Genomic DNA, 72,089 nt, shown 5'->3' with positions numbered 1-72,089 from the left:
AATTTTTTCCTCTGTAGTATCCAGCCACTAATAAGTACTGGAAGGATTAAGAATTTTTAATAAAAGTAATTTACAAATCTGTTTAACTTTCTGGCACTAGTAAAAAAAAAATGTTAAGTTTTCCACCGGAGTACACCTTTAACTTTTTTTTTTTTGTCCCCATAGGGGGGCTACAACATGCAATCTTCTGATTGCATACACTGATCAATGCAATGCCATAGCATAGCCTTTATAAGTGTTCTCGGCGCTCTGCTGCTATAGCGATTTTGTCGCGATAGTGCAGTCCAGGTCAGCTCCGCTGAGCAGTCGGGATTCTTTCACTTTCGTTTCAGACGCAGCGATCAACTTTAATTGTGGCGTCTAAAGGGTTAATGCAGGGCATTGGCCCGATCAGCGTTGCCCGGCATTAGTCGTGTGCCCTGGCTGCCCGTAGCAACCGGGACCCACCGGGTTTAACCCGTTCTCCACTGTTGAGAACGGTTTAAACCCGATAAATGGGACCAGGGCGTACATGTATGGAGTACGGAGTATCGTGATGTCACGGCCCCGCCCCCCTTAACCTTTTAATGACCCAGGGCGTACCTTTACATCCTAAGTCCGCTCCCTTTCTAGAACGCGGGGCCAAGGCGTGGATAATAGTGCGCGGCACTGATCGTGGTGAAGCGCGCTATTAACCCTTTAGACGCGGCGTTCAAAGTTGAACGCCATGTCTAACGTGAAAGTAAACTATCCCTAAACTATATTGGTGAAATCGCGGCATCCAGAACAGTTGTAGGACAGCAGGAGGGTCCCTTATCTTGCCTCCTGGTGTCCGATCACCGAATGACTGCTCAGTGCCTGAGATCCAGGCATGAGCAGTCAAGCAGCAGAATCATCGATCAATGGTTTCCTATGAGAAAAAATTGATCAATGTAAAAGATCAGTGTGTGCAGTGTTATAGCCCCCTATAGATATAGTTAAAGATCATCTTTAGAACCCCTTCCCTTATAAAAGTTTGAATCACCCCCTTTTCCCATTAAAAAAAAAAAAAAAACTGCTTAAATAAAAATAAACATATGTGGTATCGCAATATGTGTATGCGCATATGTGTATGCGCAAAAAAATCCCAAATAGCGTATTTTTGGTCACTTTTTATATCATGAAAAAATGAATCAATAAGTCCAATCAATACAAAAATGGTACCGCTAAAAATTTCAGATCATGCGCAAAAAATAAGCCCTCATTCTGCCCCATACGCGGAAAAATAAAAAAGTTATAGGGGTCAGAAGATGACAATTTTAAATGTATACATTTTCCTGCATGTAGTTATGATTTTTTCCAGAAGTACGACAAAATCAAACCTATATAAGTAGGGTATCATTTTAATCGTATGGACCTACAGAATAAAGAGAAGGTGTCATTTTTACTAATAATGTACTGCGTAGAAATTTAAGTCCCCAAAAGTTACAAAATGGTGTGTTTTTTTTCAATTTTGTCTCACAATATTTTTTTTCCCATTTCGCTGTAGATTTTTGGGTAAAATGACTGATATCATTACAAAGTAGAATTGGTGGTACAAAAAATAAGCCATCATATAGATTTTTAGGTGCAAAATTGAAAAACCCTGAGTCCTTAAGGGGTTAATGAAAATCTATGGGAGGGGGAGTGGTAGCCGCCACGCCCCCTTCCATAGAATTGCATTGAGGGGGCGGGGTGTGATGTCATGAGGGGGTAGAGCTGTGACATCACGATACTCCGTCCCCTGCACTGTTTGTCATCAGCCACACAGCGATCCTCGCTCTGTGCAGCTTAAAAACACACGGGTTCCCCGCGATCTAACATCTTATCCCCTATCCTTTTGATAGGGGATAAGATGTTTAGCGCCGGAGTACCCCTTTAAGGACTCGGGATGCAGAGTGTACCTGTACGCCCTGCATCCCCAAGAGGTTAAGTAGTACAATAATAGAAAAGCTATGTAAACATGGGAAGGGATCCAGCGGTTTATTTATGGCATATCCTGTGGATGTTCATTAAATGTCCCAGATGGATATACCCCTTTTACTGTTGTTAAGTATAATCTAAGGAAAAGCCATTGGTGAGTGACAAACCAAAGGGATAATTTGAATAGTACTATGTAAAAAAAAAATCTTTCATATATTTTAAAATCACCAAGTACATTGAATTGAAAGTTGTACAATAAAAATATCCCTTTACATTGTAACAGAGGATGAATTCTGAAAATAAGTATAAATGCCAGGATGAGGTCACCAATAGCTCCTGTGTCTGTAAATGAATAGCCTGCCTGTGGAGTAGCAGAATTTACAGAAAAAAATGTCTGCTTGATAATGAAACAATCTCTCTGTGTGAAAAAATCCAATTTTCAGCTACACTTGTGATTTCTTTAGAAAGTGGAATTTAAATTCTTTTAAAAAAGGACATTTTCTTTCCAGTTACAAAGTTTTAACCCCTTATAGGGAACCTGTTATATTAAATTACCATCTATCTGCAGGAGGCGAGCAGATTAATAATAAAAAAAAAAATTGGTAGGAGAAGTTTAAAGGACAAGTCTCATGATCAAAAACTTATCCCCTATCCAAAGGATAGGGGATAATTTTTAGATCGCAGGGGGTCAAAGCACTGCCCCCCCCCCCCCCCCCTGCAATCTCCTGTTTGGAGCCCCGGTAATGTCAGACATCAGCGATCGCGCTGATGTCTTCCATTAACCCCTCAGATGCTGTGATAAATACAGATCACAGTATCTGCAGCAGTGCGGCACTTAAAATGGCTGATCTGATCGCCCGCGGCACTGCCGCGGGGATCAGATCAGCCAAGATGGAGGACGGAGGTCCCCTCACCTGCCTCCATCCGTCTCCCGGGGTCTTCTGCACTGATCTGCCTTCCAGCAGACCAGAGCAGAAGATTGCCGATAATACTGATCAGTACTATGCCCTATGCATAGTACTGAATAGTATTAGCAATCTAATGATTGCTATAAATAGTTCCCTATGGGGACTAAAAAAGCGTTTAATAAGTGTAAAAAAAAGTGGGGGAAAAAATTCAAAAAGCCCCTCCCCAATAAAGTTTTAAATCACCCCTTTTCCCTATATTAATACACAAAAGCATAAAAAAAGATAAATAATAAACATATTTGGTATCGTCGCGTGCATAAATGTCCGAACTATAAAAAATGTTAACGGCAAACGGCGTAAACGTGGCACAAAAAATGAGCCCTTACACATCCCTGAATATGGAAAAATAAGAATAGAATAAGAATTTTTCTATGGAAAAATAGTTAGAGGTGGTCAAAATAGGGCAATTTTAAACGTACTGATTTTGTAAAAAAAAAAAAATTTGAGATTTTTTAAAAGCAGTACAATAATAGAAATGTATGTAACCAAGGGTATCATTTTAATCGTATTGACCCAGAGAATAAAGAAAAGATGTAATTTTTACCGTAACATGTACAGCGTGAAAACAAACACCCCCCCCAAATTAGCAAAATTATCATTTTAGTTTAAATTTCCTTACACAAAAAATCTTTTTTGGGGTTTACCATATATTTTAGGGTAAAATGAGTGACACAAAACTAAAATTGGCTATGGCCTTAAAGGGGTATTCCAGGAATTTTTTTTATTTGACTATGCTACAGGGGCTGTAAAGTTAGTGTAGTTCATAATATAGTGTCTGTACCTGTGTGTGACGGTTTTCTCACAATTCTTATATGATTTTCATCCCAATATTTATTTTTATCAGCATACAATATGACTGCTGTCTCGGATTTTTCCCAGCTTGCAATGCGGTCGAGACCTGACTCACTAGTCAGCTGATGACAGGGAGCCTGTCTGCTTCAATGGGTGGAGAGAGCAATCTGCAAGTAATGCAACAGCTGGAGGCACCCTGATTGAAAACCACAGGTCTGCAGCTCATTTATGTTTGAATGGGTGGGGTAGCTGTTGTGTGGGAAAGAGGAAAATGGTATCATGGGATTTATAGGCGAACAAGAAAACTGAAAACAGGAAATACAAGTTCACAGAAAGCTAGCCACAGTGTTATGGTAGTCTCACAGCATAGCCATTTAGCCCCAAGACAAGCGCAGATCCTTCCTAAGCATGTCCACTACTGTCTGCCAGGTACGTACTAAAATCACCTTATGGTGGATAACCCCTTTAAGGTCAAAATAGGCTCTGTCCTTAAGGGGTTAATTAGAACCCTTTTTCTTTCCCATAACAAAAAGTTAATTAGACTATCAATTTTTTTAATTTTTTTATTTCTTTGATGGGAATTGGTGATGCATTAATAAAACTTAGAATAGTGGGGAGACAAATAATTTTTCTCAGTGCAATTCTGTCAGCCATGGACAAAGGTAAACTCAGCCATACCTCAAATTATTATTTTTTTTTTTCAATTTATTAATGGCCGGTTTTAAATTTAGCTGAAAAAAGTCATTGACTAGAGGAGAGACCTTCCCACCCAAGTACTCTATGCTATCTGTTTTTTTTAACCCCTTAAGGACCAGGCGTTTTTCGTTTTTTGCACTTTCGTTTTTTCCTCTTTACCTTTAAAAAATCATAACTCTTTCAATTTTGCACCTAAAAATCTGTATTATGGTGTATTTTTTGCGCCACCAATTCAACTTTGTAATCAGTCATTGTACCCAAAAATCTACGGCGAAACGGAAAAAAATGCAATTTTGTAACTTTTGGGGGGCTTCCGTTTCTACGTAGTACATTTTTCGTTACAAATGACACCTTTTCTTTATTCTCTAAGTCCATTTGGTTAAAATGATACCCTACTTATATAGGTTTGATTTTGTATTACTACTGAAAAAACATCATAACTACACGCAGGAAAATGTATACGTTTAAAATTGTCATTTTCTGAGCCCTATAACTTTTTTATTTTTCCATGTTCAGGGGGCTATGATGGCTCATTTTTTGCACCGTGATCTGAAGTTTTTGTCGGTACCATTTTTGCATTGATCAGACTTTTTGATCGCTTTTTATTCATCTTTTCATGATATAAAAAGTGACCAAAAATACGCTATTTTGAACTTTTGAATTTTTTTGCGTGTTTGCCATTGAACGCGCGATTTAAAAAGTGGTATATTTTTATAATTCGGACATTTCCGGACGTGGCAATACCACATATGTTTATTTTTATTTACACAGTTTTTTTTTTATTCTTGGAAATGCCAGGTGATTCAAACTTTTATTAGAGGAAGGGATCATTGAAACGGTTAATGATTTTTTTTACACTTTTCTTATGCAATATTATAGCTCCTATAGGGAGCTATAACATTGCATTAACTGATCTTTTACACTGATTGATCCATCTCCATAGGAATGGATCAATCAGTGTTTTCGGCGATTGATTGCTCAAGCCTGGATCTCAGGCTTGAAGCATTCATTCGGTGATCGGACAGCGCAGGAGAAGGTAAGAAGACCTCCTCCTGTGCTACAACTGTTCGGGATGCCGCGATTATACCGCGGCGATCCCGAACAGCTCCCTGAGCTAGCCGGGCACTTTTACTTTCGTTTTTAGCCGCGCAGCTAAAGGGTTAATAGCGTGCGGCACCGCCATCAGTGCCGCACGCTATTAGAAGAGGGTCCTGGCTTCACTATGACGCCAGGCCCGCCGCGATATGATGCGGGGTTACTGTGTAACCCCGCGTTATATCACGGGAGCGGGACTAGGGGCGTAAGTTTACGCCCTTGGTCCTTAACAGGTTAAGTATCTTGAGGACCAAAATTATCCTTTATCTCATTCTTGAGAGGAAGTAGATTTGATTTATTCCAATTAATTACCATCCCCAAGACCCTACCAAAAACTTAAACTGCTGCAACAATTGCCTTAATGTCCAGCTGGGGATTTTTGATACATAGCTAAATATTGGCCCTAATTTACTAAAAGTGGAATGTAGGTTTCCTTGTGGGTTTTAATACCCTACAATTTATTTTCCACAGTATTTACTAAGGTTTCCCTACATTTTCCACTTTCCCTACATTTTGCTTTTTTTACACATGCTCTGATCTGGCTGGTGAAATCCACCACATTTCTGTGGAAACCTTTGTAAATATGTTGGGTTTTTGTGAAAATGTCGGGAACACGCCCCTTTTGGTGACCACGCCCCTTTTCCTGATGGCCATGCCCCTTTTTTGGGTTTTCTTAGCAAAATGGAGAGTTAGTCGGGGTTTTTTCAGAATCTGGCGCACAACCCGACAAAACATGTCGGGTTTGCAATAGTAAATGAGGGCCATTGTCTGCATATGTGTTACGATTCGGCAGGCTGGATGTGGATCCTCTGTGTCAGCGAGGGATTGGCGTGGACCGTGTCGGTGGACCGGTTCTAGGGTTGCTACTGGTTTTCACCAGAGCCCGCCGCAAAGTGGGATGGTCTTGCTGCGGCAGTAGCAACGAGGTCGTATCCACCGGCAACGGCTCAACCTCGCTGACTGCTGAGAAGGCGTGGGACAGAAGGACTAGGCAGAGGCAAGGTCAGACGTAGCAGAAGGTCGGGGCAGGCGGCAAGGTTCGTAGTCAATGAGGATAGCAGGAGATCTGGAACACAGGCTTTGGACAACACTAAACGCTTTCACTGGCACAAGGCAACAAGATCCGGCAAGGGAGTGCAGGGGAAGTGAGGTAATATGGACAGGGAGCAGGTGGAAGCTAATTAGGCTGATTGGGCCGGGCACCAATCACTGGTGCACTGGCCCTTTAAATCTTAGAGAGCTGGCCCGCGCGCGCCCTAAGGAGCGGAGCCACACGCGCCAGGACGTGACAGCCGGGGACCGGGACAGGTGAGTGACTTGGGTTGCGATTCACGAGCGGGCGCGTCCCGCTATGCGAATCGCATCCCCGCCGGCAATGTCAGTGCAGCACTCCTAGTCAGCGGGTCTGACCGGGGCGCTGCAGAGAGAGGAATACCGCGAGCGCTCCGGGGAGGAGCAGGGACCTGGAGGGCTCAGCGTAACAATATGCAAGAACTTTGACGGGTACCCTTTAGACCAAACCCCTCTTAGGGGACTATATCCTTCAACAAAATCACCAGAGGTTCCACAAATAATAAAGAAAAGCAAAGGGGAGAGTGGGCAACCTGGCCTAGTTCCTTTGTGTAATAGAAAGCTTTCTGTTAGATCCCCATTAGTACGAACCTTTGCAAACAAATGAAAATATAAGGTTGTAATCATACTGACAATCTAGGGCCCATACCTAATTTGTCAAGCGTTAAAGGGTTTAGCCGCATCCAACGACAGGATGGAGCACCAAGGTCCATCCACCCTTTGAACACCTGCAAATTCCTGATGGATATTGTCAAATACAGATCCATTTGTTCTCCACTTACCAGATATGAAATATGTGGTTTAAGTCTGAGGGCCATAAGATCTTAGCATCGATGTTCAGAAGAGAGATGGGTCTGTACGACTCAACCCCGCCAGGGTCCTTATTTTTTTTTTTTTTACAAATAAGAGCAAAATGTGCCTACCACATATTAGGTGGCAGCCCTCCCTCCCCACAGGATTAATTTAATACCTACAGCAATTTTGATAATAATACAGGTCCCGATTTCCTGTAGATTTCAAAATGAAATCCATCCGATCCAGGGGATGAATTTCCAGAGAAAAATCTTACCGCGTTTTCCAATTCTTCCATACTAATCTCTTTTTTCCAACTCATCCCGAAAATCTCCAGACAAACCAGGAAGTGGAAGCTGCATCACGAATTGCTCAATATCAATATCCGCTATTTTCAACCCACATTGAATAAAGTTGTAAAAAACTCAGTTTTAAAGGGGGTTATCCAGGAATTGACATTCCTCTACCTACTTTTTCAAGAATCACTGGGGAATGATCGGAGATGGTTTTAGCCTCATACTTTAGAGACCCACTATTTGCCAACGCCCTAGAGTTTCCGAAAACTAAAGCAATTCTGGAAGTAGTGTTGTAAGACAAACTAAAGCATGAATATATTCTTTTATTTCCATACAGTTTCTTCCAAATATCATAACATCCAATTTTATTCATAAAAATACCTAGGCGGGATACCTGGCCTGAGTTCAAAGTGTTAGAAGATATCCGAAGATATGCCAAGTTAACAAATAAGAGTACAAAGCAATGTACACTGCTCAAAAAAATTAAGGGAACACTTAGCACAATGTAACTCCAAGTCAATCCCACTTCTGTGAAATCACACTGTCCACTCAGGAAGCAACACTGATTCACAATCAATTTCACATACTGTTGTGCAAATGGAACAGAGAACAGGTGGAAATTATAGGCAATTAGCAAGACACCCCCAATAAAGGAGTGGTTCTGCAAGTGGTGACCACAGACCACTTATCAGTTCCTATGCTTCCTGGCTGATGTTTTGGTCACTTTTGAATACTGGCTGTGCTTTCACTCTAGTGGTAGTGAAAAAACGCCAAGAAAACTTTGGTTTTAACTTTGGCGTTTTTTTCCGGCGGTTTTTATTCTTTTTTTTGGACTTAAGCGATCCAAAAGATGGAGATACCTTTTTTTTAATAATATTTCGTAGGGTACCATTAAAAAAATAATAATAATAAAGATACAGTAGTGATGGAAAAATTTTTATTTAACAAAATTTTTCTTTTTTATAACAAAATTGTTATTAATTTTATGTGTGCGGGCAGGGCACTAAAAATGTAGCCGACAATAGTAAAAATGTGGTGCGTGTGTGTGTGGGTTTTTCTTTTAATTTTTTTTTATTTTTTTAGGTAGTACTGCACACTGTTCCATGATGGGAGTAGTAGTACATGTACTAATTGACACATTGCCCTGGGTCCGTTGCAATCCTTCTGTATAATTTATAGATGTGGCCGGCCGCTCTTCTATGGTCCCCTGCACTGCCATGTATATATATATATATATATATATATATATATATACCTATTCATATTTCCCGCAGAGAGCTGTGATTGGCCAGATGGTGCAGCATCTATACATCATACAGGAGGATCACAGCGGGTGTCAGAAGTGACACTTGCTGCGATCTGTCTATTAATGCAGGTACTACAGCTCCCAGCATGGAGCAGAGTGTGCTCCATGTTGGGAGTAGTAGTACCTGCAGTTAAGGACAGATCACAGCGGGTGTCACTCCTGACACCTGATGCGATCGCCCTATCTATTGCAGAGTGGCTCTATATAGCGCTCGCATCTCTGCACTATACTCCAGCCAGTGATATGAATATAACATTATTCATATTTCCCTCTGAGAGCGGGGATTGGCTGCAACCATCAGGCCAATCCCCACTTTGGGTGGAAAGTATTAATGAGTGATGTGAATTTCTATTCACATCACTGGCCAGCCAGAGCATCTCTGCAATAGATAGGATGATTGCATTGGGTGTCAGGAGTGACACCAGGGGCGATCTTTCTATTAGTACAGGAACTACTACTCCCATCATGGATCAACTCAGTAGGCACACATTAGGGATATAGGTTGAACTAGATGGACTCTGGTGTTTTTTCAACCTTATGAACTATGTTACTAGTATTAGTACTACCTCAAAATAAAAAAAAAATAAAAAACAAGAGAAAAAAGTGGAACACACACTTTATTAAAAATGTATTCAAATTTTGTTATAAAAAAATAAAAATTTTGTTAAATAAATGTTTTCACTTCTTCCACTCACAACAGCACCACATGAGATTGCCCCTTATCTGCATAGGAACAGGAAGCACAAGAGAGTTTAAAAGGCCCCTCCCTCTCTACTCCCTCAGTGTTTCCTGTTCCTATGGAGCAGTGGTGCAGAGAGGTCTGTACCTTTTTTCCTGTGTGCTGAGCTTGGTGGAGTCCAGGCGGGGGGAGTCGGTCACCTTGGGCCTCCCTCTCCTCTTCCCTGCACCGGGTCGTGGCCTGCTGTGAAGGCACCTCTCCGTTCCTGCTTTTGGTCCCCTGCGGCGCTCCGGGAGTTTATGCAGGGGACCTGGTTCTTTTGGCTGGCCTTGGGTGCTCCGGCTCCCCTGGCTGCTTCCAGGTTCTGGCGGGGTCGCACGCATTCAGTGACGTCGCGCGTACGTATGACGCTGTATGCGCGTACGTATGGCGCGACGTGCACGTGCGTGCTCCAGGATTGGCCGGAGCCCAGAAGTCCCGCCTCCAAAATGGCAGTGCCCACCGGAAGATGCAGGGAGGTGAATGGGGAGGCAGGCGCCAATTTTCAAAACCCTAGGCATATAAGGAAGCCCCAGGTCTATCCACATCCTCTGGACACCATGGATAGTTCGGTTGCTGCCCGCTCTGTATCTCTGGAGCGCACAGCACCCAGCAACCCAGTGAGTAGCTGACCCATTGCGGGTACACTTACTTCTTTTTGGGGTGGGAAGTATTGTTTATAATTCCCTGTTCTTATGGGTTTCCATCTCTCCTTTTAGGGAGACAAGGAGGCCCCGAAGAAAACTAAGAATAAAGATTCCAAAGTTAAACCTAAAAAATGTGGGGTTTGTGCTACTATATTTCATGAAGGATATATTAAGGCCCTATGTAAAGCCTGTATGGATAAGTTAGTTCAGCAGGAATCCCCGTCTTTTTTGGAGGAACTTCGTTCTATTATTAAATCTGAAGTTCAAACTTCTGTTGCTGCGCCTCTGCCAAAAACTCAGTTAGTTGATCCATCTCCACCGGTTGATCCTTTCCATATGTCGGATCTTCCTTCTTTTTCGGATCCTCCTCCGTTAAAAAGACGAAAAACCACTGTCTTAGTAAACTTTGATTCTGATTCTGAGGTTGACATCGTTTCCTTGAGTTCTAATTCTCAAGGTGAAGGTGAAGTCATTGAAACTTGTACACAGAGGAGTGATAAGAGGTATTATTTCTCCTCTGAGGACACTGAAATTTTAGTTAATGCTGTCAGAAATGCGATGAACATTCCTGAAACTGCTGAACCTACCTCTATCCAAGACCGCATGTTTGCGGGTTTCAAACCTAAAAAACAACAGGTGTTCACTGTTCATGACAACATTAAGGATTTGATTCTTGAAGAATGGAAAGAACCTGAGAAAAGTAACTTTCCAAGGAATTTCGTTCTAGATTTCCATTTAATGAAGAAGATACGAAGTTATGGAACAAATTCCAAAAATTGCTGTACAAGTATCTAAAGTGGTAATGAAGACATCCTTTCCTTTTTGAGGATAGCTCTCAACTCAAAGACCCTTTAGACCGTAAGATGGACGGTTTGTTAAAAAAAATTATAAGACTCTTCCTTTGCCCAGATTAATCCCAATATTGCTGCTACTACTGTAGCAAGATCTTTGTTCATCTGGTTTGAACAACTGTAAAATCTTCTTTCCAGTAAAACTTCTAGGGAAGAGATTTTAGTATCAGTTCCCATGTTAAAATTAGCCACAGCATTCTTCGTTGACACCTCGACTGAGTCGGTCAGAATGTCCTCCAGATCGGCTGTTCTGTCCAACTCAGTCAGACGAGTCTTATGGCTTAAAAATTGGCAGGGGGACTCTACCTCAAAGAGTAAACTTTGTGGTATTCCTTTCCAGGGTAACTCTGTATTTGGCCCAGTTTTAGATAAAATTCTGGAACAAGCTGCGGATAAGAAAAAGGTTCTTCCTGAAGAGAAGTCTACCAAACAAAAAAAGTAATTTTTGTTCCTTTCCCAAAAGCAAACAGTATAAAGGAAAAGGAAAAACAGGTATATATAGTTACCCAAAGGGAGGTAAGAGTAGAGAATTTTTCCTCAACCTTCCCTCAGAGTTTGCCTTTACTCCTCCTCAAAGATATCGCATTACAGGTCTAGGATAAGAAAATGCAAACATGAGGCTCAGCTCAGGTATAAAAGTTCTCTTATCCCTTGGGGCAGTCATTCCAGTTCCTATGCAAGAACAAGGCCTAGGTCATTATTTCAACTTATTCCTAGTCCCAAAGCCCAATGGTTCCTTCAGAACCATTATAAATTTGAAAGGTCTGAACAAATGCATTACATACAAAAGGTTCAAAATGGAAACTCTGAAATCTGCTATTCCATAAATCCAAAAACACGCCTGGATGGCGACCATCGATTTAAAAGACGCTTACTTCCATATTCCAATCTACGAGCCTCACCAAAAATACCTCCGGTTTGCAGTCCGGTTAAACAAGAAAGTTCATCATTTTTAACTCAAAGCTCTACCCTTTGGAATATCCTCAACTCCAAGGATATTCACAAAAGTCATGCTAGAAGTTGTAGCCTTCCTAAGACTAGAAGGGATCATCATCATTCCCTACCTAGACGATCTTTTGATCACTGCAAATTCTCATCACCTGCTGTCTCTGCATGTCCAGCGGACAGTGTCAAGCCTGCAAGACCTGGGCTGGATAATACATTTTCAGAAATCCGATCTCTCTCCCTCAAGAACCAAGAGATTCCTAGGCATGATCCTGAATTCAGAGGTACAAAAAACCATATCATACATTCAGGAGAAGATAAAAAAAGGTGTTGAGAAGCAAATTCATCAACTAAGGGAAGCCATGTCCCTACTGTGGTCCATGACTTCCTGTATTCCAGCTGTACCCTGATGCCAGAGTCATTCCAGGTTTCTTCAGTCACAAATAGAAGACCTGGGATCGCTGTCAGTTATCTCTAGAAAAAAACATGAGGATTCCTCTTTTTGTAAAGAAATCCCTAAAGTGGTGTCTAAAGAAGGAAAATCTTCTGATAGGGTCACCATGAATCCCTCTTCCATCTATTTCTATAATAGCAGATGCCAGTCTATGGGGCTGGGGAGCTGTAGTAGATCTTCATCTGCAGGGTTCATGGTCCCAAGAAACCCGAACCTGTTCCTCGAATTATCGAGAACTAAAAGCGATATTCAAAGCTTCAAAAGATCTAGTGGGGGGCCTTCACACGAAAGTCTACTCGGACAACACTACAGCAGTGGCCTTCATCAATCACGAAGGGGGAACAAGACACACACCCCTGAAGATTCTAGAAGAGGATTTTTCTTTGGGCAGAACAAAATGTGTTATCCCTTTCCGCAGTACACCTAAAAGGAGTGGACAATACATCTGTCGATTTTTTTGACTGTCACCATTTTCTGGATCCAGGGGAATGGTCCCTGAATGCTCAGGTCTTTCTCTCTGACTCAATCTTGAGGTCTTCCGGAAATAGACATCTTTGCATCCCTGAAGAATCGCAAAGTTCACCATTTCTTCTCTCTCAATCCCAGAAGCGGTGGATGCTCTTCAACAGATATGGTCGTTCAATCTAGCATACCTTCTCCATTTATCTTAATTCTACCTGCTCCATTTATCTTAAACAATGGAACAAGTTTCTGTCCTGGTATGGCTCCTCTCCACCAGATCTGCTTAACCCTGATATTCCCAGAATATTAGATATCCTGCAGGATGGTTTTGATCTAGGTTTGTCTCTGAGTACACTAAAGGTCCAGGCGGCAGCCCTTGGCTGTTTTTTTGATGTTAACATTTCTGAACACAAATGGGTCAAAAGGTTTTCTTCAGCAATTTCCAGAATAAGACCAAAATTTCTAATCTTCCCCTTGGGACTTAAATGTTGTATTATCATCCTTAACTAAAGAACCTTTTGAGCCTTTTTCAGAATCAACTATCAGGTTCCTTACCTGGAAAACTGTTTTTCTTGTGGCAATAACATCTGCCAGAAGAGTAAGTGAAATCCAAGCTTTGTCTATAGATTATCCTTACCTTATTGTACTCGAAGATAAGATTATTTTAAAACATAATCCTGCTTTTCTCCCAAAAGTTGTATCCAATTTTCATAGGTTTCAAGACATAATTCTTCCTTCTTTCTGCGCCAGTCCCAAAAATAGTAAGGAGGAAGAATTCCATAAGCTGCATTTCAGGAGAGTGGTCTTACACGATCTTGAGACCACTAGAACCTGGAGAAAAAACTCCAACCTCTTTGTTCAGTATCAAGGACCAAACAGAGGGAAGAAAGCATCAAAAAACTCAATCTCCAGATGGATTAAGTCAGCAATCAGTCATTCCTATGCTTCTGTGGATCAAGAAGTTCCGGTAGGAATCAAAGCTCATTCCACTAGTGCTGTTTCAGACTCCTGGGCCAGGAGAGCTTCAGCCTCTCTAGAACAGATATGCAGAGCGGCAACTTGGTCTTCTCCGCACACTTTCTTCAAGCATTATAAGCTGGACGTAGCCTCTTCTCAGGACCTTGGTTTCGACCGGAAGGTGCTGCAGGCTGTGGTCCCTCCCTAAATCTACACTTATCTGGTATGTCTCATGTGGTGCTGTCGTGAGTGGACAAAGTGAAAAGTGGGAATTATGACTTGCCAATAATTCTGTTTTCATGAGTCCATCACGACAGCACCTATCTATTCCCACCCTTATTATTTATATGTATATGTACATGTATATTAACATCTGCTCTCTTAGTAATTTATAAACACTGAGGGAATATAGAGGGAGGGGCCTTTTAACCTCTCTTGTGCTTCCTGTTCCTATGCAGATAGGGGGCAATCTCATGTGGTGCTGTCGTGATGGACACATGAAAACAGAATTATCGGTAAGTCATAATTCCCACTTTTCCACACCCTACTGCATCCTTTTTTTTTTTTTTTTTTTTTTTATGGTACCCAACAAAAACGCCAAAGGGGCCAAAAAAAGGCAAATTATACACAAAGGTAAAAACGCCAGAAAAAAATGTGGGCGTTTTTAAGCCTAAAAAAACGCAATGCAAAAACCTTAGTGGAATCCTAGCCTTTATATGTTTTTAATGTGATAGAAAAAAGGGTCACTAGGGGTGGCTCTGTTCTGTTCCATGCGCAAGTCAAACAGATAGTTTAGTCTTCTCCCGGCCTGGCAGGAGACCAGTCTTAAAAAGTGCGTGCAGGGCATGGCGAGGCACAGCTCTCACAGGCTTCAGTGATGTAGCGCCCGCTGGGGAACACCTACTTTCTCCTGCCAGGAGCTCAAACAACGTGATCAAGGGAAAAGGCACGATACAGAGCTTTTTACAGCTTGGGAAAAAAATGTAAGGGCAGGAGGGATGTTAGGAGTAGTTAGGGAATATAAACTGAGTTAGTTTAGAAAATATGGTTTGATGACATGTACTCTTTAACCCCTTAAGGACTCAGCCCATTTTGGCCTTAAGGACTCAGACAATTTAATTTTTACGTTTTCATTTTTTCCTCCTCGCCTTCTAAAAATCATAACTCTTTTATATTTTCATCCACAGACTAGTATGAGGGCTTGTTTTTTGCGCGACCAGTTGTCCTTTGTAATGACATCACTCATTATATCATAAAATGTATGGCGCAACCAAAAAACACTATTTTTGTGGGGAAATTAAAACAAAAAACGCAATTTTGCTAATTTTGGAAGGTTTTGTTTTCACGCCGTACAATTTCTGGTAAAAATGACGTGTGTTCTTTATTCTGAGGGTCAATACGATTAAAATGATACCCATTATTATATACTTTTATATTATTGTTGCGCTTAAAAAAAATCACAAACTTTTTAACCAAATTAGTACGTTTATAATCCCTTTATTTTGATGACCTATAACTTTTTTATTTTTCCGTATAAGCGGCGGTATGGGGGCTCATTTTTTGCGCCATGATCTGTACTTTTTTTTGATACCACATTTGTATATAAAAAACTTTTAATACATTTTTTATAATTTTTTTTTTAATAAAATGTATTAAAAAAGTAGGAATTTTGGACTTTTTAAATTTTTTTTCGTTCACGCCGTTCACCGTACGGGATCATTAACATTTTATTTTAATAGTTCGGACATTTACGCACGCGGTGATACCAAATATGTCTATAAAAAATGTTTTTTACGCTTTTTGGGGGTAAAATAGGAAAAAACGGACGTTTTACTTTTTTATTGGGGGAGGGGATTTTTCACTTTTTTTTTACTTTTACTTTTACATTTTTTTACATTTTTTTTTACACTTGAATAGTCCCCATATGGGACTATTCATAGCAATACCATGATTGCTAATACTGATCTGTTCTATGTATAGGACATAGAACAGATCAGTATTATCGGTCATCTTCTGCTCTGGTCTGCTCGATCTCAGACCAGAGCAGGAGACGCCGGGAGCCGCACGGAGGAAGGTGAGGGGACCTCCGTGCGGCGTTATGAATGATCGGATCCCCGCAGCAGCGCTGCGGGCGATCCGATCGTTCATTTTAATCGCGAACTCCCGCAGATGCCGGGATCTGTATTGATCCCGGCACCTGAGGGGTTAATGGCGGACGCCCGCGAGATCGCGGGCGTCGGCCATTGCCGGCGGGTCCCTGGCTGCGATCAGCAGCCGGGATCAGCCGCGCATGACACGGGCATCGCTCCGATGCCCGCGGTTATGCTTAGGACGTAAATGTACGTCCTGGTGCGTTAAGTACCACCTCACCAGGACGTACATTTACGTCCTGCGTCCTTAAGGGGTTAAGCCAACTAATAGTTGCTACAAACATAAACTAGACAGTCTGAGAATATGACATCTGGCTCATTCCTAGACTGTCTAGTTTTAAGTTTATATTTTTAATAATTAGACAGTTCTAGTAAATCTGGGTGATTATGTATTGGTTGTTATTACACATGTGAAGTAGTAGTCACAAAGTTTCTACAAGGCTGCCTGTTTTTTTATATGGTTTGGAGCTGTGTGGCTGCATAGGTAAAATTACAGTTTTGCCATGCAGCTTTATTTTTATAGGCAGCCTAATAACATTATGCCATGTTCACAGGAAAATAAATTAATACCGCCTAAAGGTGTGTGGGACACACCCGAAATGTGAAACCCCAGGGGAGAGGTAATTAATATCAAAGTAAAAGATAGAATAAATGGTATAGTACACTTAAAATACGTGGTTTAAAAATATTCTTTATTACAAGGTAAAAAGCATAAGCATACAGAATCAATTCATTACGGGTGTAAATATAATTAAAACATGATATGTTAAAAACAATGTGGATGCTGGGGTAAAGAGTCCTGTGTCGAAAGGGGGTAGTAATGTCACATGTGAGGTAGAAATAGTAATAGAGAGCCTGATGCTGCTGATATAAAGTGCAAATGCAAGGGAGACACACTGGGGGAGCCCCAACGGGGCTGTGCAAAAGAAGTAGGGGAAATATAAAAAGGTGCAGTGCTATTGAAGTGAATCACGTCAAGCACTGTGCAAAAATAAAGCACACGTAACAATGTTGAAACCAACTGCAATGTGAACAACTAGTGAGTGATATCATGAAAAATAAGAAACACAGAGAGTGGAAACTAAAGACCGCTCAAATAGCAGCAGAGAGGGATAAGGTGACCTGTGCAGTATAGCAGCTAATGCAATAGTAAACAGCAGCAGACAAGAAATAGCAGAAAGACAGACTCCCCCCAGCCCCACAACCACTACTCCAAGGAGTAGTGGTTGTGGGGCTGGGGTGAGTCCAGTTACATACTGTATGAACCTGCCTTTCTGCAATTTTTTTGTCTGCTGCTATTTACTATTGCATTAGCTGCTATACTGCACTGGTCACCTTATCCATCTCTGCTGCTATTTGAGCGGTCTTTAGTTTCCACTCTCTGTGTTTCTTATTTTTCATGATATTACTCACGAGTTGTTCACATTGCAGTTGGTTTTCTACACTTGTTATGTGTGCTTTATTATTGCACAGTGCTTGACGTGATTCACTTCTATAGCAGCGCACTTTATTACATATTTATTTACCTCTATTTATATTTCCCCTGCTTCTTTTGCACAGCCCCGTTGGGGCTCCCCCAGTGTGTTTCCCTTGCATTTGCACTTTATCTCAGCAGCATCAGGCTCTCCATTACTATATCTATGTGACATCACTACCCCCTTTTCACACAGGACTCTTTACCCCAGCATCCACATTGTTTTTAACCTATCATGTTTTAATTATATTTACACCCATAATGAATTGATTCTGTATGCTTATAAATTTTACCTTGTAATAAAGAATATTTTTAAACCACGTATTTTAAGTGTACTATACCATTTATTCTATATTTTACTTTGATATTAATTACCTCTCCTCTGGGGTTTCACATTTCGGGTGTGTCCCACACAGGGTATGTTCACACTGAGGAATTGGGGCAGAAATCACGCTTAAGATTTCCACCCCAAAACACAGTTTTTTCCGCTCAGAATTAGCAGCGATTCTGCGTGGAATTGGCGCGTAAATGGTGCCGAATTTTTTTTTTATGCCGAAATTCCGCGCAAATTCCGCGCGGATTCCGCATGGAAATGCTTCTGACTCAAAAAAAAAATTCCATTGATCTCTATGGGAGAACGACGCTGATTCCGCCTGAAAGAAAGAACATGTTCTTTCTTCAAGCGGAACAGACTTCCTCATCAGAATTCTGCTTGAAGAAATTCCTCAGTGTGAACTGAGGGGCAGAAATTCTGCACAGCTCTATGGGGATTTTCACTGCTGAATGAATTGGAGAGGAAAAGTGAGCAGAATTACGCGTGGAAATTCCTCTCCAATTCCTCAGTGTGAACATACCCGTTGGCGGTATTGTATTCTTAGGTTCCTGTTAACCTGCCTCTAGTTATATACTAATTGGAGCCTGTGAATAGGAAAGCTTTTTTCGCTGTCAGGAAAAGAAATTAGAGAAAGGGTACAGTCCCATCTAGTGTATATGTCAATTCTGTATCAGTCAGTTCTTCAGTTTTGTTGATCTGTTGCCTAAGCTCAAGCTTAAATGGGCAATGTCAGATACCAAAAAATTTCATACATTGTACATCTTGGCAAAACATTAACCTTTATAATATACTTCATGAGGAAATTTTATTTCCTTTTATAGAAATCATGGCTTATAAAATCATGGCTTACACCAAGCTGAAACACAGGCATGGACAAAGAAAGTCCAGTAAGTGAGGGTGGGCCTGCACTCCTCTGTGCTCTCTCCTGTCTGATAGTACTCCTCTGTGCTCTCTCCTGTCTGATAGGACTCCTCTGTGCTCTCTCCTGTCTGATAGTATTCCTCTGTGCTGTCTCATGCTTGATAGTACTCCTCTGTACTCTCTCCTGTCCGATAGGACTCCTCTGTGCTCTCTCCTGTCTGATAGTACTCCTCTGTGCTCTCTCCTGGCTGATAGTACTCCTCTGTGCTCTCTCCTGTCTGATAGTACTCCTCTGTGCTCTCTCCTGTCTGATAGGACTCATTTGTGTAACTAATAATCACCAACTGACCTGCACCAGTGAATAGAGGTGGCTTAAAACATCACTTTTAATATGTACTCAATAAAAGTAAATAGTACAATTAGTGCCGTTCCGTGCATGTACTCAATAATCTTTGAACCAGATTATAACTGATAAAAAGATATACAATTATATCCAAGCTAGGAGTGCTATCGTGTAATGCAAGCACATCCAACCACAAGAAAAAGTTCTATATCAAAGCACAACCAAACTGATGTGACCAATCATTTGGGGTCACCCAGCAGATAGTTACTCCTTCAGTCATCCGATAATGGCGAGTAATGAGACTCAGTCGCCATTATCGGATGACTGAAGGAGTAACTATCTGCTGGGTGATCCCAAATGATTGGTCACATCAGTTTGGTTGGATGTGCTTGCATTACACAATAGCACTCCTAGCTTGGATATAATTGTATATCTTTTTAGCAGTTATAATCTGGTTCAAAGATTATTGAGTACATGCACGGAACGGCACTAATTGTACTATCTACTTTTATTGAGTATATATTAAAAGTGATGTTTTAAGCCACCTCTATTCACTGGTGAAGGTCAGTTGGTGATTATTAGTTATATTGATACTTGGCTTAGAGGTTTAATTGGATCGGTCGTGTACAGGACCTTATTGGTGTGCAGTTTATGTAGGACTCATTTGTGCTCTCTCCTGTCTGATAGTACTCCTCTGTGCACTCTCCTGTTTGATAGTACTCCTCTGTGCTCTCTCCTGTCTGATAGGACTCCTCTGTACTCACTCCTGTCTGATAGGACTCATCTGTGCACTCTCCTGTTTGATAGTACTCCTCTGTGCTCTCTCCTGTCTGATAGGACTCCTCTGTACTCACTCCTGTCTGATAGGACTCATCTGTGCACTCTCCTGTTTGATAGTACTCCTCTGTGCTCTCTCCTGTCTGATAGGACTCCTCTGTACTCGCTCCTGTCTGATAGGACTCATCTGTGCACTCTCCTGTTTGATAGTACTCCTCTGTGCTCTCTCCTGTCTGATAGGACTCCTCTGTGCTCTCTCCTGTCTGATAGTACTCCCCTGTGCTCTCTCCTGTCCGATGGTACTCCTCTGTTCTCTCTTCTGTCTGATAGGACTCATCTGTGCACTCGCCTGTCTGATAGTACTCCTCTGTGCTCTCTCCTGTCTGATAGGACTCCTCTGTGCACTCACCTGTCTGATAGAACTCCTCTGTGCCCTCCCCTGTCTGATAGGACTCATCTGTGCACTCTCCTGTCTGATAGTACTCCACTGTGCTCTCTCCTGTCTGATAGGACTCCTCTGTGCACTCGCTTGTATGATAGGACTCCTCTGTGCTCTCTCCTGTTTGATAGTACTCCTTTGTGCTCTCTCCTGTCTGATAGTACTTTTCTGTGCTCTCTCCTGTCTGATAGGACTCCTCTGTCTGCTCCCCTGTCTGATATGACTTCTCTGTGCTCTCTCCTGTCTGATAGGACTCCTCTCTGCACTCTCCTGTCTGATAGGACTCCTCTGTGCTCTCTCCTGTCTGATAGGACTCCTCTGTGCTCTCTCCTGTATGATATACTCCTCTGTGCTCTCTCCTGTCTGATAGCACTCCTCTGTGCTCTCTCCTGTCTGATAGGACTTCTCTGTGCTCTCTCCTGTCTGATAGGACTCCTCTGTGCTCTCTCCTGTCTGATAGGATATCTCTGTGCTCTCTCCTGTCTGATAGGACTCCTCTCTGCACTCTCCTGTCTGACAGGACTCCTCTGTGCTCTCTCCTGTCTGATATTACTCCTCTGTGCTCTCTCCTGTCTGATAGCACTCCTCTGTGCTCTCTCCTGTCTGATAGTACTCCTCTGTGCTCTCTCCTGTCTGATAGGACTCCTCTGTGCTCTCTCCTGTCTGATAGCACTCCTCTGTGCTTTCTCCTGTCTGATAGGACTTCTCTGTGCTCTCCTGTCTGATAGGACTCCTCTCTGCATTCTCCTGTCTGACAGGATTCCTCTGTGCTTTCTCCTGTCTGATAGTACTCCTCTGTGCTCTCTTCTATTCTATCAGACAGGAAAGAGAACAGAGAAGTGCTAGCCCACCCTCACTAATTGGACTTTGTCCATGCCTGTACTTCAGCTTGGACAAAGCCATGATTTCTATAAAAAGGAAATAACATTTTCTTATGAAGTATATTAGAAAGATTAATGTTTTGCCAAGATGTACAAAATATTAAAAGTTTTTAAATCTGACAGTGCCCATTAAAAGTGTAATTTGAGATGATCAGCAACTCAAAGATGTAGAAATTAAAATCATGACTACATCTGAAAGGCTGATTAGGGTGCAGGGGGGTAAGGAGTTTAATAGGGTAAGTCGTTTTACAAGAATGATATGGGTATTGGGTATTGTGTAACGATGATCCTGGGTATTGTGTAAAGATGATCCTGAATAAACACAATTATAATTATTTACAAGATCCCTTTGTCTAATACAGTGGTCCCTCAACATACGATGGTAATTCGTTCCAAACGACCCATCGTTTGTCGAATCCATCGTATGTTGAGGGATCCGTGCAATGTAAGGTATAGGAAGCTGTACTTACCTGTCCCCGCCGCTCCGCACCAGGTCCTTACCGCTCCCGCTGCTGTTCCAGGGGCTCCCGATGCTGTCCCGCTGCTCCGGTGTCTTCTTCGCGATCCTCCGGTGTCTTGCGCATCTTCTGCAGGGTCCGGGCCTCGCTTTCTGGTGACGTTATTACGCTGCTGCGCCGGCGCGGCGTGCGTAGTGACGTAATAACGACGCCGGAAAACAAGGCCCGGACCCTGGAGAAGATGCGCAAGACACCGGAGGATCGCGAAGTGGACCCGGAGCATCGGGAATAGGTAAGCGAACCTGCCAGGGATGCTTAAACTGCTATCCGACAGCAGCTTAAGCATTTTGGGCTGTCGGATAGCAGTTAATGCGATGGCCCCGACATATAAAAGCATTGTATGTCGATGCTGACATCGAAATGCGATGGCCTCTGAGAGGCCATCGTATGTCGATTTTATCATATGTCGGGGCCATCGTAGGTCGGGGGGTTACTGTATAACATTTTGTATCAGACAAATACATACCGTAATAACAGAACACTTGTGTTTGGCACACAGGTTTCACATCCCTAAAAGTGAAGAGGCCTTTTCATAAAATTTCTTTAATAATACTTTTGGCAAATAACAACAAGGTTTACACACACGCATTTGTGTGTATCATGTGCATGAACTGTAGTCATTTATTCAGTGCCACAACAATTAGTCAGCACCTTTTAAAGAATTACATACATTACAATACAAAACATGAAGGGTACAACAATAATACATTAAACATATAAGTCTCTTATACTGTTAACCTTTAGATACAGCACTCGTACAGTAATACTTTTTACCAGCAAATGTGGTGAAAAATTCAATATAGGACAAGTGAGTTCAAGTATAGTTTTATATTTTATTATGTTTGTTTTATTATGAAACAGAAGATGAAGCTGTACCATTATGTTAAAACCAAGCTCCACTGTGTAGCCATATTCCCTAATATAGTGTTATTAGAATTGCTCCTTGTTATAAGAGGGGCTGTCATTTTGTTAAAAAAGGGAAAATGCCATTGAATTACTATATACTGTTAAAGCTGTTAAACTAATGCCATGTTGGTGATTATGATTTGCTGTTAAAAAGAAAATGTCTTCGGTCAATCCCTGCAGGACATCCTCCGTAATTCTGTAAAAGAAACAGCATCATAATGTTACTAATGGCGAAAAAGGTATTTAATCTAGTTTTCTCTTAGGACTTATTGACAGTATTGTCTTTTGTGTCAGATTGTACCCTAATGACCGTCACTATTGGCAGCCACGGTTGACATATTATTCAAATTAAAACAGCTGAAGTGAAAATGCTGAGCCCCATGTAACCCTCTACTAACATCACCCTTGCTTCCCCAGTAAAGGACTTAAAGGGGTACTCCGGTGGTTAAGATTTTTGGCTATATTGCATCTTCTTTTAATGTTCATGTTTTTTTGCAATTGACATGTATTATATGTTTGTGTAGCATGTGTTTTTTTTTCCTTACTTGTTTGTGGGCCAGGAAGTTCTGTAGTTCTGTGTTGGATCTCTTACTGTTGTCCACAAGTTAGGATTAGGCTGTGGACAAGATGTCATGTTTTTTTTTTTCTCTGTTATTTCAAAACTGATAGAGATAGGCCACGCCCCCTCATCTCCCCCTCCTGGAGGACGCAGGTGTGCATGAGAGAAAGAAGCTCCTACACGCACCCTCATCTCCCCTCCCCCTGCTTTGTCTTCTGAGGACGCAGGTCTGCACTGAAAGAAGACAGAGGGTTATCTGAAGGGGAGGATAACAAGGTGCATGGGCTGGGGATGTATAGACTGCAGGGGAATAAATCTCGAACTGGGGATGATTTCTATGTGTGAGGGGGGGGGGGGACTCCTGATTGAAACTTGCTGGGAGTTGTAGTCCCTGTTATGTGTGTGTTTGCTAGTGTTTACAAACCAGTCTGCCTCCAGCTGTATCAAAACTACAACTCCCAGCATGCCTGAACAGACTTAGGGCATGCTGGGAGTTGTAGTTTTGCAACAGCTGGAGGCACACTGGTTGGGAAACACTGTCCTAGCCTATTCAGCATACACATCATGTTACACCAGTGTTTCCAAACCAGTGTGCCTCCAGCTGTATCAAAACTACAACTCTCAGCATTCCCTGACAGCCTTTGAGCATGCTGGGAGTTGTAGTTTTGCAACAGCTGGAGGCACACTGATTGGGAAATACTGGCCTAGCCTATTCAGTATATTACAAACAAAGTGCATTGTTTCCCAACCAGGGTGTCTTCAGCTGTATCAAAACTACAACTCCCAGCGTGCCCGGACAGCTTTTCGCTATCCGGGCTTGCTGGTAGTAGTAATAATTTTGCAACACCTGGAGGCACCCTGGTTGGGAAACACTGGTGTATGCTCTATAGAGGTATGGTGAACTACAACCCCCAGGAGACTACAGAGGCAGCATGCTGGTGTTATACCACAGACTGAAGACTCCTGAATGACACATGCTGGGAGTTGTAGTCCCTTTTGTGTGTGTATGCCAGTGTATCCCAACCAGGGCTGATTATATTAGTGTGCTGTGTATAAGGAGGCCAACCCGGGAAAATAGTAGGGTGGGTAAAGGGCGGAACAAACAAACAAAAAAAAAAAGGAGCCGCCCCAAACCAGCAAGGCATGTGGCATGCTGGGATTTGTAGTTTTCAGCACAGCAAGAAACAGGAAATGGAAGCAAAGATAGGAAAATGAAGTGGGGGATAAAAAGACAACAAAGAACGGAAATAGAGTAGCCTAAACAACAAGAATAGAAATGAAACAAAATAAATAGGGTAAGTCAAAAACGAAAAAACACGTTGACCACCCGAGTACCCCTTTAATAACAAATTTGGAGTAAATAATGATAGTTTTATTACATACTATTATAAAAATATCAAAGACAAAAGGCAATGTCCAGCGTGGAAGTTCAAGCAATCGTACGACTAAGGCTACGCATTGTGGCCGAAACGCGTCACCTGTTTGTCATGTTGGCTAATTGCTGAATAAACTTCAAAGAATTGCTTGAACTTCCACGCTGGACATTGCCTTTTGTCTTTGCTGTTTCTCTGGATCGGGTCCGGTCCTGGTCTCGTGTCGTGGAGTGGGCGAGAGGGGGAGCTGTGTCTACTGCTGTTTGCCTTGTCTGATATTATAAAAATATGTACCACTGTTCCTCCTGCACCAAACATGCAAAGCACCTGACCTTTCCTTTTATCTGTCAAGCCACTGGTACTCTAAGGGCCTGTAAACAAGCTCATGAAACACAAGAAAAAAGGCTGGCAAATATAAATCCTGCATACCACCAAAGTGTGTAATAAGACAAAACACTAAAAAAGTAAAACACTAAAAAAAAGTTTATAACTGTTTTTTTTAGCATACCTTGGGGCTGTACAGAATCTATATTTGCCAGCCTGTTTTTCTTGCATTTCAATAGTTATGATTGTGCCATCTCTTGCAACCTTGTTTACCTTAGTGATGCACAACTACCTCTTTCTATTGCCAATTAAGGAGCTCAATACACAGCCCCCCCCCCCCCCCCCCCCATTAGTTGTTAGTTGGGTGCAATGTTCACCCAGCAACCAGTACTAATAAAATTGGTATTTTTAACATACTTGGGTGGTGTACAGAATTTATATTTGTCAGCCTGCTTTTCTAGCATTTCAATAGTTATGATTGTGGCATCTCTTGCAACCATTTACCTTAGTGATGCACAACTACCTCTTTCTATTGCCATTTAAGGAGCTCAATTATGACTAAAGCAGACCCCCCCCCAGCAAACCCCCCCCCCCCCCCACTATTAGTTGTTAGTTGGGGGCCAGGTTCACCCAGCAACCAGTAAGTTTTTATACCTGCATAACGCTTTATCACTCTCCTTTTACATGAGCTAATTATTGGGAATGAATGGTAATACGAATGTTCATCCGGCTAATGATCGGCCTGTTTAATGGGCCCTTTTAGTTTTTCATGTATTTGCAGTACAGGAAGTGGATTGTGTGTAAGGCATAAATGTTTGTTATCAGTCTTTGAGCCTCCTGGTAAATGTTCTGGAACACCCATTTTCAACTCACCTTTTGAGAAGTATCGAAGTATTACTGTTCTTCTATAGAAACTTTTCTTCCATTTCTAGGCTGTTAAATAATAATGACAATAATAATAAAAGTTTAGAATATAATTACTAGAATATCCAAAACTGAGGCGGGTCAATGCTATTGTTAGTGATTGGCTGAGAGGGCATTTGTGGAGATCAATGGGAAACCAGTAAGCATTAGAGCAAAATCAATGGGGGAATGGCTTTATTTAAGCTAGTGTGCCTCCGTTGAAAATATACCATGGTTGTCCCATAGTTAAAGCGCTATTGTCATATGTAAAAACTTTTGACATGTTTGTCCATGTATGTCAAAGATTTAGATCATACCAGGTCCCATTCCTGAGACCTACTACAGCCATGAGTTACAGCTGGATTAAGGATACTGGCATTCAAGTCATTGCATTGTGTCCTTTTTTACTGTAAGCATGTCAATTGTGTTGAATAATTACATAGGTAAAGATTCCTGCCTGTTTTATACGAAAAGACTATTTGTACTACCCAATGAGATCTCTCAGCAGTTATATTCTGAAAGGATTATCCATCCAGCACACTAATAACCATCAGAGGCAGGTATATGTAATAAATAGACTGTTGTATTGAATGGCATTCGGAACGAATGATGATAGCGTACCCTGAAAAGGAAAAAAGGTCTTGCCATAGAACCAGAGCTATCCTGGAAAATAAATAAGAAAAAAAATTCCTCAGCAATTTATATTAAACTGCATAAATTAGCATAACACTGTAACATAAACATAACATAAAAATGACAGTGTAGTGTGATGGAATCAGTCAGTATGGAATGAGCACATGATGCTAAATGTACAGGCTTATTTATAATGTAACATGAGTGAATGCATAGATGAATATTTGTTCTGCAAAGGATCAGTCCATGCAAAAATTCCAAGAAATACTTTGTCTCTTTATTTGATAGGCATATTATATTGTACACTAAACTAGCAATGAAACTGCTGCCTCAGCCTTTGTACTTTTTGGAGGACATTTATCAAAACCTTTCCAATGAAAAAGTTGCTGAGTTGTCCATAGCAACCAATCAGATCACTTCTTTCATTTTTCAGAGACCTTTTCAAAAATGAAAGAAGCAATCTGATTGGTTGCTATGGACAACTCAGCAACTTTTCCTCTTGACAGGTTTGATAAATCCCCCCTTTGTGTGTATTATATTAATTGTTAGACCCATGTCTATGTGCAAATAAAATGCGCAGTCCCCCTAATGAAGTTAGAAATCTATAAGCCCAACTGCAAATGAAATGTAATATATGCTGCCTTCCATTGAGCCAATCATCAATTTGGCCATCCCCATGCTTGAGAAGAATAAAAAAAGAAAGAAAAGAAGAAAAAAAATTGAAAAAGTGGCAAGAAGGTTTAGTGGAGATAGGGTAAATCATAATGGGCTTAAAATTCATAGACCACTCTAGGACTCGCCAAATAGTAGGTGTCTTCAGTCTTAAAAGAAGCTTCATTGTACACGTTTGTCAGTTATTATAAAATGATAAAAGTTACATACATTTTGTGAACATGTAACCCTTAAAAAATAGATCATACCTTTTTGGTAAACTCTTCTGTGGTTATGTGAGACTCCTGCAAAAGTGCCGACAAATTGTGTGATACATAAGCTATAGGACATTTTTAAAAGCTACTTCTGTTCAGTTTTTTTTCTGTAGTCAGCTATCAAACCATACTAAGGCTAGATATAGCTTTACCTTTAATGGGGTCAGATCTAGTGTTTTTAGAGGTTGATGTGTTAGGTCCAGATGCCATCTACCCCAGAGTTCTTATTAAATGAGGAAATGGGTCCAGATGGCATCCACCCCAGAGTTCTTACTAAATTAGTTCTTACTAAATTAGGCAATGGGTCCAGATGGTGTCCGCACAGAGTTCTTATTAATGCAATGGCTCCAGATGGCATCAGCCCCAAAGTTCTTATTATATAAGTCAAGGGTATTAGATGGCATCCATCCTAGATTTCTTAAACAACACCGAATTATAATTGCTGCCCCCCTTACTGAAATTTGTTTAAATAGTCCCTGCTAACAGAGATCTTCCTCATGAGTGTGTCTAGTGTACCAATCCTCAAGGAGAGTGTGTGCAAAGAGATTTTTTTTCTAACTATGTTATTTGAGTTAGTTTTATGTACTTACCCCAGTTTTGAGGGCAGGATCTTGTGCTCTGGAGTAGTGAAACAGAAACTATAAAAAGGGACATTGTAAGAAAGATTATAATAGATATAGTCAATTATGTGGAATTTTAATACTTACTCTTTTGTATACTTCTTGGTTATTCTCCTAGAAAATAGAATAATAATATTTACTTAAATGTACATTAGTTATACACAACATGTTCTAATGGAGAGCTTTCTAGTGATGAATGTCTACTATGAAACCTGCTGATTGCTTTAATTAGTGGCAGTGGCCAGTCACAATATTAATTAATATGTGATTGAGCAAAATTTAAAGGGGTTTACCCACTTGGGACCTTTATGGCAGTTACACAGGATATGCCATAAATGCTGTTCCTACCTCCGGAACCTGCACCTATTTTCAGACGGAGGGCTTCACTGAGTGGACGACCAGCTATCCCGAGGAGAGCTCCTGACTGCACCTGTGTTTTTACCATTATTACTGCCACTGCATTCTACTTATACGAGACCCTCCAGGAGCCTTCCCGGACGGGGCGGTGCTGGCAGCACTCCCGGAATTCTTCCCATTTGCTTGGGTTACAGGCGCTACATGGTGTTGTGCTCATAGTACAACACCTAAAGGTGAGCAAGGTCTTATCATATGAGAATTATATTTGTTACAAGGAGTAACAGCACACTGTTGCACTTTGATTTTCTGTTTCTTTTTTTAACGTATTAACTTAAAAGAGAGTTGCACAAATGGGGGAACCCTGGGAGAAATATTAGGCTTTTTCATATAGAGGAAAGCCTTTGTGGCCACATTTTATTTGAATCACCAACATAAGCATGTATCCAGAGACAGGTCAAGCTTTCAGAATTCACCCTGTCCCCACCTTGGTCCATAAAGTTAAGAAATATAGCTGTCAGATGAAGAATAATTCATATTTGTTTCCTGCTACATTTTTCCCCCCGACCAATATTTTAATTGTGTTTTTCCCCTCAATGGTGCCCCTCATGACAAATTTATTTTCTTACATCTCTTCCCTCCCCAAGTGTTATTTTACTAAATCATACTTGCATTTACTTTGAACAATTGCATTGGAACACAAAAAAAAAAAAAAAAAAAAAGGAAAGAAAGAAAGAAAAGTAGAGGCTTTCACCACGGCAGCTCGTACAAAAAATGTCTCCTTGATAAAGCATCCCCCTATGTGAAACATTGGATTGTATGTCTTATGTCTATACCAGCTAAAGAGAAATCAAATTATTTGCACGAGCTGCCATGGTGAGATCCTCTACTTTTCTGTATTACTAGAAATTGTATCTTTGAAAAAAACAGAGCACTGTGCCTGGAGTGGGGAGGGGAGTGGGTCAAATATACGCAAGTAACATTACAATAACCAGGTGGTGCCGATCACCTTTCCTTGCATAGCTACAAAATAAAAAATCTAAAGTACATTGGTTTTCAGAAATACTCACACCAACAAAATTGGAACCATTGTTCTTACCGCGTTGACTTTCATTCTGTTGATTATGGAGCTACAAAGGTCCATGACGAAATTTGAGATCTGAAAAATTTATTATATTTTATTATATTGTTAACAATAGTTTCCTATAAAACAAAGACTGCTAATCTGGAAGAAGGCAAATGTGGTGGTACACTAGGGATGTGTCGGAGAAAAGAAAAAAGAAACTCCTAAAAGAGAAACGAGAGCACTGCTCTCTGAACAGAGCGTAGGCGCTGCTGCCTCACTACACCCTCAAAAGGAGCAGTGCGCTCAACCATTTGCATATTCTTCAAAGGGGTGGTCAGGGCAGTGAATATTGAGAAGGCAGGGGAGCCCGGCAAGCCAGCTCCCCGCCTCCATTGCACAGAGCATTGCAATAGGAAAGAAGATATAGATAGCCAGAACTCAGCAAGTACTTCACCAATAAATTTAAGTTACTCCTCTTTTTAAAGCTGTTCACCTGCACCATACTATGCAATGATACCTTTCATTTTAACATTAAAGGTACGGCGAAGCAAAAAATACTTTTTTGCAGGGGCAAAATTGAAAAAACCCCAAAACAAAATTTAGCAACTTTTTGGGGGTTTCGTTTTTATGCAGTGCACGTAAAGGTAAGACTGAAAGGGGTACTCCACTGGATATTTTATTTTTTTTTATCAACTGATGCCAGAAAGTTAAACAGATTTGTAAAGTAGACAATAATATCCAGACCTCAAGGAAGGTAAACTATATGAATACAATTACCTTCCTTGAGGTCTGGGTATTATTGTCTCTTTTTCTAATATTTATTATTGGCACCATAGGTATAGGTGCATTACCCATTTGTCCTCGGTTGGTGATATAATTGTGAGCTGCACATATCTCTCTTTTTCCTAGAGATTTGTAAAGTACTTCTATTTAAAAATCTTAATCCTTCCAGTACTTATAAGCTGTGTTCCAGAGGAAGTTCTTTTTTTTTTTTTCCCCGTCTGACTACAGTGCTCTCTTCTAACACCTCTGTCCATTTTAGGAACTGTCCAGAGTAGGAGCAAATCCCCATAGCAAACCTATCCTGCTCTGGACAGTTCCTGACATGGACAGAGGTGTCAACAGAGAGCACTGTGGTCAGACAGAAAGGAAATTCCTGTGGAGCATATAGCAGCTCATAAGTACTGGAAGGATTAAGATTTTACAAATCTGTTTAACTTTCTGGCAGTAGATGATTAAAACAAAAAATGTTCCTGGAAAAAGTTTTCCAGGGGAATACCCCTTTAATGGATGAATATGATTAATACAATGGTATTTTTGGAATTTGTTTACACTTATGCTGTTTACTGTGTAAGATTACACATTTTTTTTATAGGAAAGGGGGTGAAATACATTTTTATTAGGGGAGGGGCTTTTCTATATAGTTTTTTAAAACATTTTTCAATTATTTATTTTACACTTTTAAGTCCTCATAGGGTTCTTTTATATGTAATCATTTGACTGCAGCAACAAATGGGATAGCACAAAGGATGGTAAGAAACCCCCGGCCACTATGTGAACTCATTGGACTCCTGTGATCATACTGCAGGGGTCAATAAGTCCTTCAAAAACCATCGGCACCTCCATTTTCCCTATCTAAAGGGTTAATTGCTCACATCAGTGTGATAGAAGCAGGAATTCACCCACTATGAAGAAGCACAGCTGCACTAGTTTCAGAGCCGCGCTGTAAATGTACGGTGCTGTGTGCAAAGTACCAGCCCACAGAACCTTACATTTATGGTACAATCCACTAGCTGTTAGACACTACCCTTAACCCCTTAAGGACTGAGCCCTTTTTCACCTGAAGGACTGAGCCCTTTTTTGCAATTCTGACCACTGTCACTTTAAGCATTAATAACTCTGGGATGCTTTTACCAATTATTCTGATCCCAAAACTCTTTTTTCGTGACATATTCAAATTTAACACAGTGGTAAATTTTAGTTGTTACTTGCAACCTTTCTTGGTGAAAAATACCAATATTTCATGAAAATTTTGCATTTTTCGAACTTTGAAACTCTCTGCTTGTAAGGAAAATGTATATTCCAAATAAATTATATATTGATTCACATATACAATATGTCTACTCTATGTTTGCATTATAACGTTGACATGTTTTTACTTTTGGAAGACATCAGAGGGCTTCAAAGTTCAGCAGCAATTTTCCAATTTTTCACAAAATTTTCAAAATCTGAATTTTTCAGGGACCAGTTCAGTTTTGAAGTGGATTTGAAGGGCCTTCATATTAGAAATACCCCACAAATGACCCCATTATAAAAACTGCACACACCCCCCTCCCCAAGTATTCAAAATTACATTCAGAAAGTGTGTTTACCCTTTAGGTGTTTCACAGGAACAGCAGCAAGGTAAAGGAGAAAATTCAAAATCTTCATTTTTTACACTCGCATGTTCTTGTAGACCCAGTTTTTGGAACTTTACAAGAGGTAAAAGGAGAAAAAGCCCCCCAAAATTTGTAACCCAATTTCTCTCGAGTAAGGAAATATCTCATATATGGATGTCAAGTGCATTGTGGGCGCACTAGAGGCCTCAGAAGGGAAGGAGCGACAATGGGATTTTGGAGAGTGAGTTTTTCTGAAATGGCTTTTTGGGGGGCATGTCGCATTTAGGAAGCCCCTATGGGGCCATAACAGCAAAAAAAAAAAAAACAACATGGCATACCATTTTGGAAACTACACCCCTCAAGGAACGTAACAAGGTGTCCGCTGAGCCTTAACACCCCACAGGTGTTTGACGACTTTTCCTTAACCCCTTAATGACGCAGCCCATTTTCACCTCTAGGACGCAGCCCTTTTTTGCACATCTGACCACTGTCACTTTAAACATTAATAACTCTGGAATGCTTTTACTTATCAATCTGATTTCGAGATTGTTTTTTCGTGACATATTCTACTTTAACATAGTGGTAAATTTTTGTGGTAACTTGCATCCTTTCTTGGTGAAAAATCCCCAAATTTGATGAAAAATTAAAAATTTTACATTTTTCTAACTTTGAAGCTCTCTGCTTGTAAGGAAAATGGATATTCCCCAAAATTTTTTTGGGATTCACATATACAATATGTCTACTTTATGATTGCATCATAAAATTGACGTGTTTTTACTTTTGGAAGACATCAGAGGGCTTTAAAGTTCAGCAGCAATTTTAAAATTTTTCACAACATTTTCAAACTCGCTATTTTTCATGGACCAGTTCAGGTTTGAAGTGGATTTGAAGGGTCTTCATATTAGAAATACCCCATAAATGACCCCATTATAAAAACTGCACCCCCAAAGTATTCAAAATGACATTCAGTCAGCGTTTTAACTTTTAGGTGTTTCACAGGAAAAGCAGCAAAGTGAAGGAGAAAATTCAAAATCTTCATTTTTTTACACTTGCATGTTCTTGTAGACCCAATTTTCGAATTTTTACATGGGGTAAAAGGATAAAATTTATACTGGAATTTGTAGCCCAATTTCTCGCGAGTAAGCACATACCTCATATGTCTATGTAAATTGTTTGGCGGGCGCAGTAGAGGGCTCAGAAGCGAAGGAGCGACAAGGGGATTTTGGAGAGTACATTTTTCTGAAATGGTTTTTGGGGGGCATGTTGCATTTAGGAAGCCCCTATGGTGCCAGAACAGCAAAAAAAAAACACATGGCATACCATTTTGGAAACTAGACCCCTTGATGAACGTAACAAGGAATTAAGTGAACCTTAATACCCCACAGGGGTTTCACGACTTTTGCATATGTAAAAAAAAATTTTTTTTTACCTAAAATGCTTGGTTTAGCAAAAATTTTACATTTAAAAAAAAAAAGGTAATAGCAGAAAATACCCCCCAAAATTTGAAGCCGAATTTCTCCCGATTCAGAAAACACCCCATATGGGGATGAAAAGTGCTCTGCTGGCGCACTACAGGTCTCAGAAGAGAAGGAGTTACATTTGGTTTTTTGGAAGCATGCCACATTTAGGAGCCCCTATGGTGCCAGGAAAGCAAAAAAAAACCCACGTGGCATACAATTTTGGAAACTAGACCCCTTGGGGAACATAACAAGGGGTAAAGTGAACCTTAATACCCCACAGGTGTTTCACGACTTTTGCATATGTAAAAAAAAAAAATATTTTTTTTACATCAAAATGCTTGTTTTCCCCCAAATTTTACATTTTTACAAGGGATGATAGCAGAAAATACCCCCCAAAATTTGTAACTCCATCTCTTCTGAGTATGGAAATACCCCATAAGTGGACGTGAAGTGCACTGGGGGCGAACTACAATGCTCAGAAGAGAAGGAGCATCATTGAGCTTTTGGAGAGAGAATTTGGCTATGTGCATTTACAAAGCCCCCCGTGGTGCCAGAACAGTGGACCCCCCCACATGTGACCCCATTTTTAAAACTACACCCCTCACGGAATGTAATAAGGGGTGCAGTGAGAATTTACACCCCTCTGGCGTTTGACAGATCTTTGGAACTGTGGGCTGTGCAAATGAATATTTAAATTATTCCAAAAATCTGTCAGACACCTGTGGGGTGTAAATGCTCACTGCACCCCTTATTACAATAAGTGAGGGGTGTAGTTTCCAAAATGGGGTCACATGTGGGGGGGGTTCCACTGTTCTGGCACTATGGGGGCTTTGTAAACACACATGGCCTTCAATTTCGGACACATTCTCTCTCAAGAAGCCCAATGGCGCTCCTTCTCTTCTGAGCATTGTAGTTCGCCCGCAGAGCACTTTACATCCACATATGGGGTATGTTCTTACTCAAAAGAAATGGGGTTACAAATTTTAATGAGCTTTTTTCCTATTCTCCCTTGTGAAAATGAAAAATGTGGGGTAACACCAGCATTTTAGTGGAAAAAAAAAGTTTTTTTTCATTTTCACATCCAACTTTAACGGAAATTTGTCAAACACCTGTGGGGTGTTAAGGCTCACTTTACCCCTTGTTACATTCTGTGAGGGGTGTAGTTTCCAAAATAGGGTCACATATGGGTATTTATTGTTTTGCGTTTATGTCAGAACTGCTGTAAAATCAGCCACCCCTGTGCAAATCACCAATTTAGACCTCAAATGTACACAGTGCGCTCTCACTTCTGAGCCATGTTGTGTGCCCGCAGAGCATTTAACGCCCACATATGGGGTAGTTCTGTACTCACGAGAAATTGCGTTACAAATTTTGGGGGTCTTTTTTTCCTTTTACCGCTTGTGAAAATTAAAAGTATGGGGCAACTCCAGCATGTTAGTGTAAAAATATTTTTTTTTTACACTAACATGCTGGTGTAGACCCCAACTTTACCTTTTCATAAGGGGTAAAAGGAGAAAAAGCCCCCAAAATTTGTAACGCAATTTCTCCCGAGTACGGAGGTACCCCATATGTGGCCCTAAACTGTTTCCCTGAAATACGACAGGGCTCCGAAGTGAGAGAGCACCTTGCGCATTTGAGGACTAAATTGGGGATTTGAATCCGCCACAAAAATACCCTACAGTGTTTCCCAAACAGGGTGTCTTCAGCTGTTGCAAAACTCCTGGCATGCCTTGACAGTGGCTGTCCGGCAATACTGTGAGTTGTTGTTTTTCAATAGTTGGAGGCTCCGTTTTGGAAACACTGCCATACAATAAGTTTATTTATTTTTTATTGGGGGAGGGGGGGACTGTGTAGGGGTATGTAGTGTTTTACTTTTTTATTTTGTGTAGTGTAGTGTTTTTAGGGTACATTTACACAGGTGGAGGTTTACAATGAGTTTCTCGCTGGGCGTTTGAGCTGCGGCGGAAAATTTGCCGCATCTCAAACTTACAGCAGAACTTGCCGTAAACCCACCCGTGTGAATGTACCCTGTACATTCACATGGGGGGGGGGGGCAAACCTCCAGCTGTTGCAAAACTACAACTCCCAGCATGCACTGACAGACCATACATGCTGGGAGTTATGCAACAGCTGGAGGCACATTGGTTGCGAAACACAGGGTTTGTTATTTAACTCAGTGTTTCTCAACCAGTGTGCCTCCAGATGTTGCAAAACTAAAACTCCCAGCATGTACAGTCTCTCAGTGCACGCTGGAAGTTGTAGTTTTGCAACAGCTGGAGCACACTGGTTGCAAAACACTGAATTAGGTAACAAACTTGGTTTCACAACCAATGTGTCTCCAGCTGTTGCAAAACTGCAACAATCAGCATGCATTGACAGTCGAAGGGCATGCTGGGAGTTGTAGTTTTGCAACAGCTGGAGGCACACTGCTACAACTCCCAGCATGCCCTTTGGTAGTCCGTGCATGCTGGGAGTTGTAGTTATGCAACAGCTGGCTAAACACTTTTTCATGGAAAAAATGTGCCTCCAGTTGTTGCATAACTACAACCCCCAGCATGCACAGACTACCAAAGGGCATGCTGGGAGTTGTAGTTGGAACTCCAGCTGTTGCAAAACTACAACTCTCAGCATGCCCTTTGGCTGTGCATGCTGCGTGTTGTTGCTAAGCAACAGCAGGAGGTGAACAGACCTCACCTCCTGCTGTATCCTGCCGGGACCGGGCCGCTGCCGCCACCGATCCTGCTGCTCCTGACCACGCCGCTGCTTCCACCGATCCCGAAGGGACCCCCGCAGGGCAAGGTAGAAGACCCCCGCTGGCGCCGATCTCCGACGTCCCGATCGCCGCCCAGCAGGGTCGTGAATGGTTGGTCGTTCTGACCGATCAATCATGTGATCATGAGGCGGCACCTGTGCCACCTCACTCCTGCTGGGTAAGGATGAATGGGGCTGTCTCAGACAGCCCCATTCACCCTTTTTTCCGGGTCACCAGAGACCCGATTGACCCGGAAAAGCCGCAAATCGTTGGTCTGAATTGACCGACGATTTGCGGCGACTGCCGACATGGGGGGGTCTCGGCAGTCACCCCGGTCCCCGCCCTGTGAGCGGTGGGGACCGGAATTCCCACGGGCGCATCCATACGCCCTCAGTCCTTAAGGACTTTAAAACGGGGGCATATGGATACACCTGCCGTCCTTAAGGGGTTAAAGGGGTGCTCTGTTGGAAATTTTTTTTTTTTTTTTTTTACTCAACTGGTGCCAGAAAATTAAACAGATTTGTAAGTTACTTCTATTTGAAAATCTTAATCCTTCCAGTACTTATCAGCTGCTGAATGCTCTACCGGAAGTTCTTTTCCTTTCTGTCTGACCACAGTGCTCTCTGCTGACACCTCTGTCCATACCAGGAACTGTCCAGAGCAGGATAGGTTTGCTATGGGGATTTTTCCTACTCTGAACAGTTCCTGACATGGACAGAGGTGTCAGAAGAGAGCACTGTGGTCAGACAAAGTAAAGTAAAAAAGAAAAGAACTTTCTGTGGACCATACAGTTGCTGATAAGTACGGGAAGGATTACGATTTTTTAATAGAAGTAATTTACAAATCAGTTCTGGCAACTTTCTGGCATCAGTTGATTTAAAAAAAACGTTTTCCAGAAGAGTACCCCTTTAACCCCTTAAGGACGCAGGACGTAAATGTACGTCCTGGTGAGGTGGTACTTAACGCACCAGGACGTACATTTACGTCCTGTGCATAACTGCGGGCATCGGAGCGATGCCCGTGTCATGCGCGGCTGATCCCTGCTGCTGATCGCAGCCAGGGACCCGCCGGCAATGGCCGATGCCCGCGATCTCACGGGCGTCCGCCATTAACCCCTCAGGTGCCGGGATCAATACAGATCCCGGCATCTGCGGCAGTGCGCGATTTGAATGAATGATCGGATCGCCCGCAGCGCTGCTGCGGGGATCCGATCATTCATAACGCCGCACGGAGGTCCCCTCTCCTTCCTCCGTCCGGCTCCCGGCGTCTCCTGCTCTGGTCTGTGATCGAGCAGACCAGAACAGAAGATCGCCGATAACACTGATCTGTTCTATGTCCTATACATAGAACAGATCAGTATTAGCAATCATGGTATTGCTATGAATAGTCCCCTATGGGGACTATTCAAGTGTAAAAAAAAATGTAAAAAAATGTAAAAAAAATCCCCTCCCCCAATAAAAAAGTAAAACGTCCGTTTTTTCCTATTTTCCCCCCAAAAAGCGTAAAAATTTTTTTTTATAGACATATTTGGTATCGCCACGTGCGTAAATGTCCGAACTATTAAAATAAAATGTTAATGATCCCGTACGGTGAACGGCGTGAAGGTAAAAAAAAAAGTCCAAAATTCCTACTTTTTTAATACATTTTATTAAAAAAAAATTATAAAAAATTAATTAAAAGTTTTTTATATGCAAATGTGGTATCAAAAAAAGTACATATCATGGCGCAAAAAATGAGCCCCCATACCGCCGCTTATACGGAAAAATAAAAAAGTTAGAGGTCATCAAAATAAAGGGGTTATAAACGTACTAATTTGGTTAAAAAGTTTGTGATTTTTTTTAAGCGCAACAATAATATAAAAGTATGTAATAATGGGTATAATTTTAATCGTATTGACCCTCAGAATAAAGAAAACACGTCATTTTTACCATAAATTGTACGGCGTGAAAACGAAACCTTCCAAAATGAGCAAAATTGCGTTTTTCGTTTTCATTTCCCCACAAAAATAGTGTTTTTTGGTTGCGCCATACATTTTATGATATAATGAGTGATGTCATTACAAAGGACAACTGGTCGCACAAAAAACAAGCCCTGATACTAGTCTGTGGATGAAAATATAAAAGAGTTATGATTTTTAGAAGGCGAGGAGGAAAAAATGAAAACGTAAAAATTTAATTGTCTGAGTCCTTAAGGCCAAAATGGGCTGAGTCCTTAAGGGGTTAAGCCACTTTATGCCAGGTATACTTTACACCAATTTTGTTTGCAAATATTAATGCGCACTGTTAGAAAGCTTTGCACACTAAGGGTAGGGTCACGCGTAGCGCAGCCATAGCACATTTCACATTGTTGGAATTATGCTATGCACAGTAAATACACTGTGGCTTCTGCTAAGAGCCTTAGGCCATGTTCACACGTCAGAATTTCCATGCCGAATTCCACATTGGAATTTGGCATGGAGATTCCTCTGCAGCAGAGTCCCTTTGAATTCAATGTGATTCTGCAGCACTGTGCACATTTCCGGCATGGAAATTCCGATTTCTGTGTCAGCAGAATCTATCGTCTATGAGACGGCACAATCCTATGCCATCCTAGCATGGAGATTTTCCATGCAGACATTCCGAGGTGTCAACTCCCTGCACACACAGGGCTGCAGCGGGGTAGCCCTGTGTGTCTGCTCACAGCAGAATACACTGTGAATGCACTACATTTGACCCTACCCTAAGGGTCAATTCACTTGGCGGCCCAACAATGCTACTTGAATGACAGTCCTACTGCATTCAACTAATACCAGACACAAAAAATAATTGTCATCAATGAGAACCACAATGCTCTATTTTTGCCAGCGACAATATGCCCAGCAGCACTAACTACTGCGTCCTTTATCCAAAAGCGCTATGCTGTGTTAGAGGGGTATTCCAGGAATTTTTTTATTTGACTATGCTACAGGGGCTGTAAAGTTAGTGTAGTTCATAATATAATATCTGTACCTGTCTGTGACAGTGGTCTCACAATTCTTCTGTGATTTTCACCCCATTATTTATTTACAACAATAGCTGTAGACACCATGGTTAGAAAACACTGGTCTTTTAAATGGATGCAACTCATTTGTGTTTCAATGGGTGTGGTGGCTGATGTGTGGGAGGAAGGAATCTGACTTCACACTTACAAACTATGGAACTATGGGATGTGTAGTTTAGAGAACGCAATCCAACAGGAAATACCCAGTTCTGGTAGGTAGGTACGTACTACTAAAATCACCTTATTGTGGATAACCCCTTTAAAGCCATGTCACATTACCCTCACCTGGACAGAAGGTTTAATTACTGAAATTTTAGTGGTTTTAGACACGCCTCCACCAGAAGGCATATGTAATGTACTGCTCTTGTATCATTTTCTATTAGGTTTTGTATCGTTCTCTTTCAAAGTGTAACATGAGGGACTTGACAATTTTAAGAAACATATCATGTGTAATCTGATTTTTTTTGTATTAAGATAAACAGTAATAAAACAATAACCCTTTAATATTAAACAGTCAAATAATTAGACAATGCTATATATCTGCTTCTGAATAGTCGGTTTCATTAAATATGCCATTATTAACTTTAGTTGTCTCTCAGGCAGTAATGTAGGTTATATTGATTTATTTTGTGACACAATTATTGGCTCATGTGTAACAAGCTTAAGTCCCAAACACATGTAATAAATCTCTGATAATGCCTTCTTTTAAATGTCAGGTCGATAATGACAAATGTCTAATAATACTGTCTATTAATCCTATAAGAGTGGTATGACAATTAAAGATGAGCAAGTTGAACCCCTAGAACCTGTTCTCACTCAGAACTCTGGCTAAAATGAGGCTTGGTGGCCAACACAAGAACTTTGGCTGGCTTTGCGTAAGCCTGGTAACATCACTATTGTAGGAGAAAGGATGAAGAACACATGGAAACTCATTTTCTATTGCAAACCCGACATGTTTTGTCGGGTTGTGCGCCAGAAATTCTGTCTGCGCCACATTTTGCACCAGAATTTGCGCCAGAATTGAAAAAACCCCGACTAGCTCTCCATTTTGCTAAGAAAACCCCAAAAAGGGGAGTGGCCGTCGGGAAAAGGGTGTGTGGCCTCCGAAAAGGGGTGTGTTCCCGACATTATCACAAAAACCCAACATATTTACTAAGGTTTCCACAGAAAATGTGGTGGATTTGAGCTGAGGAAAACCATACAGATCAGAGCATGTGTAAAAAAAAGTAAAGTGTAGGGAAAGTGGAAAATGTAGGGAAACCTTAGTAAATACAGTGGAAAATAAATTGTAGGGAATTAAAACCCACAAAGAAACCTACACAACACTCTTAGTATATGAGGGCCATGGTCTTTTGGCTCCATTTCAGCATAGAATGAGAAAGTATGAACTCTGAGATGACATCAGGTAGCCCAGAATACTTTGCAGCTAGCAGCAAGATTGCATAACTGCAAGTTAGCCAATCATTGCTTGCATTCATCTCCCAGGCCAATCTGGAGACAGCATAGGGGTGGGTCTAATAGACTAATAAAATCCAATGCTCTGCGTTGCAGCGGCTGTCTTGGAATACACCCTGAAAAGCTAAGCAGTGCATAGAACAACTCACTGAAGAGCTACTGATCCCAGAAACTTTACACTCTACAATACTGAACAATTTGAGCAAACCATTTTGCAGTGGGCTGACCTAAGTGACCTGCATTGTGTCCAGTTGCTGCACTACAATTCCCAGCAGTGTAACTGCACAATGAAAGCTAGAAAGGTATCATACTACAACACAAAGTAATTTGAGAAAAGCATTGTGCAGTGGGCTGACGTGTTTTACCTGTATTTTTGGGATTTGACCGACTATAGAGCATTTCTAGCTGGATTTAACAAAAACAACATTTCTAGCTGTGAAAGTTCAATGGGCTTGTTATCCTATGTTACCTGTATTTTCTGGGTTTAACCAAATATAGAGCATTTTTAGCTGTGTTTAATTAAAAAAAAACTGCATTTCTACTTGTAAGTTTGAAATTTGACTAGGCCTGTTACACAATGTTACCTGTATATTCTGGGTTTAAATGGGCACTGTCAAATACCAAAACTTTTTCTATGTTGTACATGTTGGCAAAACATTAAGCTTTCTAATATACTTCATTAGAAAATTTTATTTCCTTTCTATAGAAATCATGGCTTAAAAAATCATGGCTATGTCCAAGCTGAAGGACTGGCATAGACAGAGTCCAGTAAATGAGGGTGGGCTAGCACTCCTCTGTGCTCTCTCTTGTCTGATAGTGTTGGGGATGATTACAATGATTCTGATTACTGATCAATATATCAAAATATATAGATATATCTATGCTAATCATATGCTGCAGAAAAACATTATTACTATCATCAGCTTCCGGAGCGAACATCTGTCCGGGTCTGATGAATCACGGGGCCAGAGTATCGTGACATCGCGGCTCCGCCCCCCGTGGGACGTCATGCTCCGCCCCCTCAATGCAGGCCTATGGAAGGGGTCAAGGTGGCTGTCATGCTCCCTCCCATAGTCTTACATTGAGGGGGCAGAGTGTGATGTCACATGGGGGCCATGATGTCACGATACTCCGGCTCTGTGATTGTGATTCATCAGAAACGGAGCGATGTTCACTCCGGAGGCTGATGATAGCTGGGTGCTGCATGAAAAATTGCGGGGGTCCCCAGGCATCTTATACCCTATCCTTTGGCTAGGGGATAAGATGTCTTAGGGCCGGAGTACCCCTTTAGGGCACTTCACACGTACAGGATCCTGTGCAGATTTGATGCGCAGGATTTGTAACTGCTGATTAGAAGCTGTGCTCAGTCATTTAGTCGACATTGAAATCTGCAGCAGAAAATCCTGTGCATCAAATCCTGCGCATCAAATCTGCACAGGATCCTGTACGTGTGAATGTACCCTTAATGTACTGAGATTTCCTTGTGGTTCTCATACTGCCTCCTTGAACAGTAGGCACTTGCAGAGTTCTGCTGCCACCTACTGATCAATTTTGATATTATTCTCTTCATAAAGAACATTTTTGCATGGTAACTTACCGTATTTTTGTTCCCATCATTTTATACCCAAGTGTGTGCCTCCTATCCTCCTTATTTCATATCAGCCTGACATTTAAAATTCTCTGGCTGGATTAAAGATAAAGTAACCAAACCTCTCCTTGTCTTCTTATGGGAAGACATAAAAAGAAAAAGAAAAAAAGACCCATCGCCACAAGTCAGGTCTTTGAGATCCAGATCTATATCTATTCCTGTATGTGCACGCTCTGTCACCCCGACCTCCCAGAAATCTCCAACAGAGGTATTTAGTGCACTGTCTTCACCGCAACCAAGTATTTCTACTGTGCTGTCCAACAGATTCCAACCCATCCAAGCCTTATCTGATACCCATCCGGACACACATATACATTGTCCAATCCTCAATAATACAGATATGATGGAGACTCCTGCTCCTGGGGCTAAAGACTCATCTGCAAAAATAACAGAAGTGACTGATACTTCCTCCGATACTGCATTCTCTGCACAAATGGACGTTTCATATCCTACTGACTCTACAATGTCATCTCATACTCCTGCTAAATGTCCCAATCAGGGACCTAAAGAACAGAGGAATTCTAAATATATTGAATGTTAAAAGAGCTCTCACATCCACAGTTTCATGGCACTCTAAACCTGTTGACCACTCTTCTTCACTCCTTAACTCCTTGGTCCCTCCATACCCCTGGTTCTCACTCGGACGTTAACTCAGGACAGGAGGATGTTAGGCTGGGTCCCCCACCCAAGACCCCTCCCATTAAAAAATTTCAAAAACGTATGTTTTTTTTTTCTATAAAAACTGATGGAACTGTATGCACTTTTAAAAACAGTATACTGTTTAAAAACGCATACGGTTTACTTTTTTCCATACTGTTCCATCCGTTTTTTTGCCATATGGTTTTCTTTAGAAAAAAGGATTTAAAACAGTATGGCAAAAACGTGATGTGAACCCAGCCTTACTTGGAAAGACTATGTCAGTCAATTGCCCATGAAAGATGACTTTCGCAACTTCTTGTCAGAAATGAAAGCTACTCTTAAAACTGAGATAGCTGCAGCGAGACATGATATCCATTCAGTAGTTCACTCAAAAATATATTGCATCGCTACAATCAACTGTTTCAGCTCAACATACTACCATCTGCAACTTTCAAAGATATCTGGAAGACCTGTATAATAGAGGGAGGAGGCACAATATTAGAGTGCGGGGTCTGCCTAAAGCCACACAAGAGGAAGATTTAAGGATCACATTAGATGCAATCTTAAACATGTTCTTAAGAGGGAAAACCAGAAACAAAAACCCTTGCCCGGACGTTCTAGGTTAGTATAAGTAAACAATAATTGACTTTATAATTATAGAATAGATTACTGGGTCATGCTTCAATAATAATGTAATTTATTTATTAAAATGACAATAAATAAAAGGTTACTCCTAGTCAAGACTGCTGAGGAAAGGGTTACATTATATAACCCTGAAACGCGTCTAGTCCTGAATGCATAGCCACTGGCATAAATGCTATTTATGAACTGTGTCCACTACTGACGGCTAGTTATGTTCTGTGAACCGGCAAACTACAGCGTACCCAGTCCAGCATTTGTCCGGTCCAGCTATTACATGTCAAACTCAGGTGCAGTGTTTCCAGCTTCAACATCTGCTGACGTCACACGCCGGTAACACGAGGTGAGCTCCTCGTATCCAGCGTGCAGTCTTCGGTCCCACACAGCCAGCATTGTAGCCCAGCGGTGAGGATTTCTCCATCTACAGCGCCTGCCAGCGCTAACGGTCCTCTGGCAGCTTGTGTACATCGGCGCCTTTTTTTCATGTTCTTAAAAGCCCCGCCAAGCCACAAAATCGAGATGGATAGGGCCCACAGAGCTTTTTAACCTAAAGGCTCATCTCATTTTTCCAGAGATGCGATCTGCTGCATCACGGACTACACATTGAAAGAGGAGATCATGCTAAAAGCTAGAAATCAATGCATGATAGACTTTGACGGTTGATGCCTGATCTGTCATGATAACTTTCCAAAAAAAGGTGACAACTTCGTCCCCTACTTCAGTCACTCAGGGACAACAACATATTATATAGATGGGGATTCCTGTTCAGCAAAGAAAAATTGAAAAACTGCCTTCCTTCCCTTCTCTCAGGATTTGAACTCTTTCTGCAAGATGCTTGAAATTCCTGTCCCACACCTCACCAATTGGCAGCTGCTACCCCCGTCTCCACCACTTCCACCGGTGTGGTTGAAGGTTCCAACTCAGAGAAAAAATAACGTCCAACCCCGCACTCTGGATAAGCGCAGAACACCACCGAGGGACTCCTTTGGCTGAAATGGCCTATAAGCTGAAAAAACATGATCCATATTCTTTACTGAATATTTGATTCTAATTGTTATACTGTGATATTCTTTTCATAGTTTACTGTTACAGCTCTTGGCAGGGCCTAATATTAGTGTCTTTTTTTAGACGATCTTCTATACTTAAGATTGCTAATGTTATATGTTTTTCTTTTATTTACTATTCATAGTTCTATATTATAGTTATCATTAATATTACTATACAGCCTGGTGGAGGCTTTGCTGGCTTGATTTAATTAGTTTTTATACCTAACGGGTGACTTTTTGTCTCTACCCCCACAAGTAGAGCTATCTTCCCTTGGCTATTAGAGCTTTAAGAGTGAGATATATACTTTAGTTCCTCCACTTTTTTTTTTTCTGAAGATTTATTCCTTTGGAATTATGTATGTGGTAAACCTCGATTACTGTTGTCTTTACTGTTGATTATGCTTTTCATTTTTTTGTAACTTGTCTTACTTTTTCTTCTTCATCCGCACAGTCTCTTCTACACATTATGGTGACGCAGGGCCGTGGTGCCAACATTGGGACCCTGGCCACTCTTCACCTTCTGCCGACACATCTTGCTTGTGGCCAGGTTAACATCCTCCGGATGCTTGATAAAAAACTGCAACACTCCAACACTCCAGGAACCCCTGTTCCACTACCTCTAGGGAAGGTAGGCCACCACGAAGCAGGTGGTCTACCCTGGACACGTTTGGCTCCAGACTTTCCACTTCTGCCACCATGCTGACTGCCAACCATGCTACCATCTTGCCGGCTCAGCTGCTGCCTCACGGGCAAGCTGCAACCCTCTTGTCCTGATGATGATCAAGCCCCTTCTGCACCCGGCTCCCAAGTGCGATCGGCTTCATCATCATCTAGTTGTTTCTGCACGTCACTGATGTCCTCCTCAGGTTCCTCAACAGTGTCTGCTTCAGGAGCCTGAACGCTCACAACACCACCTCCCACGCCACTCTCCTCATCACTACTTGCCCACCTAGCGGAGGAAGCAGCAGATGTCTCCTCCACTTCTTGGCTGGGTAGTAGCTGCTGTCTGTCTTCACTAGTAGATCGTCCTCACTAAATAGTGGAGCTGAACCCACAGCATATGATACTTCTGTGGGGCCAATATCTCAAACCACATGTATGTCCAGGATTAAGTACTTCATCTTACCTCCACTTCTCACATGTCACTGTTACTGACCACTTCAGTCTCCGATCTTAGCTGATGGCGCCTAAACAGAGCAACCCTCTTCCTTAAGTACCCCTCCTCACATGTTTGCATTTGCGCCCGGAACTCGATGTTGAATGTGTCATTTCCGATCTGGCTTCCTGTTTGCGTGTCAACGCTACGATCATGCGTTCCACGTCTCACAATGCATTCAAAACACTGTTATCATGTAACCACTTCCTGTGTAGCCCCTATGCAAAATGATGTAATAATACAAATGCCAATCACATCCTAAAAAGAAGATACATATGGAAATACAGATAGATATCTTAACTCAAATAATAAGGGGGCCAATTATGATTACAGTAGAATATAATTTTACACAATTCAGCAAACATATGTATATAGATATATTTAAGGAAGGAGTAGCCTAAGTGGAAAACTATGCTATACACATACTGAAAAAGATACCTTATTAGAACTACCGTAATACAAATAATACATCACCTAAAAACAATCCTAAATACATTTTTTGCTCATTAAAGCCTATAACTAAGGTTAACTCACTCTTCTTCATATATAAGGTTCTCTTATGATACGACCACACCTAAAGCGAGACACGAAAAAATCCCACAGAAGGTAAGGTGAAATATTCCCGAAAAAGCCAATACCGTACAAGCATTAACACCTAAATAACGCATCCAAAGGAGAGTCGCTCATTAATGCCCGATGGCATACAGATTTCATCCTATGGATCCACTCCGCCACCTTCTGCAAGATTCTCCTATCTCATTTACCTCCTTTGGGGGATCGACAAACCACTTCCATCACACAAAAAGATATATCCTTACAGTGCAAAGGTAAACCACACTTCACGTTTCCCAATTTGCAAAATCACGTATCTCATATATCTTCTTAGTTACCACACTCGACTCTAGAAGGTTTTAGTTCGTTGAAAACTTGCACATGCCTTGCACTTCTTTATGTTATCTCATATATGTGCTTTTCACATGCTGTGCTTTGCTTGTTTTGCTTTCTTTTGTTTTCTCTCCCACTATAGGAATAAGGACCACACTTTGAGGATATACATCAATCTTCAAGGGTCTGCCTGATGATAATTTACTGCTGGAAACCTTCATATTGAGAGAACATGATCAATATTGTATGATGTATAGTCCAGTCTTTGCCTGCTATGTGCTTTATATGTGCTTGATGTGCTAGTCTGTTATGTAGAATGGAACAATCTATCACATGCTGCTATCTCTACTTTATCATTGTTAAAAAAAAACCTGATGAACCGTAGTTTTATTGGATATACGGGGAAATGCGTCGGGAGAAATTTGGGGATTGACCCTCAGAAGAGCCTCTGTATAGGAGACTCTCGACTACTGATTTTATTTGTATACTATTCAATCTCTGGAAGCTAGTATGCAGACCCACCCGACAGTTACACTTTTGAGACGTATCACTCATACACGTAACAAACTAAAAGATATTGAGGTCCGTATGGCAGAAAAACTGGTCACCTACACTAAACACACCTACTATGCTAGGGCAAATAAAACTCACACTCTTTTAGCTTCACAACTTAATTCCCAATTCATCCAATCTAACCCGTTTGGAATAAAAAACAACAGAAGACATCTTATTTATGACCCTGATCAGATTGCTAGAATGTTCAGAGACTATTACTCTCAATTCTATAACTTGTCGTCCAACCTCCCTGCTAACTGCGTGGATAGAACTACATTACTTCAGTCCTATCTTGACAGTTGCAATCTACCAAAAATCTTGCAAGCTGATTTTCTTACACTTAAAGGGGTACTCCGGTGCTTAGACATCTTATACCCTATCCAAAGGATAGGGGATAAGATGCCTGATCGAGGGAGTCCGCTGCTGGGGACCCCCGTGATCTTGCACGCGGCACCCCGTTTGTAATCAGTCCCCGTGTTCGCTCTGGGTCTGATTACCGGCGACCACAGGGCCGACCGCGTGTGACGTCACGCCTCTGCCCCCGTGTGACATCACGCTCCGCCCCTCAATGCAAGCCTACGGGAGGTCCCATAGACCTGCACTGAGGGGCGGAGCATGAGGTAACACGGGGGCGGAGGCGTGATGTCACACGCCGCCGGCCCCGTGATCGACAGTAATCAGACTGATTACAAACGGGGTGCTGCGTGCAAGATCACGGGGGTCCCCAGCGGCGGGACTCCCGCGATCAGGCATCTTATCCCCTATGCTTTGGATAGGGGATAAGATGTCTAAGCACCAGAGAACCCCTTTAATACCCAGATAACGATGGAGGAATTACAAGACACTATAAAATATTTACCTAACGGTAAATCCCCGAGACCAGACGGTCTTACATATTTCTATTACAAAACTATTTTAGATGCCCTCACCCCATATATGCTAGTCCTATTCAATTCTTTTTTATCTGGTTCACCTATACCCTCGTCTATGCTTAATTCTTATATCACGGTAATTCCGAAACAAGACAAGGACCCCACTAAATGTGCGAGCTATTGCCCAATCTCCCTTTTAAATTCAGATTTAAAAATATTTTCAAAATTATCGGCAAATCGATTGGGTGATATACTTGCAAAACTGATCTATAAGAACCAGGTGGGGTTCGTGCAGTGCAGACAGGCTGGAGACAGCATGAGACGGAAAATAGACATAAAAGATATTCTCAATAGGTCTAAGGCGTCAGGGCTCATCCTTAGTCTAGACCCTGAAAAAGCCTTCAATAGATTGAGTTAGCCATTTCTCTTTAAACATATGGAATTACTGGCCCATTCTTCTCGGCTGTCTCCAGCCTTTACACCACCCCCTCTGCACAGGTGTCTTTACCGCACGCTATGTCTCCCCTTTTTTAGATATCTAACAGTACAAGACAGGGGTGTCCCTTATATCCCCTGCTCTTTGCACTTAGCATAGAACCTCTGGCGGCTTTTATTCATACCCATCCTGATATATCCGGAATTAAACCAAACTCGTGGACAATGTCCTCCTCACACTAACCCCCACATTTCCTTGCCCAATCTCCTTACCACCCTTGATAAATACTCTCAGATATCTGGTTACAAAATCAACTCCACGAAAATAGAAGCACTACCCATCAATATCAATAGTGAGGTCCTACAGAGACTAACAAAATAGTGTTAAATTTAGATGGCAGGATATCCATCTGAAATATCTTGGGATTAAGCTTACCCCAACCTTTTCCTCATTGTTTAAATATAATTTCCCTCCTCTTTTTCAGGAAATTAACTATTTACTAGCTAAATGGTCACAATTGCCTTTATCCCTTTTAGGCAGGATAGCTGCCATAAAAATGACTATTTTACCCAAAGTCCTCTACCCGTATGAAACTTTACCCATATCAATTCCTAAAAAAAAGTCCTACAGAAACGTCAATCTCTACTGTTGAAGTTTGTATGGAATGAGGAGTGTCATAGGATTTCCTTTTCAGTTTTATCATCATCTAAACAATATTGAGGTTTCGCATTTCCTGACCTGTATAAATACTACCTTGCCACACAGTTGCACAGAATACCGGTGGGGTCATCGTTCTTTGCTTCTGATGGTGTGAAATTGAAAAGAAATGGATCCCGCCCACTCCCCTTGGCTCTCTGATATGGTCTTGGAATCCCATTAAACCGCCTAGAGACTTCTTGGGCTCAATGAGACTTACCAAACAAATTTTGGAGAAGTATTCCCCTCAATATACATTGAAATCACCTAAGACCCTGTTGTCTCCCATACCCATACTCTTTAACCCTCTCATCCCCATGAACAATGAGATTGTTGGGGTTCTCCTTGGATAAAGGCTAAACTATTTTTACTGGTCGACCTGATTGACCCACTGATTGTTACCATTTGGAGCCCTCCAAAACAAACATAACCTTCCTAATTCATCTTCTACATATACAGAGATTATTGAGCACTTTTTTCCCCACTCCTACCAACACCCCGTTTCCCCACCTTATTTATTTTTGTATTTTTCTGTTTAGGTGTGTATTCACACACTAGTTTGTCCAGAGCAGTTTGCTATTCCACCTGAGATAATGAGAACTTGGGTGGAGTTATTTAGCCAGAGTTCTCCTGCATTCTGGTGCTGGTTATTGAGTGCAATAATACTATGTCTGTTTGTGCAATATTCGGACTATGTCTGCTTGAGCATTTACCTTGTATTTATCTTGCCATTTTATCTGGGTTTTTAGCCATGGTTATATAGCATGCTCCTTGTATTTTAGTCTGTGTTACATAAGTCGGTTTTAGGATTATGCCTGTTCAGCTTTGTCAGTGTTCACACTGTGTCTGAGTCTTGCTTGTACCCTGTGCCCTGTATGTTATATTCCTGTTCTGGAGTCTATTCAGACTCATCCGGTTCTAGTTTAGTGTTTCATGTATTATATTTCTGTTTCCTACTGGGTCAGCATTTTGTCCAGACGGTGGAGTGTGTCCGCTGGCCAGTAGCCTATTTGGCTTTATTATTAATGGCTACTCCTACAGTGGAGTGCGGAGTCCAGTATGTTCTGTGTCCCAGTGTGAACAGTGTCCTATATTTATATCCTGTTTGGTTGATCTGATCTTTGTCCTTTGTACTTGTAATTGTTTGTGAACAGTGTTCTATTTTACCTTCAGTTTAGTGTTTTGGCTCTCAGTTCTTCTGTTTATCCCCTTCATCTCCTGGATTCTGCTGAATACTCATATCATGCCTAGTCTTGTTCATTTTATCATGTCTGTCGTTTATCTGATATCCGGTTTATGAACTGTTTGTTAATCCACTACTTCTGCTATGTTTGTGAGTTTATATTCTGCCCTGTTAGTATTTGTATTCTGTCTGGTATATCTGGTTGTCTAGTAGTTTTCTGTTTCTGCTCTGGTCTGTGATTATGTGTTTTTACGCCACAGCACTTTAGCGCAGGAAGGGACCGGTGCCCAGTTGTCGATCCACCATTTAGGATGGTTTTGAGAGTAGGCAGGGAGAGTCTTTTTAGGGTCAGTTCGGGCTCTCCCTGTCCCCTAGTAAGTCATGACAGATATGTAGGGGTAGTGTAGTATCAAAAGGACTTTTCTCAAGGATTTATACCATTCTGAACACTTCTGCTGACTTATTGACAACTCCCCATTCGTACATGACCAAGGGGGAATCCTACTTGGGGAAAACTATTCCCTACCATCACTGGTGTAGGATTTGGTCCAATGCTGCTAAATCCTCCTCATGTATTTCACATAAAGAGAGCCAGTATAAAGTCCTCATGTTTTGGTACCATACCCCTGACACACTCCATCACTTTTTTCCTCATGTTCCTAATAACTGTTGGTGTTGTGGAACCGCAATTGGAACCCTTCCACATATATTTTGGGAATGCCACTTACTCAAAATATTCTGGCTAGGTGTGAGACATCTTATTCATAACCTTATCGGCTTCTCTTTCCCACAAGACTCTTCCACGTACCTTCTCAATCTTCCCCCAATTGATGTTAACAAACCTCAGACCAAATTGTTTCTCCATATATTGACGGCCTCTAAATGTATTATCACCCAATGGTGGCCACACGCTGAACCCCCTCCACTTTCAGAGTTAATAGATAGAATAAGAGAAGTGTAACGCATGGAATACCTCTCTGCTATAATATACCACACCCTATCTCAGTTTCAGTTAAGCTGGTGACCTTGGGAAATATTTGAAGACAGTTCTACTTTATCCTAAGTTCTTTTATTTACTGATCCTTATACCGGACCGTGCGGGTCTACTCTTCTTTTCTCCTGCTACTTCCCCTCTATAATCTGATATTCTTACTTGCCTTGCTCTCCTTTACCACTAATGTTTCCTTCCGTTATATTCCCTTTCCTTTCTTTCCTTATTTTTTTCTGGTCTCTTACAGAAATACATTTTGTCTCAGCCCAGTGCCTTCACTTTGAGATCTACATATGACAGTTATTGATTTTCTTTCTTTCTTTCTTCGCTTTCTTCTCTTTGAGAATACTGATCTCCGAGAGATTTTGTTTGTTTTTTGTTCTCTCTACACTGTGTAAGGATTTTGTTGAACAATCTGATGTAACTTGGCACATAATGTCCTCAGTTAAGATGGTTGTATGTTTATACTACTTTATGTTTATCCACATACTATCTCTATAAAAATTTTTTGTTAAAAACTGAAAAAATTCTTCAAAATAAACAATTATAAAAAATAAAATAAAAAAAGCCTTCCAGAGGAGGCACACAGTCAGGTGTGGTTCAGTACCTATCTGATGTTTGGAAAATCTTTTCTACTGCAGAAAATGTGGCACAGTGCTGTCTCTGCAAACAGAAAGTATGGCATAGCCAGGGTCCAACTTAGGAATACGGTCCACTGTAAACACATGGAGTGGAATCACATGGCCTGGCTATAGCTATCACTAGTCCACCACTGCCTGCTTTTCGCTGGCTACAACTAGCGCTAGTCCACCACCCCTGTTGTCCACTGGCTAAATTGGACCCTATTCTATGTAAGCACATGAAGTGACATCACAAGGCCTGGCTACAGCTATCACTGTACCTCTGGCTACTACAACTACCAGTCCGCCACGGCCTGCTGTCCACTGGTTACAGTTAACATTAGTTGACCATTTCCTGATGTTCACTGGCTACAGATACAACTAGTTCAACACTGCCTGCTGACTGTTGGTTACTATACCACCAATCCACCATCCCTGTTGTCCACTGGTTACAGCTTCCACTAGTTCACCTCTGCCTGCTGGCTACAATTACAACTAGTTCACTACTGCCTGCTATCCACTGGCAACAGCTGCCCCAAGTTCACTGTTGCCTGCTGTACCCTGGTTACTACAAATACTACCAGTCCACAACTGCCTGCTGTTTGCTGACTACAACTACTACCAGTCCACCACCCTTGAAAGTAAGACATAGCCAGGGTCCAATTTAGGAATGCCACTCTATGTAAGCACATGGAGTGGCATTACAAGGCCTGGATACAGCTATCACTAGTCCACCACTGCCTGCTTTCTGCTGGCTACAACTAGCACTATTCCACCACCCCTGCTGTCCACTGGCAACTATAACTACCACCAGTCAACCATTGCCTGCTGTCCGCTGGCTACAACTACAACTAGTTCACCATTGCTTGATGTCCACTGGCTACAGCTACCAGTAGTTCACCACTGCCTGCTGTCTGTTGGCTACTACAACTTCCACCAGTCCACCATTCTTGCTGTCTGCTGGCTACAGCTTCCACTAGTTCACCACTGCCTGCTGGCTTCAGCTACCATTAGTTCACTACTGCCTGCCGTCCACCAGGTTACTACAACTACCACCAGTCTACCACTGCCTGCTATCTGCTGTCTACAACTACCACCAGTTCACCACCCTTGCAGCTGCTACTACCAGCCAGGCCTACACATACACAACCTGCCATGATTAAAAAAAAGATAAATGTTTTTTCATCTTTTCATACAAACGTTAATCCATATCTAACTCCATGTTTACAAAAGCTATTTTCACAATTTTAAGACACCACATCACCAATTCTGTTTTAACGTCCCAAAAAGGAGAAGCTTTGAAACATTTTTCAATTTTTAGTGTTTACAAAAGCAATTTTTTAAATATTTTGAGACACCAATCCTGTTGCAACAGTAGGCATACATCTACATAACCACATGGAGCAAAATCATACTGCCTGCTGTCCACTGGCTAGAGCTACAACTAGCTCACTACTGCCTGCTGTACACTGCCTACAACTAGTTTGTTACTGCCTGCTGGGTCAGCCCCTCCTATGGGAGAGTTGAGAATAGAATAAATGGCTGAGAGGAGGCCCTTTTCCTGCTGTCCCCGACGGCATAGAAGTTCAAAGCCCGTGGGCGTAGACACTGTCGGAGAGCTCAAGGAAAAGGACATATAATGACCCAGTTGCAGATAGTGAAACCGCTCAGAGGGGGGGGGAAGGCCATTCCGAGGTATCAACTGTTCAAAGGGCAGAAGGGTATGTGAGCTAAAGTGCACAACATCAGCCCAAAAGAAGAGACCTCTAGAACCCCACTCCTGAACCATAGTAGAGGTCTGGCCTATAAGAAAGTGAGGATGATACAGGAACGATCTCATCGGGGAAGACATAGAGGCCAATTTAAATTTGACTGAGCAATAATTCCAGACATACCGAGAGAATGCCATGGGACCCAAGAGAGGACCTACAGGGGAAGAGGAGAGAGGTAGAGTCCACAGAAGTGAATTAGGATGAACAGGGGCTAACCACAGCTTCTCCAGTTCCATCCATCTGCTATAGGCATGATAAGAGGACCACACGGCCAAATGACGTAGGTGAGCCGCCCAATAATGTTTTGCAACATCCGACACTGCCAACACTCCACAAGAACGGCCATCCAGCATGATCGACATAGGGAGGCGATGATGCATGCCATCCCAAATAAAGCAAAAAATAGCAGATTGGAAGGCAGGAAGAGCCGAAAAGGGGAACCCAGACTGGAAGAGTTTAAAAAAAATAGAGCAGTTTAGGGAGGATCGTCATTTTGACGGCAGCTATACGTCCAAAAAACGAAATTCATTGGGTTCGCCACTTATCCAATAGGCACCTGAGCTCCTGAAATAGAGGGGGAAATTGGTAGAATAATGGGTAGCATAGGAAGAAGTAAGGTAGACCCCGAGGTACCTGATCCTAGTGGGGGACCATTTAAAAGGAGAAGTTATTCTGCAAAAGAGAGGATAGAGCAGGGAGGAGGTTCAGAGGCAGAGCTTCAGTCTTGGAAAGATTCACATTATAGCCCGAGACCCGCCCATAGGAATCTAGGACCCGATAAAGAGCAGGAAGGGAGTGGAGGGGGTGGGTAAGAGTCAGGAGAACATCATCCGCAAATAGACAGATTTTATATTCCTTATCATGTAAGCTAACCCTGACCACACCCGTATTGCCCCTGATCAGAGCAGCCAAAAGGTTCAATACAAAGAGCAAAGGCGATAACGGACAACCCTGCCTGGTGTCATTAAAAAGGGGAAAGCTCGGAGAAGTGACATTGGGAAGCTTAATGGTGGCAGCCAGTGCGGAATAGAGGCCATGCAAGGCGGTCAGAAAGGGCCCTGATATTCCAAATTTCTGGAGGGTGGCAAAAAGCAAAGGTAAACTCAGTCTATCAAGAGCCTTCTCTGCATCAAGGCTACGAATCAGGGCCTGCTCTGAGCGCCTATTAATGAGATCTATCAGACCCACCACCCGTCTAGTATTATCCCCTCCTTGGCGTCAAGGAATAAAGCCAACCTGATCTTTATGGATGAGGGAGGGGAGAAAACCACTAAGACGAGCAGCCAAGACTTTAGTAAACAACTTCAGGTCAGAATTAAGAAGGGCTATGGGTCTATAGCTAGCACAGTCATGGGGGTCCTTACCAGGTTTAGGTATGAGAGTCATAAGGGAATGAAGAAAAGATTGTAGAACCGCCTCCCGCCTTAAATAGGGACACAAGCCTGGGCAACAGAGTAGAAGCAAAAGTTTTATCACATGATTTTTTCTTTTGATATCACATGTTTCAGTGCATGTTGGCCTTTGATGACATCCACCACCCTGCGCCTTATATGATGCCGTCGTGGTGACGGACGTTGCACATTAGCTAGAAGAAGCGCAAGACTGCGCAAAACAATTGGTCCAGTAGTGCCCCTGCCTCCTCCACCGAACGCCTACACATGAATGAATAAAAGACACGTTGGATGGTGAGTGCAGTCTATGTCTTCTTCCATTTTCTTTAATAAGAATATATTATATATTTGAATCTCTGGCTATACATTTTACAAAGTTATGTTTAGAATATTCTACATATTATGCGTGTTGAAAAATAACAATACTGTGGATTTCCTTTTAATTTCTTTACCCACTAACCGATACAGCCAGTTATGGGCTTCAGGATGTTGCAGTGTTTTTCAAATTTGTGTCACTGTATGTAAGAATAACTTTGTATTGCTGTACATTGCATTACAAAGGGAACTTGTCATTCCTTTCATGCTGACTGTACCACATTATGGTGGTCTCCAGAGTCATCAGGGTGGTCCCTAGAGGCGCTTGCCTGCTTCTCTGGCATTGATTGATAGATCTCTCCACATACCCAAATAGAAATAGATCTATTAATCAAAGCTGATGATGTGGGGAGAAACCAGGGACAATGATTACTTGTGGTTCAGGCAGCATGAAAGTGATGACAGGTTCCATTTAAGTGATTCTGAGAGAGTTTTATGGGTACTATATGAAACTACTATGGAAAACTTGATAAGTAAATTCCCTTTAAAAAATATTATACTCAAAAAGCAATGTTTCCCAAAGAGTGCATCCAGCTGTTTCTGTACTACAACTTTTGGCATAGCTGGACAGCCTTTGCTGAGTGTTGTAATTTTGCAACAACTGGCAGCACACTGGTTGGGAAACACTGCTTTAAAGACATACTCTGGGGGAAAACACTTTTTTCAAATCAACTGGTGCCAGAAAGTTAAACAGATGTGTAAATTACTTCTATTAAAAAATCTTAATCCTTGCAGTACTTGTCAGGTGCTGTATGCTCCAGAGGAAGTTGGGTAATTATTTTCAGTCTGTCCACAGTGCTCTCTACTGACACCTCTGTCCATGTCAGGAACTGTCCAGAACAGGAGAGGTTTGCGGGATTTTCTCCTACTCTGGACAGTTCCTGACATGGACAGAGGTGTCAGTAGAGAGCACTATGGTCAGGCTTTAAAGAACAAAAATTGTTTTAACTTTGAAGAACCAATTGGTTTGAAAAAAAAATAAAAAATAAAAAATTCCACCAGAATACCCCTTTAAGGTTTCCTCCTGTTGTTGTTGAGAGCACATTTACATTTTCTTACCTCATTGTATATTCAGATTCTCACATTGTAGTTGCATTTTTGCCTATTAAAATCACAATTAGGTATGTTATTTTACTATTTTAGGGACATCAACTCATTTGGTGTACACCTTTCCCTATAGGTCCCACACAATATAAATCACAAATATATTAAACAAATAAGGGCTCACAAGTGATCCCTCAGGGACTCCATTGGATAAATTCCCTTTCTTGAAGCGTATGTCATTGACACTATGTATTCTGTGTTTCAGCTCATTTTGACTATCCTGTAGTAAAATCCTACTGTAAGTCTTTGATCCTCCAGGGCTAATTATTGTAAGAAAAAGCTGTGAATCAAGTAAATATTTGCTGAATGCAATGGTTAAATCGTTTCTCCAATTAATCAAAACAAACACAATAAAATGTTATTTCTTCCTCTTGTTTAACGTTATAAGGAAGATTTATTAACCAAATGAACAAGTATTAGTTTACATTACTCTAAACAAAAAAGTGCATGCATCAGTTATTTATTATAAATACATTATAACTTTTATTCTACACACTTAATAGCTTTAAGACAAAGACGCTCAACATTTTATATGAGATATGCACCCATTTTTAAGCACATGAATGCCAGCCTTAGCCCCCAATTTGCCCGCCATAATTTCCAAGCAGAATCTGGCAGAAAAATTCAGCCTGCAAATTTCGTTGCAGCAGACCTCCATTGTTTTCATTAGGATTCCACATAAAGAATGAACATGTCAATCCTTTCTGCAGAATCTGCTCAGAAATGCATTGCAGTCTGTAGTCTGTTCTGTCTGTATATGCTGGAATGTCTGACTGAATTTTTCTAGGCAGACATTTAGACGTGCGAAAGTAGGGACTATGGCGAAAATTTATCAAAACCTGTGCAGAGGAAAAAATGGTGTAGTTAACAATTAATTAAGTTGCTTCTTTGCTTAAAAGAAGCAATCTAATTGGTTGCAAAGGACAACTGCACCGCTTATTCTCTGCACAGATTTAGATATATCTCCCCCTATATATTATGTTTCTGCACTATTTTGATGAACAGTTTTTGCTGACTCTACGCTATCCCCTTAAGGACAATTTTATTTTTACGTTTTCGTTTTTTCCTCCTTGCCTTCAAAAAATCATAACTCTTTTATATTTTCATCCACAGACTAGTATGAGAGCTTTTTTTTGCACGACCAGTTGTCCGTTGTAATGCCATCACTCACTTTACCATAAAATGTATGGCACAACCAAAAAAATACTATATGTGTGGTGAAATGAAAAAGAAAACAACAATTTAGCAAATTTTGAAAGGTTTCGTTTTCACGACATACAATTTATGGTAGAAAATGACATGTGTTCTTTATTCTTTAGGTCAATATGATTAAAATGATATCCATGATAACATACTTTTCTATTACTGTTGCGCTTAAAAAAAATCGCAAACTTTTAAACCAAATTAATACGTTTAAAATCCCCCTATTTTGAAGACCTATAACTTTTTCATTTTTCCGTATAAGCGGCTGTATGAGGGCTACTTTTTTGCGCCGTGATATGCACTTTTTATTGATACCATATTTGCATATATAAAACTTTGAATACATTTTTAATCAAATTTTTTTTTGAATAAAATGTTATAAAAAAAAAGCAGCAATTTTGGCCTTTTTTTTTTTTTTTTGCGTTCCCCGTACGGTATTATTAACATTATATTTTAATAGTTTGGATATTTACGCACACGGCAATACCAAATATGTATATAAATAATTTTTTTTACACTTTTTGGGGATGAAATAGGGAAAATGGGACAATTTACGTTTTTAATGGGGGAGGGGTTTTTTCACATTTTTTTTTTTTACATCGATTTTTACACTTTAATAGTCCCCATAGGGGGACTATTTATTGCAATCATTCGATTGCTAATACTGTTCAGTGCTATGCATAGAGCAAAGCACTGATCAGTGTTATCGGTCATCTTCTGCTCTGGTCTGCTTGATTACAGACCAGAGCAGAAGACCCATGGAAGGCAGCGGAGGAGGTGAGGGGACCTCCATCTGCTATTCTGAATGATCGGATTGCCGCGGCAGCGCTGCGGGCATTCATATCATCCATTTTAGTGTCCTCAATGCTACAGATGCTTTGATCTGTATTGATCACGGCATCTGAGGGGTTAATGGCAGACATCCGCACGATCGCCGATATTGGCCATTACCAGCGGTTCCCTGGCTGCTATCAGCATCCGGGACCTGCCACGCATGATCCAGGCATCGCTCCGATGCTCGCGGTTATGTATAGGATGTAAATGTACGTTCTGGTGCGTTAAGTACCACCTCACCAGGATGTACATTTACGTCCTGCGTTGTTAAGGGGCTATACATGACACTATTGATCAACTTCTTCATACACATTTAAATAACTGATTTTTAGGGGGAAAATGTCTCTTTAGGTCTTAATCTCAGGTATTGGTTCTGTTTAAAGCCACTTTAACCCCTGAGGGACTCAGCCCATTTTCACCTTAAGAACTTCATTTTAGCAATTTTGTTTTTTCCTCCTTCCCTTCTAAAAATCATAACGCTTTAAATGCACCTAGAGACCCATATAAGGGCTTGTTTTTTGCTACACCAATTGTACTTTGTAATGACATTACTTATTTTATATTATAACCTGCGGCAAAACAAAAAATATATATATTTGAGGGGTGAAATCACACCATTTTGAAAACACCATTTTGTAACTTTTGGGGGCTCCCGTTTCTACACAGTGCACTTTTCTGTAAAAATTACACATTAACTATATTCAGTATGTACGGTTACAAGGATATCCAATTTATGTAGGTTTTATTTTATTTTGATACTTAAACAGATTATAAACTACCTAAAATTGGCATCTTCTGACCCCCTATAACTTTATTTTCCCGCGTCCGGGGCGGTATGAGACTCTGATATTTTTTTGCATGTACGCAATCGACCGTGCGGTTTAGCTAACCTTATATTTTAAGTTAGTTAGTTCGGACATTTATCCACGCGGCGATACCACACATGATTATTTTTTTAAATTCTTTATTTTATTTAAAAAAAATGGGAAAAAGGGGGCGATTTAAACTTTTAATAGGGAAGGGGTAAATGAACTTATACTAACTTTTATTTTTACACTTATTATTTTTATTTTTTTGCCCCCATAGGGGGCTACAACATGCAATTTCCTGATTCCTGATTGCTTACACTGATCAATGCTATGCCATGGCATAGCATTGATCAGTGTTCTCGGCGCTCTGCTGCTCCTGCCTGCATGGAGCAGTAGATCGCCCATCGGACGACAGAGAGGAAGGTAAGCACGCTCCCGTCGTCCGGTAAGCTGATTAGGACATCGTGATTTTGACGCGACAGTCCCGATCAGCTCTACTGAGCTGATGGGATTCTTTTACTTTCGCTTTAGATGCCGCGATCAACTTTGATTGCAGCGTCTAAAGGGTTAATGCCGATCGGCCATGCCCGGCATTAGCCATGGGTCCTGGCTGCCCATAGAAACTTGTACGCCCTGCGTCCACAAGAGGTTAAGGGCTTATTCATACTACAGAATCTCCATTTGGCGGAGATGCCATCTGTAGCTTGGACCTCTAGAAAATGCGCCATCTCCATAGATGCCAATGCATTTCTGAGCAGACTCCACAAAAAGAATGAACATGTTTATTCTTTTGGCTGGGGTCTGAAATTCTGTAGTGGGAACAGTGCCAGCAGAATCCCCTTGAAAACAATGGGAGGCTGCTTGACCGTATTTTCTGCAGTGCAGTGAAGTGAGCTCTGGAGTAGAATTCCATTCAAAATTCTGTGTTGGGTGAATGGGCCCTAAATGTTATGAGCAGTCCACCAATCTCAGTATCTTGCTGTTGCTCATTTTTACAGGCAGCAGTGATTCTGATTAGTATTCATTCATATGCTGCAGTCATATCACTTTCCTAAATGTATACACAGTTCTCTGTAAATACTCTTAGACTGCAGTGCTGCAAGGACATTTCCATATTAAATGTTTTTGTTACACATTGATAAATTGGATAATGCTGTAAATGGCATATCAACCATAACATTAAACTTATAGTGTAGGTTACCTTCATGCCACCCAAGCAGCTCTGACCTATTGACGCATTGATTCCCAAGACCTCTGTAATGCCAGCGGTCTACCCCCTTAGGTGTACCCCTCATCCTTGCAGGCATGATAACAAGGTTACCTTTGCTCTCATGACGCTGTCCGCGCTCCTTTTAGTTTCCCTAATGATCTGCTGCCTGCTGCTTCTGGTTCTGCCCCTATCGTGTGTATGCGTTCTGTCTTCCTTTTAAAGGGCCAGTGCACTCACCCAAACCTGCCCCAAACTATCCTAATCCTGCAACACCTATATCAAGTATTTCCATTGTCACCTAGCTGCCTGCACAATAAGGTTCCTAGTGCCTCATAAAAGGTGTTTGTGAGCATGTGGCTTGTTATAGTTTATGACCCCAGCTTGCATTAACTTTGTTCCTGCCTATTGCTGTGTACTGCATTGTGTGTCCTGTTTCTGATCTTGGCATATTTCTGACTATGAACCTATGCTGCCGGCTCTGACCTGCTTGTCTGTCCTTGATAAGATCTCCACCAGACCTTGGCACATACCCAGACTCCACTTCTGCCTGAGCCCTCAGTGGCTCGCACTACTGTCTCATTGGTCGCCACTGCTCGAGTAAGTCACCTGGTGCCCCCCTACAGTAAAGTCAAGGCCATATCCTTGTACAATGGTTAGAGGATGAAAATCAGAGGACCAATAGATTTTTTTTGGCAGTGGAAAAGAGTCAGTATGAGCATTGGTTTGTAGCTATGTAGATTCATACACAACCAGCTGTGACACACTGTGTATTCTGAAACCTATCTTTCAAAGTCAACATTAACTTTTTCAGCTCCTGTACTACACTAACTAATCTATAGAGTTGAACCAGCCAGGCTAGCTTCCACTTCCCACATGCATCAATGCCCTGGGGTACCCATGATCCTTTTGTCACATTCCATAGTTGTCCTTTTCCGGACCACTCTTTGTATCAAGAAAATCAATGTTACTTATGGCACCTTTCATTGGTTATAATGTCATGGCTAATAGGTGTATATTAAAATGATAGCACTTGCAAAGCAATAAAGGAGTATTAGGTTTTCATAGTTATGCAGCTTTATTTTTGGAATTTCTCTCACTTTTAAAGGGAAAGATTTTCTAAATAACAGAATCATTGTTTTATTTACAATGTATTGATTTTAATCTACTTACTAGCCTTGGGATCTATTTCTCATCCAGATCTTGTTTTTTGTATACGTTATTACCTTTTAGCCCCTGAGGACCCTATTAGAAGAGAGAATCACTGAATACTTTAAAACTGTACATTATTCATGGACCATCTAGTTTGGCTCACTTGAATGGCAAGAGGGTCTTACAGCAGTAATACAGATGATAAATGTGCTTGTATAACAGTCATGTCATTGATTGGAATCACTCATCATTGTCATCTGTTATAGGCTACAAATTACATTGGACCTGCTCTGTATAGAAAATCGATGTTTGCCATTATCAAGCACAAAAGTAACTAAATGTAATTTACAATGTCCCATATAACAAAGTCACCCAAAATATATATATTTTTCATATGTTTTTACCTGGGGTTGATCTGACAGCGCTGTCCACTGACTGAAGCAGAATGCTAGTCTCTGGACATAAAAGAAGTATAAATTGAAGTATTGCCAAAAACATATTAACCATGAAAAATATTATACATTTTACCTTGCCCATATCAATTATTTTGTGCCATATTAAAGGGGTTATCCAGGAAAAAACTTTGTTTTATATATCAACTGGTTCCAGAAAGTTAAACATATTTGTAAATTACTTCTATTAAAAAAATCTTAATCCTTTCAGTACTTATGAGCTGCTGACTTTGAGTTGTTCTTTTCTGTCTAAGTGCTCTCTGATGACACCTGTCTCGCCCAGTTTAGAAGCAAATCCCCATAGCAAACCTCTTCTTCTCTGTGCAGTTCCCGAGACAAGCAGAGATGTCAGCAGAGAGCACTGTTGCCAGACAGAAAACAACAACTCAACTTCAGCAGCTGATAATTATTGAATGGATTGAGATTTTTTAATAGAAGTAACTTACAAATCTGTTTAACTTTCTGGAGCCAGTTAATATTAAAAAAAAAAGTTTTTCCTGGAATACCCCTTTAATCTTTGCTCTGTTCAGTTTAGCGATGTGGCTTGTGTTTATAACAATACAAAGCTGCCATCCATTTACTAATGCACTAAAGGCTGGGTTCACATGTGGTATTTTGCTCAGTATTTCTAACCAGAGCCCAGAGTGAGTCCAAAATAAAAGTGCAAATCTTTTTATAGGTTTTCTCTGTGTTGGTTCCACTCCTGGTTAGGGCTAAAAATACTCCCCAAAATAATGGCATGTGCCTTTATCTCTGAGGGTCATTAAAGTGACATATCTTTCTGATCAGATACATATTTGACTTTGAGAATCTAAAAATAAAAGTAATATTATAAACAACGTACACAACGTTTTCCTATCTTTCTGCTTTTATTAAATGTATGGCTAGTTTAAGGTGGTTTACACCACGGTTGTATTTTATTTATAAATCTGAACGGAAGGAATAGAATAGACGGCAACTCACTGTGTTCCACGATGCTTTATTCAAAGAGGATGGGTGCAAACAACAGACAGGTAATGAAGTAGAGCGACGTTTCGCGTTACACGCTTCTTCCGGCTCAATTGAGCCGGAAGAAGCGTGTAACGCGAAACGTCGCTATTCTTCATTGCCTGTCTGTCGTTTGCACCCATCCTCTTTGAATAAAGCATCGTGGAACACAGTGGCCCTCATTTACTTAGAAAATCGGGTTGTAAGTCTATCTTGCTTTCTTACCCGATTGCTTTTTTCCCCCGGTATTTATTATTATGTCGCATCCTGTTTGTCGCACGTGGGTTTTGTTGGTTTTGGTTTCCAACTCCTCTGAGTTGTCGGGAAAAAATCCACAACAATTCAACAAATTCAGGTTGTAAACCTTTATAAATACGTGGGAAAGCTCAGAAATGTCGGTTTACGCCCCTTTTTTGGGTTTGGGAGAATCCACATCGGGTCCGTCGGGAAAAAATGTTGCATCATGTCGCAGACTGGCGCACGATGTCTGTGACATGGCGCAGACAAAGATGCGCCAAAAAAAAACAACAAAACAAGTCGGGTTTAGAATAGTAAATGAGGGCCAGTGAGTTGCCGTCCATTCTATCCCTTCCGTTCGGATTTATCTTTGCTGGTTACGGGACGTAGCACCGCTGCCACACTATACAGAGGAGAAGCGGTAGCAGCGCATCGTTGGCAGTGTCAGAGGATCTTGAAGAGGTAGTGCCAGCTTTATTCTCTCTTTGCCAGTATTTTATTTATACATTTACTCTTTTGCTACATTTCCCCAATAACAAGGTAGAAGAGTGAGAATGAAGCAAAAAGATATTCTGTCAGGCTATTAGCCCACACATACACCTAATGTAACCCCTCGTGCATTAAGACTATTAAAACAACTATACCTCACTTTCTGGAATATCCAATTCATCCACATAGTGTGCTGCTGACTGGGGAAATCCTGTAATAGTAATTGAAATAAAAAATGTTCAGCAACTAGAGCAAACCTTACAAACTGATGGCTACACTTGACACAGCAAGGACCATCTAAGACTGTGAATTGATATAAGATGTAATGCCGTCTTACATATTATACCCTGGAGACAGATTTGATAAAGAACAGAATATTACCTGTAGGTTATAGGGCCTGTGGCTTTATTGAATTAACATGAAATTGGTCTTTGAAAATGATAATTAATGACTTTAAATGAACCCAGGAACCTGCAGCTTTATTGTATTGTAAGGCTAAGGCTTAGACCACAATTTGTAAAACGTTTAGGAGAGATACATGACTAGATAAATAGTATTTAATGCATCTGTATTACACATAACTGTTGCTCTAATGCAGTTATGTTAGAATGCATAAAAAATTGCGCCTGATGTATCCCTTTGAAGTTGCTTGAAACTATGTTATTGGATAAATTTATATTACTAGTACATACTATAACCATTTTAAACAACTAACACAACTTTTTCCTCTCTATGCCTTGGTATATTTATTCATAATTTATTTGTCTGTTTATTTATAAGGATATATTATCTTCCTTATGTTATGTGTTAATGTGATAAGAAAAAATTATTTAGGCAGTATTACTGTCTAATCCAACATGCACGACTGCATGTTGTACTGTACCGGAGTTGTGCTAGAATTGCTTTTAGCATACTGGAAAACAACTGGAAATTCTATCCATTGGGTTTTCCAGTTATATGTTAATAATGGTTGTTTACTATTTAACCCCTTAAGGACCAAGCCCATTTTCACCTTAAGGACCAGAGCGTTTTTTTTTTTGCAAATCTGACCACTGTCACTTTAAGCATTAATAACTCTGGGATGCTTTTACTTTTCATTCTGATTCCAAAATTGTTTTTTTCGTGACTTATTCTACTTGATCATAGTGGTAAATGTTCGGCGTTACTTGCATCCTTTCTTGGTGAAAAATCCAAAATTTTATAAAAAATTTGAAAATGTTGCATTTTTTTTTTACTTTGAAGCTGTCTGCTTATAAGGAAGTTACACATATCAAATAAATTATATATTGATTCACATATACAATATGTCTACTTTATGTTTGCATGATAAAGTTGACATGTTTTTACTTTTGGAAGACATCAGAGGGCTTCAAAATTCAGCAGCAATTTTCCAATTTTTCACAAAATTGTAAAAATCGGAATTTTTCAGGGACCAGTTCAGTTTTGAAGTGGATTTGAGGGGTCTTCATATTAGAAATACCTCATAAATAACTTCATTATAAAAACTGCACCGCCCAAAGTATTCAAAATGACATTCAGAAAGTGTTTTTACCCTTTAGGTGTTTCACAGGAATAGACCTAGTTTTTGAAATTTTACAAGGGGTAAAAGGAGAAAAAGTCCCCCAAAATTTGTAACCCAGTTTATCTCGAGTAAAGAAATACCTCATATGTGGATGTCAAGTGCTCTGCATGTGCACAACAAGGCTCAGAAGGGAAGGAGCAACAATGGGATTTTTGGCGAGTTTTTCTGAAATGGTTTTTGGGGGGCATGTCACATTTAGGAAGCCAGAACAGAAAAAAAAACAACATGGCATACTATTGTGGAAACTTCACCCCTCTAGGAATGTAACAAGGGGTCCAGTGAGCCATAACGCCCCACAGGTGTTTGTCGACTTTTCGTTAAAGTCGGATGTGTAAATCATTATGTTTTTTTTACTAAAATGCTTGTTTTCCCCAAATTTTTCATTTTTACATAGGAGAAGTTGCCCCCCAAAATTTGTAACCCCATCTCTTCTGAGTATGGCAATACCCCATGTGTGGATGTAAAGTGCACTGCAGGCGAACTACAATGCTCAGAAGAGAAGGAGCGCCATTGAGCTTTTGAAGAGAGAATTTGGTTGGAATAGAAGTCGGGGGCCATGTGAGTTAACAAAGCCCCCCGTGGTGTCAGAACAGTGGACCCCCCCCACATGTGACCCCCTTTTGCAAACTACACCCCTCACAAAATTTAATAAGGGGTGCAATGAGCATTTACACCCCACTGGCATTTGACAGATCTTTGGAACAGGGGGCTGTGCAAATGAAAAATAAAATTTTTCATTTTCACAGACCACTGTTCCAAAAATCTGTCAGACACCTGTGGGGTGTAAATGCTCACTGTACCCCTCATTACATTATGTGAGCGGTGTAGTTTCCAAAATGGGGTCGCATGGGGGGGTCCACTGTTCTGGCACTACGGGGGCTTTGTAAACACACATGGCCTTCAATTTCGGACACATTCTCTCTCCAAGAGCCCAATGGCGCTCCTTCCTTTCTGAGCATTGTAGTGCAACAGCAGAGCACTTTCCATCCACATATGGGGTATGATCTTACTCAGAAGAAATGGGACAGTGTTTCCCAAACAGGGTGTCTCCAGCTGTTGCAAAACTCCCAGCATACCTTGACAGTCAGTGGCTGTCTGGCAATACTGGGAGTTGTTGCTTTTCAACAACTGGAGGCTCTGTTATGGAAACAGTGCCGTACAAGACGTTTATTTATTTTTACTGGGGGGGACTGTGTAGGGGGTATATGTATATGTAGTGTTTTACTTTTTATTTTGTGTAGTGTAGTGTAGTGTTTATAGGGTACATTCACATGGGCGGGGGTTTACAGGGAGTTTCTCGCTGGGAGTTTTAGCTGTGGCGGAAAACCCGCTGTAAACCCGCCCGTGTGAATGCACCCTGTATCCAGCTGTTGCAAAACTACAACTCCCAGCATGCACTGACAGACCATACATGCTGGGAGTTGTAGTTCTGCAACAGCTGGAGGCACATTGGTTGCAAAACACTGAGAGTTTGTTACTTAACTCAGTGTTTCTCAATCAGTGTGCCTCCAGCTGTTGCAAAACTAGAACTCCCAGCATTTAGTCTCTCAGTGCATGCTGCGAGTTGTATTTTTGCAACAGCTGGAGGAACACTGGTTGCAAAACACGGAGTTAGGACACAAACTCTGTTTCACAACCAATGTGTCTCCAGCTGTTGCAAAACTGCAACACTCAGCATGCATTGACAGTCGAAGGACATGCTGAGAGTTATAGTTTTGCAACAGCTGGAGGCACACTGCTACAACTCCCGGCATGCCCTTTGGTAGTCTGTGCATGCTGGGAGTTGTAGTTATGCAACAGCTGGATGCACACTTTTTCATAGAAAAAATGTGCCTCCAGCTGTTGCATAACTACAACCCCCAGCATGCACAGACTACCAAAGGGCATGCTGGGAGTTGTAGTTGGAACTCCAGCTGTTGCAAAACTACAACTCCCAGCATGCCCTTTGGCTGTGCCTGCTGATTGTTGCTAAGCAACAGCAGGAGGTGAACAGGCCTCCCCTCCTGCTGTATCCTGCCGCAAGGACCTCCGCCGCTGCTGCCACCGCTCTTGCTGCTCCTGTCGCCGCCGCCGCACCAGAGTCCGCGCCGCCGGACTAGGGAGAGGTAGGAGACCCCCGCCGGCCCCGATTGCCGCCATGATCGCCACCCTGATCACCGCTCAGCAGGGTCGTGATTGGTCGGTCGTTCCGATCGATCAATCACGTGATTGTGAGGTGCACAAATAAACAAGGAGCCTCCAAGGAGGTGGCGGACATCAGGAGGCGCTGGACACACTCGGAGGGTAAAATCAACTTTAATCACCCATCATGCAACGCGTTTCACAGATTATTTGCTTCATCAGGCAGATGCCTGATGAAGCAGATAATCTGTGAAACGCACCCACCCAAGTACCAGGACGTCAGGGCGTACCTGTATGCCCTATGTCCTTAAGGGGTTAATGATCTCATCTACAACATTCTATATAGTATGTGTTTTAATTCCTTTTCTAGATATTAGTGTCATGTGAGCAGAAACCATGTACATAACTAGTCCTGATGTTACCAAGTGTATATTATGTTATTTAGTCTAGAAAATGCTCTGTGAGCTAAACAGCCTAGACTTTACACTGATACTCTGTAGCAAAGATTTTTGCAACTGTTGCTTATGTATGCGCTCACTGATATTTTACGCACTTATATGAAGATTCCACAACCAAGTTCACATGTTATGGAAAGTTTACACACACAAAAAAAGTCTAACAATGAAATGCATGCTACATATTGCCACAGATTTCTCATAGAAAAGCCAGTGCATTAGATCAATGTGGATTATCCTCACCGATGAAGCTAATCCTCATGCGGATTCACAGGACTTTAAACTGAACATCTGCCTGAGAAAGCATGCAGATCTAGTAGTAATCTGCTGCAGACCTGATAGGAAAATACATGCTGCAAATCCAATGTGTGTGAACTTTACCTCAGAAAGCATTGCCGGTACTGAATACAATGGGATCCACTTAAGAGCAGAAAACCCATTGGACAAGAAAACACCTTTAAGTAAAATCTATATCTACATGGTACTATTTATTTCTTTTTTATTTGCTTTTGCTGCTTAACATTTACATAGAGTTTGTATGTTCTCCTCATAAATAATTGAGTCTTATCCCAATTCTCCCCTCCCACATGCTATAAAGTACAGATCAGTGTTTGTCTTTACAGTAGTCTTAGGGTGTGTTCACATGCTCAGGTTTGCAATTACAGTTACTAAATCCAAAGTCAGGAACATATCATTAATAGAGGACACATATAAAGGATAAAAGAATGATACTTCTTTACTTTTCCAATCCATTCCTGGCCTTGCATTCAATATTTACAACAAACTTACACTGATTGTGTAAACACAGCCTAAACTATGTTTATACAGCATAAAAAGTGTTGGCATATTTTGTTTTATACACACATTTAAAGCTTGAAATAAAAAATAAAATAAAAAAAACTGCCACAAAATTTTACACTGTGTGAACATTGCCCTAAAGTTGTACATGTGAGATCTAGAGAGATTAGATGCTAGCCTCCCCATGGATACAGATTCCAACCCTACACAATATTTATTAAGTGCTAGATAAATAACAGTAAATAAATAAAACTGATATGAATATTATGTAAACGAATGATAAACATGATATATTTCTACATAATAGAGCATTCCTTGATTTTATTCAGAAAAAAATGTCTACGTATTACACCAGCTAAAATTCTTGGCTTTTATGTGGCCAGAACGTCCTTTCAGTTACAGAAAAGGAAATAATAGTATTATATATGAATAGTTGTAGAAGTTACATAGCAGTCATTGAAGATAATCTCCCCTTACCTGAGGAAAGGTGCAGGGCACTCAGGCAGCAGAACACAAGCAGAAAAGGCAGAGGAGGATGGTGTTTTACGGATTTGATTTGAAGCAGTTGCCTCTTTCTTTCTGTAGGGGACATGCCTCTTTTGTGCGCCCTATACTTGAGCATCTTGCCAGGGACTGTTGAAGGTTCGATCTGTGAGTCTGTGTCTGGCTCATCCGCAGTGCTGCGCTATCTCTTTAAATGTAACACTGTATCCCATAGGAGTGGAAGCAATCAGCACCTGGCAGGATCCTACTTTCTATCCTCGTGACATGCTGAGCTCTTATTTATGAGGCGGTGCCCCCCCAAATCAATGTTGCCTGATTAGCTAAGGGTTGAGTAAGTAGGGAAGAATAGAAGATCTATATTATTGCACAATAGGGAATCTAATAACTAACATTGACTTGTAGCAGATAGGAAGTGCTGCTCATGAACACTATGTGATATCCCTGCACGCGCCCTCGGAAATATAATAGCTTTTTTGCTTCCCATCGAGTTTATTAACAATTACTATTTTATGACATTTGCGGATCTTTGTACTAAGAGATCGCACAGAAAAACTGTTTAAAGGGAAGGTATTCTGAGACTGTCCAGATTATTGTGAAGGTTTACAGTAAGGAAGTATGATGATAACCATCCTCTGCTATCGTAGGCTCCTTATTAACCATTAAGTGACGCAATTTGCACATTTTACTTACAAAACAAGTTTTAGTTTTATGTTTGTATTTAATCCCCTCACTATGTCAATGTGCCATTGGAAAGTCCCTGGAGGAATCACTTTTAATAGTAGGAGTTTATTGCTGAGCTTAGCTTGGTTTATTGTAGTATTAGTCACATGTATCAATAATTAAAAGAGATACTTGAATTCCTGAAATTGTGGGACCCATGGAAAACCTTACAATCGTACTGATCTACACATTTGGGGTATCCTTTCGGTATCTGGCCTGACTACTCTGCCCCTTCCCGTCTCCTCACTCCCTTCCCCTGTCTTCTCGCCCCTACGGTAGCCCAGAACTTTTCTTTTATTTGCTGTATATTTCTTAATTTGCTTTATATTTGTTTGTTGTGCTTTATTCTTGCTGATCTGTGTATTTTGCTCTTCATTGACTGCACAGTTGAAATCCTCCTTTGCATTATGTTAATTCTTTTATAAAAAATAGATTTTATTGAAAAAAAAGTAAATAAAAGAGATACATATATATGAGAGGTGTCAATAGAAGTCTCAAGGTCTTGTATGCAGTTGCAAGGCAGGAAATAGGTATTGAACATTTAAATTGGAAAAAGTATTAAAGGGGTATTCCGGACAAAAACATTTTATCCCCTATCCAGAGGATAGGGGATAAGATGTCTGGTCGCAGGGGTCCCACCGCTGGGACCCCCGCGATCTCCCTGCAGCACCCGCATTCTGTTCGGGAGCTGCGTCTCAAGTTTCGGAAACCTCCGGGTTTCCGGGACTGGGGACGTGACGTCACGCCACGCCCCCTCCATTCATGTCTATGGGAGGGGGTGTGACAACCATCACGCCCACTCCCATTGACATGAATGGAGGGGGCGTGGCGTCACATAGAATGTGGGTGCTGCAGGGAGGGCCCACCACTGGGACCCCCGTGATCAGACATCTTATCCCCTATCCTTTGCATTGGGGATAAAATGTTTTTGCCCAGAATACCCCTTTAACTTTCCCGAATGTCAATTCCACTCATTTTTTTTTCCCATTCAGACCATGTAGTACTTCTTAAATGTTAAAGTGTTATTATTTGAAAAATACCATTGATTTTATCTACTTTTCTATTTACACACTGTGGGGGAGATTTATCAGCACCTGTGTAGAGGAATAGTGGTGCAGTCATCAATAGCAACCAATCAGATCTGTGCCCCTTTTGACGCACCCCATTATTTTATTTGCCTTGGCAGCAGCTGCCTGACACTGGTTGCCATAGTTAAATTAAATGTTAAAGGGGTTATCCAGGAAAAAACTTTTTTTTATATATCAACTGGCTCCAGAAAGTTAAACAGATTTGTAAATGACTTCTATTAAAAAAATCTTAATCCTTTCAGTACTTATGAGCTTCTGAAGTTTAGGTTGTTCTTTTCTGTCTAAGTAATCCCTGATGACACGTGTCTCGGGAACCGCCCAGTTTAGAAGAGGTTTGCTATGGGAATTTGCTTCTAAACTGGGTGGTTCCCGAGACATGTGTCATCAGAGAGCACTTAGACAGAAAAGAACAACCTTAACTTCAGAAGCTCATAATTACTGAAAGGATTAAGATTTTTTAATAGAAGTAATTTACAAATCTGATATATAAAAAAAAAAGTTTTTTCCTGGATAACCCCTTTAACTAAAACTCCTAAATCAGCAGTGTTTTACCATTTACTACATATTTTGGAAATGTTTAATTCATTTTTTCTTTCATTTGTGAGTATACGGAAAACATTTAGCTTTTATTAAAAAAAAAGCTTTGCACTACGTATCTATGTTCATATCCTAAATTGAAATATCAAACTGAAGGAAGCCCAAAATATATGACTGCATGAAGCATGTGTACCCCTGGAGTAAAGCTGGGGAAAGTGTGAACTATAACCTATGGAACCTGAGGAGCTACAAGTAATTGCAAGTAGCCACACTGTGGCCCCTTTTGGATTCATATGCATAGAGTGAGTTGGTTTAAGTAGAGCTACAGGATGTTAGTTTGCTCCTAATAACTAAAAGGGAATAAGAATAAGATGTTAGAGCGCCTCTTTTCCCTTCTATGGGAGGAGGCGTGATAGCTACGGCCACTGCCGG

The 72,089-nt window shown here is 41.2% G+C and overlaps 1 protein-coding gene across 4 annotated transcripts; it reads right to left on the bottom strand.

Annotated features, from left to right (window-relative positions):
• Nucleotides 1–22,568: 22,568 nt before the first annotated feature.
• On the bottom strand, nucleotides 22,569–69,713 carry NMS (neuromedin S). Of its 4 annotated transcripts, none has more exons than XR_008888609.1 (10): nucleotides 69,286–69,713; nucleotides 64,008–64,063; nucleotides 62,092–62,142; nucleotides 29,416–29,504; nucleotides 28,079–28,105; nucleotides 27,962–28,009; nucleotides 27,366–27,401; nucleotides 26,434–26,475; nucleotides 25,783–25,842; nucleotides 22,569–22,849 (listed from the first exon to the last, which is right to left on the bottom strand). XR_008888609.1 is itself a non-coding variant. In XM_056556060.1 (10 exons), the coding sequence occupies exons 1-9, from the start codon at nucleotides 69,428–69,430 to the stop codon at nucleotides 25,804–25,806; spliced, it is 513 nt and encodes a 170-aa protein (XP_056412035.1). In that variant the 5' UTR covers nucleotides 69,431–69,713; the 3' UTR covers nucleotides 22,569–22,849; nucleotides 25,783–25,803. The 4 variants fall into 4 exon arrangements, 2 of the variants coding, with proteins under 2 accessions (XP_056412035.1, XP_056412036.1); XR_008888610.1 differs by having other exon boundaries at nucleotides 27,962–27,989; nucleotides 29,445–29,504; nucleotides 69,286–69,712; XM_056556060.1 differs by having other exon boundaries at nucleotides 27,962–27,989.
• Nucleotides 69,714–72,089: the final 2,376 nt, after the last annotated feature.

Source organism: Hyla sarda, chromosome 2, assembly GCF_029499605.1.
Source record: "Hyla sarda isolate aHylSar1 chromosome 2, aHylSar1.hap1, whole genome shotgun sequence".
In the NCBI taxonomy this organism is placed as follows: Eukaryota; Metazoa; Chordata; class Amphibia; order Anura; family Hylidae; genus Hyla; species Hyla sarda.
Note: the sequence above shows the minus strand (reverse complement) of the source record. Positions and strands in the feature narration are given on the sequence as shown.

Bases quoted from the DNA above. Each gene is read 5' to 3' on its own strand.
- NMS (XM_056556060.1), bottom strand. From the start codon at position 69,430: ATGCTCAAGTATAGGGCGCACAAAAGAGGCATGTCCCCTACAGAAAGA. The intron at 28,106-29,415 runs GTGAGTATTTCT...TCTATTTTCTAG, and splicing joins ATGGTTCCAATTTTGTTGGT to GAGAATAACCAAGAAGTATA. The intron at 27,990-28,078 runs GTAAGTATTAAA...TCACTACTCCAG, and splicing joins ACCAAGAAGTATACAAAAGA to AGCACAAGATCCTGCCCTCA.